The sequence below is a fragment of the Impatiens glandulifera genome, chromosome 7 (assembly GCF_907164915.1).
Source record: "Impatiens glandulifera chromosome 7, dImpGla2.1, whole genome shotgun sequence".
Lineage (NCBI taxonomy): Eukaryota > Viridiplantae > Streptophyta > Magnoliopsida > Ericales > Balsaminaceae > Impatiens > Impatiens glandulifera.
Genome location: NC_061868.1, coordinates 40,389,807 through 40,460,541, shown reverse-complemented (window position 1 = coordinate 40,460,541; position 70,735 = coordinate 40,389,807). Strand labels below are relative to the sequence as shown.

The 70,735-nt window shown below is 32.8% G+C and overlaps 7 protein-coding genes and 1 pseudogene across 11 annotated transcripts; 4 read left to right on the top strand and 4 right to left on the bottom strand.

Annotated features, from left to right (window-relative positions):
- The first annotated feature begins 16,421 nt into the window (after positions 1–16,421).
- Positions 16,422–18,901, top strand: LOC124909893 (homeobox-leucine zipper protein HDG11-like). Its single transcript, XM_047450523.1, has 8 exons — positions 16,422–16,541; positions 16,717–17,160; positions 17,243–17,344; positions 17,425–17,637; positions 17,705–17,900; positions 17,991–18,262; positions 18,344–18,433; positions 18,515–18,901. Exons 1-8 carry the CDS (start codon positions 16,422–16,424, stop codon positions 18,899–18,901), a joined length of 1,824 nt encoding a protein of 607 aa, XP_047306479.1.
- A 1,343-nt stretch (positions 18,902–20,244) lies between these two features.
- LOC124910501 (ran-binding protein M homolog) lies at positions 20,245–29,169 on the top strand. Of its 3 annotated transcripts, none has more exons than XR_007096424.1 (10): positions 20,245–20,695; positions 21,610–21,756; positions 21,898–21,984; positions 23,148–23,193; positions 23,656–23,732; positions 25,510–25,684; positions 26,375–26,443; positions 27,626–27,723; positions 28,435–28,524; positions 28,622–28,670. XR_007096424.1 is itself a non-coding variant. In XM_047451146.1 (10 exons), exons 1-10 carry the CDS (start codon positions 20,355–20,357, stop codon positions 28,898–28,900), a joined length of 1,371 nt encoding a protein of 456 aa, XP_047307102.1. In that variant the 5' UTR covers positions 20,245–20,354; the 3' UTR covers positions 28,901–29,169. The 3 variants fall into 3 exon arrangements, 2 of the variants coding, with proteins under 2 accessions (XP_047307102.1, XP_047307101.1); XM_047451146.1 differs by having other exon boundaries at positions 27,664–27,723; positions 28,622–29,169; XM_047451145.1 differs by having other exon boundaries at positions 27,661–27,723; positions 28,622–29,169.
- A 709-nt stretch (positions 29,170–29,878) lies between these two features.
- On the bottom strand, positions 29,879–31,352 carry LOC124910503 (transcription factor MYB8-like). The gene is made up of 3 exons (XM_047451147.1): positions 30,880–31,352; positions 30,653–30,782; positions 29,879–30,569 (listed from the first exon to the last, which is right to left on the bottom strand). Exons 1-3 carry the CDS (start codon positions 31,010–31,012, stop codon positions 30,020–30,022), a joined length of 813 nt encoding a protein of 270 aa, XP_047307103.1. The 5' UTR covers positions 31,013–31,352; the 3' UTR covers positions 29,879–30,019.
- A 1,773-nt stretch (positions 31,353–33,125) lies between these two features.
- Positions 33,126–34,737, top strand: LOC124910502 (annotated as a pseudogene).
- Positions 34,738–36,419: 1,682 nt separating this feature from the next.
- On the bottom strand, positions 36,420–48,633 carry LOC124909892 (DEAD-box ATP-dependent RNA helicase FANCM). The gene is made up of 23 exons (XM_047450522.1): positions 48,589–48,633; positions 48,184–48,466; positions 47,821–47,964; positions 46,624–46,706; positions 46,416–46,530; positions 45,366–45,457; positions 45,190–45,244; positions 44,960–45,081; positions 44,775–44,888; positions 44,206–44,399; positions 43,615–43,745; positions 42,879–42,939; positions 42,727–42,797; positions 41,929–41,978; positions 41,701–41,866; positions 41,413–41,540; positions 40,969–41,319; positions 40,829–40,919; positions 39,164–39,811; positions 38,463–38,912; positions 38,218–38,269; positions 37,444–37,581; positions 36,420–36,946 (listed from the first exon to the last, which is right to left on the bottom strand). Exons 1-23 carry the CDS (start codon positions 48,631–48,633, stop codon positions 36,454–36,456), a joined length of 4,077 nt encoding a protein of 1,358 aa, XP_047306478.1. The 3' UTR covers positions 36,420–36,453.
- A 1,777-nt stretch (positions 48,634–50,410) lies between these two features.
- Positions 50,411–51,597, top strand: LOC124946167. Its single transcript, XM_047486737.1, has 2 exons — positions 50,411–50,538; positions 51,154–51,597. The coding sequence occupies exons 1-2, from the start codon at positions 50,466–50,468 to the stop codon at positions 51,366–51,368; spliced, it is 288 nt and encodes a 95-aa protein (XP_047342693.1). The 5' UTR covers positions 50,411–50,465; the 3' UTR covers positions 51,369–51,597.
- Positions 51,598–52,334: 737 nt separating this feature from the next.
- On the bottom strand, positions 52,335–60,793 carry LOC124945878 (GPCR-type G protein 1). Of its 3 annotated transcripts, none has more exons than XM_047486397.1 (14): positions 60,459–60,793; positions 60,206–60,306; positions 59,199–59,306; positions 58,646–58,766; positions 57,892–58,021; positions 57,312–57,390; positions 56,248–56,336; positions 55,056–55,148; positions 54,267–54,293; positions 54,015–54,101; positions 53,858–53,929; positions 53,560–53,690; positions 52,769–52,942; positions 52,335–52,657 (listed from the first exon to the last, which is right to left on the bottom strand). In XM_047486397.1, the coding sequence occupies exons 1-13, from the start codon at positions 60,671–60,673 to the stop codon at positions 52,792–52,794; spliced, it is 1,404 nt and encodes a 467-aa protein (XP_047342353.1). In that variant the 5' UTR covers positions 60,674–60,793; the 3' UTR covers positions 52,335–52,657; positions 52,769–52,791. The 3 variants fall into 3 exon arrangements, with proteins under 3 accessions (XP_047342353.1, XP_047342354.1, XP_047342352.1); XM_047486398.1 differs by having other exon boundaries at positions 52,335–52,646; XM_047486396.1 differs by having other exon boundaries at positions 52,335–52,942.
- A 938-nt stretch (positions 60,794–61,731) lies between these two features.
- Positions 61,732–66,904, bottom strand: LOC124944730 (probable alkaline/neutral invertase D). The gene is made up of 5 exons (XM_047485069.1): positions 66,743–66,904; positions 65,748–66,148; positions 65,036–65,467; positions 63,274–63,832; positions 61,732–62,216 (listed from the first exon to the last, which is right to left on the bottom strand). Exons 2-5 carry the CDS (start codon positions 66,129–66,131, stop codon positions 61,921–61,923), a joined length of 1,671 nt encoding a protein of 556 aa, XP_047341025.1. The 5' UTR covers positions 66,132–66,148; positions 66,743–66,904; the 3' UTR covers positions 61,732–61,920.
- Positions 66,905–70,735: the final 3,831 nt, after the last annotated feature.

The window sequence follows — 70,735 nt, the reverse complement described above, 5'->3', positions numbered from 1 at the left end:
CGGCCATTTGTGCAGTAAGTGCCTTTACTTCGGCCACGAGATCTTCGTTCTTCTTTTCCAGTGCCGAGACTCGTTCAATTGTTGGGTCGACCCGTTCGAAATCCTTCTTTAAATCCGAAGTGAGACCCTCCAGAGCTACAATATGCTGAGCACAGTTTTCTCGCTCACCGGCCTCTTCCCATAGTCCGGTGCTGAGTTGCTCCAGGCGTGTTTGAGTGTGATCCACAACCAGCTTCGTCGCATTGGCGAACTTCATAGCCGTATCGAAAATGTTCTCGCATCTATCCTTGAGCGGTTGAAGCTTGGAGACGTTGTGGTCAAGTATGCGGTCATCAATCTTCTCTGATATTGAAGTGTCAAACTGCCGGAGTCGGTCCTCAATCCGCTTCGAAACAACTACTTCAAATTTTTGAAATAGGTCATCAATCCATTCCTGAGGGGGCGCTGGAGCGGTGACTACCGGTGGTGGTGGAGGCGTTGATTGCTCGGTAGGATCTGGATCGGCTCTTTCGTCAAGATTTATCGGTGCCTCCTCTTCATTTGGAGGTTCTGATTGAGCCGAATTCTCTAAGTTTATTACCTCAATTTCTGAGTTTGGAGCTTCAACTCCCAATGTCGGTATCTCAGCCTCCAGATCTTGAACCGCATCGTCTGGGTTTGGAACCGCATCCTCCAAGTTCGTTACCGCAACTTCCGAGACTGGTACTCCAAGCAGACAGTGCCTATATCAAGTAAAGGACAAACCCGGCAGGTTTGCATTACAGACCGGCAGGTCTGAAACAGGATACCAGGTCTGAGATTGACCGTCAGGTCTGAGGAGACGACCGGCAGGTCTGAGACACTGAATCACTGCATCTCTGATCAGCCAATCAGATTCAAGGCTTCGAAATATGACCGTTGGCATATTTCACCTATAAAAGGAGGCAGTTGCAGAAGAGTAAATGCAGTTACTAAGAGTTACTAAGCGGGACATTAAGTGAGACAAATAAAGCGTTGAGAGCATTTACTACAAGTGATAACAGTGTGGTATTCTAAGAAAGCCTAAGTGCTAAATTCTAAGTGTGTGCTACAATTTCGGTGTGAATTGTAAGAGTGTTATCGAGCAGGAAATAAGTCTCGATCGAATTGTACTTGTATTCCTTAGTGAATATCCTTCTCGCGGTTTCGAGAGGAAGGGGTGACGTAGGAGTTTTATCTCCGAACATCCATAAAATCTGTTGTGTTATTTACTTTCTGTTTGCTTCATTACATAACCGACTAATTTATCCATACCGCTCCAAACCGATTCCATACCGACCATACCGAATATCCAGATAACCGAAACCGACCCACCATTCTTCAAATCTCCATCATCCGAAACCGATTCCGCCTATCATACACGTGTACCGCTTCAACTTGAAAGCAAACCTCTTCCGCGCTTGAACCTAGTTCAAGGGTTTGTGACAGGTTGTGTAGTATTGAAACCCCGGTGTTAATCTCTAACCGGATTAATCACCACCCTACGAGTGAGAACCGCTAACCGGTCCAACCCCCGGTCCACTAGCGGCGACCTAGATCCTAACAATTGGTATCAGAGCAGTTAGTTTCAATACTCAAGCAAGCATGTATCAGGATAGGCCTCCAATGCTAGAAGGTGAAGACTTTGCCAACTGGAAGGCACGGATGTATCTACATCTAATCACCTTGGATGATGAAATGGAGTCCATTCTAACCGAAGGACCGATATTCATTGATAAAGATAGAAAAGAATGGACGGCTGAAGATAGGAGAAGGAACAATCTGGACAACCATGCAAGAAACCGGATCTCCAACAGTGTAGACAGAAACACATATTGCAAGATCAGAGATTGCAAAACCGCGAAGGAGACATGGAACACAGTTATCCAGATCTTCGAGGGAAATGAAAGAACCAAGGAAAACAAGTGGGAATGCAGAAAACCGAGGAGAGATGACCGGAAACCGGACAATCAAAATAACCGAAATAACTATCAACAAACCGGTGAAGGAAGTGAGGTACCGAAAGCACTAATAGCCGACGATGGTGGAAGTTTGTGGGCTCGTAGTGACAGCGATGATGAGCTCACGTGCCTCATGGCAAATGAGGAACAGGTATTTGATTCCCCCTATGATGAATTTACTAAAGATGAGTTATATGAAGCATTGAATGACATGGTCGAAGAATATAAGAACCTACTGGCCATGCTACCTAAGCACCTCAACATTAGAACCGATCCCATAATACCCACTCCGACAGAACCAGAGGTACTTATCATAACCGAACCGGAAGCCATACAACCTGATGATACTCCTACTCTAGAAACCGAGTTAGATCCCAAGACCGAACAATCTAGTGAACCTACTAGGGAACTGACCAAGGAAGAAGAGGAGACCGCATACTATAGGGAAGAGAAGCTAAAATACGATTATGTTGGTCCAACCGACTCATGGCTTGACCCTGAGAAAAGAAAAGCCGAAATCCTCAGATATAAGAAAAACTTCCCTGAACCGCGTAGGTCAAACCACAGATCACCGAATCAAAGACCACCATTTAGGACATTTGAAGGAAAACCGAAATACACGAGACCGAGCGCCAAAAGGACAGTTAAAACCCTAGCAAAGAAAGCTATCCGATTTATTAAAGTTTGGATACCCAAGGGACTAATCAACCGCGGACCCAAAGAAAAATGGGAACCAGATTTTCTATTGTCTATGAATGTAGGTAAATCAAGACAAATGCTTGGAAAAGACAACATTGCATTCGGACAGCCGGCTGCTGACAGACACATCACATGAAGGGAACAAGCATGAAGTGGCTAACATCCTCACAAAGCCACTTCTCGAGTCTAAGTTTTCTTCCCTTAGAAATATTTTAGAATTATTAGATTAAACCGGCCAAACAAACATAAGATTTTTAAACCGGCCTACTTCTTACTTCTTGCATGGTTTTGAATATTTATTCTAAATAATCAAAAAGGGAGAAATTGTTAGATAAAAGATAAAGACTCTTCCAAAACCTTTCTCAAAATTTTCTCCCAAAATTTTTCGAAAAATTCTCTAAGTCTTTTTCAAAAAACCGGACAAACAAAAACAACCGGCCTACGGTTGCAAACTTACATGATTTTGATAATTTTAAATAAAATAATTAAAAAGGGAGAAATTGTTATAAAATAAACCGTTAAGTCATATCAAGTATATTAATTGGTTTAAATATAACAAGAAGGTGTTGTAGTGTAGTGGTAAACACCCATGCCTGTCACACATGTGACCAGGGATCAAATCTCATCGACAGCAAATAATATTTAAAGTTTTGCTATTTCAGGGAAGCTGAGCAAAATCCGAAATTTACCTATAGGCAAGATCGGTTCGACAATGTATACCGGCTCAGTCAACCGGAGTTCGGTCAACCGGTTCGGTCAAGAAGTTAGAAATCCGGACAGGTTCAAGTTCAGGACCAATTGAGTTGTAAACCGAAAGAACGGTCAAGAAATCTAACCGATTGAATATCAAACCGGCCAGAAGAAGCTATGAAAAACCTAAAGTCATCCGGAACCGGCTAAAGAAACCTAACCGGTCAAGCTACCAAACCGATCAAGAATATTCGGAATGTGACCGCACAAAGGATCGGCCAAAGCCTAAAAGCCAGATCCATCAAATAGCCGATTATCTACAAGACAAGAATAACCGGAAGAAGTCCGGTTACTTCACTACCAAAAGACATTCGGCCAAGTCAAGAGGCCGACTAGTACAAGAAGACACTTTGGGTATCTGTTGAGAATGATACCAAAGGAACAGACTGAATACTTCCATATCCATGCAAGTCTGAGGAAAGCCTGTAGGCTGCAGAAGACAGTACTACCGGATCCTTCTACTTCGGGATAAGCCAGAAAGGAAATCTTCAAAGTACAGACAACTGTCCAAGCAGACAGTGCCTATATCAAGTAAAGGACAAACCCGGCAGGTTTGCATTACAGACCGGCAGGTCTGAAACAGGATACCAGGTCTGAGATTGACCGTCAGGTCTGAGGAGACGACCGGCAGGTCTGAGACACTGAATCACTGCATCTCTGATCAGCCAATCAGATTCAAGGCTTCGAAATATGACCGTTGGCATATTTCACCTATAAAAGGAGGCAGTTGCAGAAGAGTAAATGCAGTTACTAAGAGTTACTAAGCGGGACATTAAGTGAGACAAATAAAGCGTTGAGAGCATTTACTACAAGTGATAACAGTGTGGTATTCTAAGAAAGCCTAAGTGCTAAATTCTAAGTGTGTGCTACAATTTCGGTGTGAATTGTAAGAGTGTTATCGAGCAGGAAATAAGTCTCGATCGAATTGTACTTGTATTCCTTAGTGAATATCCTTCTCGCGGTTTCGAGAGGAAGGGGTGACGTAGGAGTTTTATCTCCGAACATCCATAAAATCTGTTGTGTTATTTACTTTCTGTTTGCTTCATTACATAACCGACTAATTTATCCATACCGCTCCAAACCGATTCCATACCGACCATACCGAATATCCAGATAACCGAAACCGACCCACCATTCTTCAAATCTCCATCATCCGAAACCGATTCCGCCTATCATACACGTGTACCGCTTCAACTTGAAAGCAAACCTCTTCCGCGCTTGAACCTAGTTCAAGGGTTTGTGACAGGTTGTGTAGTATTGAAACCCCGGTGTTAATCTCTAACCGGATTAATCACCACCCTACGAGTGAGAACCGCTAACCGGTCCAACCCCCGGTCCACTAGCGGCGACCTAGATCCTAACAAAAACATATATAGCAAAAATAAAACTTAAATAACAAAAATAAGATTCATAATACGCAAAATGTATTTAAACATACATGTCTTCATAAAAACTACTAATCTAAAGGTGGGGGCGGGAAATGTGACATTAAGAATGCAATTTGTGATTCATGTTTGGCTTGTTTTGCAATCAGCTCTTGTACCTCTACTCTAAGAGTCTCATTCTCTTCTCGTAAAGCCTGACTGTTTCTTTGCGCATTATTTCCATCCCTTTGATCATCTCTAAAATGTGTAACTCGTATATCGGATCCCATTCCCATTACCCTTCCATGTCCTTGGGGTCCGAAAATAGTCTTTGTTAAGGTAAAGTCATTCATCTCCGGATTCTCAACTAGCACTTGTTCCATCTCCGTCTGCACATTTAAAATATTAAAGTCATATATTTTAATTGTTAGGTACTTAAATGTGGTATTATACTTACTATCTTTTCTTGGGCCAGTGCATTAGGTGTCGGTGTGGGATTCTCTCTAGTCGCCTTCGGAGTCTGAGTTTGTCTAAACTTCTCTATGTATGTCGAAGGGCGTCCTAAAGTTTCTTGCATCTCTCGTTCGACTTGAGAATATGGCTTACTTCCCGTGTGATGGGCATATATCACATTCCCCCTATTCTGAATACCTATCGCGCTCTTTCTCTACATTTTAAAAAATAAAAGTTGAAATAGTTAATGAATATTAATATAAGGTTTCAAATACTATATATGTACCTTAAAGTGCTCCGTGAAATAGCGGTTATCCAAGATGTAATTCCAATCTGTCTACGAGTACTCATCGGGTTTTTTCTCACGAATAAGTGCCTCATTTCCCTCATATCTCCTAATCTTGGCATGCAAATCACTTCGCCACCTATCCCATATATGTTTGGCATGTGCTATGCCAGTTTGTCGGTACATATCAATATGCTCCGGAAACGTATCAAATGGATCCTAGAAAATTTTGTGTTAAAGTAACGAATAAACTAAAAAATGAACAATGTTAATAAATAATGTTTTAACTTCTCACCGTGATAGCTCGCAACAAGTTATCAAGTTGCAAAGAACTCAAATTTTTCCACTTGAGTAAACGATGTGAAATCGAATTGGCGCTCCGAACAACTAACCCCAAATGTCTGGACCAAAGTTGATAGTTATCACTGAAAGGCCTCCCGTGCACCGGATTGAACGTCAAGCGCACCTTTGATCCATGTGGCCTTCTCGATAGAGCGATGTTCTTATTTTTCCCTCGTCTTCTCGTGGAGGAAGTACCTAAAAATGATACAAAATAATATATTAAGAAAATACTAATTTGAAACCTTATTATGGATCAGAAACAGTTAGTAAATTCCTTTTGGAAATACTCTTCTTTGTCAAGAATCTCATTTATATGGATGTGAATTCGGATGAAATCAAGTTTGTAAAATTAAAAAAAACTTAGTCAAAATTTTGATCAAGATCAATGGCTTTCAGTAAAGTGGCTTTCAGGTTTTCTGATCTAGCTTTTTCTCGTTGCTTCCGTCTTTCTGAATCACTTGTATTTGCTTTTGCCTTCTTTTTAATTACTTCCTAGCTAGCTCGACAGTGAGATAGATAGTCTTTCATGTTCAAATAACATTTTCTGAAACAACATGGAAATTTAGATACTGGTGGTGATCAAAGGATTACATTATACAGACTGTTTTGTTTGCTACTTAATTACTACATGATATGCCAAATCTCACTAGCTTTGGTCAATTTTTGTTTGTTTGATTAATAGGGAGTTGTTAGTATGTTATGCCAATTGTGGCAACTATAAATGGATCATCAACATAGTTCATTGCTTGATCTGAATCCATACAAATATGAGAATACATAGCCAAAGAGATGTATAATTCATGACCAAGCTTTCATCAAAGGAAGTTGTAAGATTAACTGACAAATATTTACTAGTTCAATCCGTGTATTCATGGAGGAAAAAGATCTCTGTATATATGAGATATGGATTATGTATGTGTGATAGATCATAGATGCTTTGTTGGGTTAGATTATCATTATGAATTGATTAGATCTGAACATCATTCTGTACAGATTTGCTCAAAATGTGCATGACTTCAATGGCTATCTGTTTCTCATAAATGTAGTTGGTCATTCTTTGTGTTTAGGGTCTAATATAGATTATGGATCGCTTAAAATCACTTTATTTCTTGTCATGGATAATCTTATACAATTCTATTTTCACCTAGTTGCCTACAAGTTAGTAGCAATTTTTCAGAAATAATGTGGAAGATTTGAATGTCAATGTCTCACAAAATGAAATTGAATAGCTATATACAAATCACTTCCAAATTATAATACAGAATTCCAGTAAAAACATATACTAAAACATAGATAGATAGATAGATAAAGATCTCGCTAACAACAAGCGCAAGGGTGAATCTGATGTCCATAAGTACACCATTCACAAAGAAAGCAGATCAGTTTGTCTTATATAATCAGATAATTCTACATATGATTAACCCTAGAATGAATGAGAAAGAAAAAGCCCTAAATTCGCAATTAGAAAGAAAAAGGAACCTGAATATTGGCTTTGACATTATCAATGGTGTCGCTGGTCTCGACTTCTAGAGTGATCGTCTTTTCGGTTAGAGTCTTCACGAAGCCAAAAGTTTAGTATATTATTGTTTGAAATATTGAAACATTGAAAATTTATAAATAAGAGAATCGTTCATCTCTAAGCAAAAAGAATCAATAACAGCAAAACAGATAGATAATAGCAAGGTTATGTTACAAATTGTACCTGATCGGATGGAGCAGGACGTGACACGTGGAGCATTTGGGACCATCTGATCCAGAATCTATTTCTATTTTATTATTACAGTTTATTTGTTTTTCTGTTAGACTTTGTTTATGCTAATCCTTGAACTTATCTTTTATTTGCATTTTGGCCCTGTTCTTTTGGCCACCTCATCATATGGTTGTAACAGAATCACGTGCTGGATTCTCTGAAGGTTTATATCCTCAGTTGATTCATCATTTAAGAATTATGAAATGACAATGAGCTCAGCTTTTTTCTTCTTATCTCTCATCTAATTTCTAATAGCCCTTTAAGAACATCTTACCATTTCCGGCCAGTGACTTGGATTCTCTTCTCATCTCCCCTCTTAATCATATCATTTGGTATCAGAGCAGTCGATCTTCACGATGGTCGAAACAAGGCATCAATCGGATAACGATTCCCTGCATGTATCGGTAGAGGCAATGAATCAGACGATAATGGAAGTACGTACATGGATGGAGAGTAAAATCGGATCCATCGAAGAACAGTTACATACCTTGGCGACTAAGGATAATTATGATCGTTCAGAAGATGGTGCAGGGTCTTCACGAACAGGAGCGCCAAGGGAGAGGCAGTATGTTCCGCCCACAAGACTCACGAAAGTTGATTTCCCAAATTTGATGGAATGGATGTCGAGGGCTGGTTGATTGTAGCAGAACAATTTTGTAGAGTCGATCGTACCGCAGATGCAACTAAGGTAGAGATCGCTCATATTCATTTCTCAGGAGAGTCTAAGTGGTCTTAGAGAAGAGATTGCTAACTCGGTCTGGTTGTTGCAACCTCATTCACTAAGCGATGCTATGGCAGTAGCTAAGGTGCAAGAAGCCACTTACAAGTCTCTGTTAAGCAGTGGACATTTATACAACACTAGCCCACCCCTTCTCCCCACGCCTAATCAACCTAAACTTACCTGGCCAAATCACCCTAAACCTCATCAGCCCAATTACTCATATTCCACTCCTTTTAATCCTAACCCAAGACAGAGGTACATGCAGCAAATGGACCACAAAATCCTAGATGAACGGAGAAAGAAAGGCTTATGTTACACATGCGACGAAAAGTATGATGTAAATCATAGGTGTAAGGCCAAACTATTCATGATTATGATGAATGAGGCAGGAGAATCTGAGAATGTACTACCAGAAATTGTTGAAACCTCTAACCAAACCTGTCCTTTAATCCAACCCAATAATAATGATCCATCAATTTCTATCCATGCCCTATCAGGTTCTAAACATTATCAAACTCTCAGAATATCGGGAAAAATTGGACTCCTGCCCAATACTATCCTAATTGATGCAGGTAGTACCCACAATTTCATTAACAGCCGAATTTTGAAGAATAGCAATCACCCAATTTTACCTACCACTGACTTACCGGTGAAAGTAGCTGACGGTTCTGAGCTGATAAGTGGAAGTTGCTGTAAAGGTTTAAAATAGAGCATGGAGGAAGAAGAGTTTCAAGTCGACATGAGGGTATTGACCATGTCTGGTTATGACGTGGTTCTGGGCATAGAATGGTTGATTACGTTGGGCCCGTCTTCTTGGGATTTTGAGCGGCTTACACTCACATACAAGAAGGAAGGGAAGAATAAGTCTCTGCAAGGTATAAATCAGACAAGTATAAATATACTATAAGGGAAGAAATTGTCTAATGTGCTAGCAAAAGGCAATAAGGCAGCCATGGTGCAGTTACAAAATACAGAAGAAGATAGTTGTCAATTTTTTGCAATTGCAGATGTAAAGGTTCAGGAAATACCTAAGGATCTGACAACCATTTTAGCCTCGTTTGAAGACTTGTTCCAAAAACCAACTGAATTGCCCCTATTCGAGATCGGGATCATCAAATTCCGTTGAAAGCCGGAACAGAGCCAGTTTTCCTAAGATCGTATAGATATCCAGCACTGCAGAAAACTGAAATTGAGACAATGGTAGATGAGATGTTAGACAAAGGAATCATTCGACCTAGTCATAGTGCTTTTGCAGCACCTGTGGTCTTAGTGAGGAAAAAAGACTTAACATGGAGGTTGTGTATTGATTACCGTCAATTGAATGCTGCCACGATCAAGGATAGGTTCCCAATTCCCATTATTGAGGAGCTGCTGGAGGAGTTGCACGGGTCTGAGTTCTTTTCTAAATTAGACATTCGCTCAGGTTATCATCAGATAAGAATGAAACCTACAGACCGTCATAAAACAGCTTTTCGGACACATGAAGGATTGTATGAATTCTTAGTCATGCCCTTCGGCTTGACCAATGCTCCCTCCACGTTTCAAAGCCTAATGAATTTGGTACTTAAGCCTTTTCTACGACAATTTGTGCTAGTCTTCTTTGACGATATCCTCGTTTATAGTTCAACATGGGCAGAACATCTGAAACATTTGACATTGGTATTGGAAACTCTGAAACATACATTTAACTTAGAGTTCAGACCCGAACCTGATCAAACTAATTGAGGAAATCAAAGAAGATGAAAGCTCACATCCAGAATTTACATTCATCAACGGTACCTTAAAGAAGGGAAGTTGGTAGTTGGCTTTGACACTGAACTGCGGTCGACCCTCATTGCCTCAATGCATTCAAGCCCCACTGGTGGACATTCAAGTAATCTGGTTACACTAAAAAAATTACAGATGGCTTATTCATGGGTAGGAATGGTCAAAGATATAAGAGAGTTTATACGAACCTGTAATGTATGCCAAAGAAACAAAGGAGAGACGACAGCTCCAAAGGGACTCCTGCAACCGATAGAAATTCCTGAAGGAGTTTGGGAATCAATCTCTATGGACTTTATTGAGAACTTGCCTAAAGCAGGAGGTAAAACTGTGATCCTTGTGGTGGTAGACAGACGGTCAAAAATGGCTCATTTCATGGGGTTGCAGCATCCGTTCACAGCAAAAACAGTAGCGGAAATCTTTCTTAACAACGTCTTCAAGCTTCACGGAATGCCAAAATCAATCATAAGTGATCGAGATAAAATATTCCTCAGTACTTTCTGGAGGGAGTTCCTTAAGCTACAAGGGGTGCATCAAGCATTATCGTCGGCTTATCACCCACAGACGAATGGGCAAACAGAAGTCGGCAATCGATGTTTGGGAACGTACCTGCGCTGTATGGCTGGCCAACGACCGCATCAATGGGACAAGTTTCTACCCCTAACAGAATGGTGGTATAACACGAATTTCCATTCTACTACACATATCTCACTATTTGAAGCCGTCTACGGTTACAAACCCCCCATACACACTCCTTACCTTACAGGGGACTCAAAAATTGAAGAGTTGAACCAAAATTTGCTAACAAGAGAAGCAACCCTGTAGTTGCTCAAGTTCCATCTGCAAAGAGCCCAAAATAGGATGAAACAGGTACAAGATAAAAACAGAACAGATGCTAGTTTTGCAATTGGAGATTGGGCCCTCGTCAAACTCCAACCCTATCGACAAATTTCAGTTCGAAAAAAATATCATAAACTATCCCCAAAATATTTCGGACCTTTCCAAGTCACAGATCGAATAGGTGAAGTTGCTTACCGTTTGGCGCTAGGGCAGGAAGCGAAGATACACAATGTATTTCACATTTCGCAGTTGAAAAGGTATTACGGAACTCCTGGGATGATTGAAGAAATTCCCAAGTTGACCACTTCAGACTGGATCCCAAAAAACTTTCAAGACGAACGGGAACAAAAGATCGATGGCAAAAATCGAAGACAACTGCTGGTCAAATGGAAGGATCGGGAGAATGAAGAGAATTCATGGAAAGATCTGGAAACATTGAACATAAAACACCCAGAACAAGTCTTGGAATGGGGACAAAAGGGGAAGAGATCGGGCTTTGGTCGGCGAGGGCGCCGATTTGCTAAAGGGGGGAGTAATGTTACAAATTGTACCTGATCGGATGGAGGAGGACGTGACACGTGGAGCATTTGGGACCATTTGATCCAGAATCTATTTCTATTTTATTATTACAGTTTATTTGTTTTTCTGTTAGACTTTGTTTATGCTAATCCCTGAACTTATCTTTTATTTGCATTTTGACCCTGTCCTTTTGGCATCACGTGCTGGATTCTCCATCATTTGAGAATTATGAAATGACAATGAGCTCAGCTCTTTTCTTCTTATCTCTCATCTAATTTCTAATAGCCCTTTAAGCACACATCTTACCATTTCCGGCCAGTTACTTGGATTCTCTTCTCATCTCCCCTCTTAATCATATCAGGTTCACATATGAAATTTCTTACAGATAGATAGTAACAATGGTGATTTCTGCTGTTCATAAAGGATGATATAGAAAGAGATGCTTACAGTGAAAGGACGGCAGCGGATTCCATGGGAGAATGAAGGAAAACACCGAAGAAATGAGTACTGGATCAATCAGGTGACGACGAAGCTCATTTTCAACCTAGGTACATTGGGAAGCTTGAGAAGACGCCGCAATGAGATGCGATTCAGGTGTTCACTGGACCTGGAGACGCGCGAGAAAGAGATTCGGGCGGGGAAGGACTTGGAGAGAGTGAGGGGCGCTGGGCGGGTAAAAATTGTAAAGAAATACCGAAAGTGTTTTCCAAAGTTGTCGGTTTTCCCATATAAAATTCCGACTGTTTTGATAAAACTGTTGGTTCTCATTTGCCAAATAAAGAAATGTCGAATGTTTTTGATAAAACTGTCTCCAACCTAATTCTATTTTATATTTTCATCAAAAAGAAACTAAACCAATATATTTTTTAATTTCTTTTATTAAAATTATCTTTTATAATTTAATTTAAAAAATTATAAATAAATTTTTTATTTATTCATTCTTCACTTAAAAAAAATACAATATAATTTAATTACTACTTTTATATTATATAAAAACAAAATTATTTTATTTTATTATTTATATTTTATTTTGTGTAAATTTTATGTTTATTTTATTTTGTGGTATTAAGATATTAATTGTTAGACAAATATTTATATACAAAGAAATCACCTTACAAACTACTTATATTAATATATATACAATTACATCATTTAAATTATAAAGAAATATATGTCATCTTTTTATACATAAAAGGTCTTCTTCAATAATTATATTTAATAAAATACAAGTATTTGTCTAAATTTAAATAACATAAATAATTAAGTTAAAAATTCAACAATAATTAAGTTGAAGATTTTGATAACATTTTTTAATTATATGTCGTCTCATTCATAACTCTTAATATTCATTTAATTAAATCTTAAAATTTAAATAAATATATCAATTTGTCAGAATTAAATTAATTTTGACAAAATAAATTAATTTTTTAATCATATATGTTTTCCATGGATTAATTTAATATATAAGATTTATATAATATATAAACAGGTAGAAATAATGGAAATAATTGACTTAATAATAATATATAATCTTTTTACTTAATACTAACAGTTTTCACAAAAACTGTCGGCTATTACCCCAATAAAGACAGTTGTTCTGAAGCTGTCGGTATTGGAAAAAAATTTCCGACAATTTTCACCTCACTGTCGGGATTTAGTTCAATGTCAATTGCTTCTGAAAGCCCTCGGCAATATAGTCGGTAAATACTACATTTTCACTAGTGTACATGCCATGTTCAGAATGTTAGGGACCAATTGGTCCTATACATGGCCATGTCCTGGAAACATACCTACAAACAGACCAAAATTACCAAAAAAAAACAATATTACCATTATTTCACATCGGTTTATCAGACATTACACTTTAGTTATAAAAATAATATTAAAGTTTAGACATTACACTTCACTTTAAAAGTTTAAACATTACATTACAGTATAAGTTAAAAATAACATTACAGTTTAGTTCGGTGGTCGTCTTGTTCGCAGTAGTCGTCTTCGTAGTGGACTTCACGGCGGTCTTCTTCTCGGTGATTCTCTTCGCGGTAGTCGTATTCTAGGTCGTCGTCTCTTTAAAATGGTTTCTCGTTGAGATGGAAATTTAAAGCTCGTACTTTTGAGTTATTTTCAATAAAAGAGGCTATAATTTGATCAAAACTATAAAATAGCGTGATTTTTAATTTTTATTTTTTATTTCTCTCTTTTTCATCCACCGTGACTTTTCTTTTTCCACGGTGACAGTGAGGTGGGGGTGTCCCTGCTCCAGCCTGGTTCCTGTTCATGTTCCTGTAATTATTTATATACCAAATGACATATTTTTAATATATATAAATTTAACCCATTCCAATTAACTTTGTAAATAAATATAATATTTTTGTAAATAAATATAATATTTCACATATTTAATTTCTACTTTACATCTGATCCATTGATATGGTCAAATATTTTTGGTATTCATTTACAATAATTGTATGACTATTACTTTAAACAATAAAATTAATAATTTGCACCTTATTTAAAATAATTAATTTTTTTATCCTATCATATAAAATAAATTAAAAATTAAATTCTTAGGTGAAATCTTGCTCCAACTTATTTAGACAATCTATACAAGATCTCAAAAATCTTTATTTAGATTTTAAAGATAATCTTTTTAAAATTGTATTATCTCATAATCACTATTACAATTATGATTATTAAATTAAAAGTAATTTTAATTTTATTTATTATAAAAAATATATATATATAATTAAAGTAAAAGTATATGAAAAAGTTATTTTTTACTAAATTTGTACATAAAAATATTAACTTTTCTGCCAATGGATTTTTTTTAATTTTTTTCCCATTTTGATAAATACAATATAACAAAAAGGTACTAATTAAAATTTCAAAAAAATATTGTTGGTTGGTATACATCATAAAAGACCTTGTAAATAAAACCAATTAAAAAAAAGTAAGATTTAATATTTGAATTAAATATCAATTGTGAATTATCCTCAAATCAATATAGACTCAAACTTGTAATGCCCAAAGGGATGAATTTCCACTAGAAAGATTTAATATTTGAAAGATTTAATATTAAGATTTTTTTATGATAAAACATTGAAAGCAATATATTTTAATATATGTCCTTCCTAGGACAACCCAAATAAAACAAATTTGTAGCCATTTATGTTTGTTTTTTAATTTGCTACACCTATTTCATAACTGTCAATTAAAAACAATCAAATTAATTATATTACATATTACATTTAGTTAGGGTTTGAACCATTGTATGGTTACTGTTCATTTGAATCAAATTTCAGGAAAATAATTGAGACTATCAAGTTATAAATTAAAATTAATAATGATTTAGATTAAAAAAATTAAATGGTATGAGATTTGTTAATCAATTTTAATAATTATATAACTAATTTTTTCGTTCGTGTTTTACTGAAAAAACAATAAAAATATGTATCAAAGTTGTGACAATTTTATAAATTAATGTTATGTATAATAAAAAAATTTGTTAATTAAACAACAAATTGTCTAAATTTAATTAAAATGCTGTTATACATAAATATTTTTAAATAAATACTTTTGCTCTAACAATGATTTTTAAATGGGTTTATGTCCATGAAAAATTAAAATATATAAATATGCCCTTGAAGTAAATTCGTTTTGATATTAAACAAATTAACCCAAGTGAATATTATTAAAGAAACATTTAATTTGTAAGTTGTAGACTATAATATCAAAATTTATTTAAAAGATAAATATAGTCATTGTTAAAAAAGTGTAGGGTACTATTCTCATAAATGAAAAAGGGTATTATTGTCACAATGACATATTTATCTTTTACCCAAATAATAAATGTCCTACTTGTAAAATTGTAAAAAAATCTTCTTTTCTTTATTCTTTGTTATGGGATTTACATTTTCTTTTTAATTTTTAATTTTTTTTTTGTGACTAAAAATAATAATGTGAGTAGTATATAAAGAGGACTAGTGTTACATATAAGATGGTACTAGATAGATAACAAGAAAAAAAAATATGACTTCAAATAGAAACAGAGAAGATACTCCTGAATTCTCATTAGGTCAAGGACGACCTCAACCGGAACCGCCGCAACCATCGGAACCTCCGCAGCTACCGGAACCGCCGCAATCAACTGAACCTTCGCAACCACACAATCATCGCCACACTCCGTATCAATACAAAAAACTTGAAGAGTAAGAATATTTATGTCTCACATAGTACATACTCTTTTTTCGTTTTGTATCTCACGAGTTAATAAATGGAATTGCTCTATCAAATTTAGTTTCGATAGATCTAGATCTAGATCCGAATATTAACCATCTTTATGTTAACAAAATAAGAATCCTCTTTTGATAATTTCTTTAAAATGTGACATTTATCTATGTTGGATCTAAAATGTGTATATTTATACCATTTGTTTCTCAAAATGTATAATTGTCATTTTAAAATCATTGAAGTTTTACAAGGAGACTTTCAGATCAGACGACTTTAAACTCGTAAAACATAAAACATCTATATAATTATCAAATTTGATTGTTTTCCTTTGTTATAAATTAATTTTAATACCAATTTATATGAATAAGGAATTATATTTGCAATAATTTAATAATATTTTTTATTGAACATGAAGGCACTTCAAAAGATGTCGACACCCGAGCAATAGGGATCAGATGCTGATCGGAATGGAACTTGATCTCACACCGTTTCAAGTCAAATTTTGGTTCCAAAATAAGAGAACCATTATAAAGGTATAATCAACTCAACTTTTGTATAAATACATTTCATTAAATATGTGCTCTATCAATTTTCCCAATAACAATGATATATAACTTTATTCTTTTTATTATTTAAGTTGTTTCGCGTTTTTACATGTATATATATAATATAGGCGCAAAATGAAAGAATTGAAAGGTTGAATTTGCGAAAAGAGAATGAGAAGCTAAAATTTGAAAACTTGTCAATGAGAGAGGTTATGAAAGGTGGACCTTGCATTGCTTGTAAGGTTCTTAACCCCATTGATGTAAAGAAAAATGCCACCATACGACAACTTCAAGCCGAGAATTTGCGACTAAAGGAACAGGTTGGCCTTAATTTGAAATACTACAAATGATTTTTTTTTTAACAATATTCAATACTTTTTTGATTTTTTTTTGGCAAAGTGAGAAAATAAATATCATATTTTGTATCTTATAATTTGTTATAAAATTTTAACCTATATATTTTTTCAAATGTATTGTTACATGTGTACGATTAAGATTGAGAGGTTGAAAGTTTGTAATATTCTTGGGGGCTTGAGAATACCTAAACCGAGAAGCCCCAATGTACCACCACCTACGGTTGTTTCTTCGACGGATCAATTAGGAAATTCGTTAATGCAACTTATCAACTCTAACGTGGATTCTATGATTACAAGTATGAATCCACAGTTAGATTTCGAGACGAGGAGCATGATTCGAACAATTATATCGGCTAGGTATGAGCTAGTGAGCCTATTGCATACAAATGCTTTATGGCTGAAAGATATGATGACGGATGGAAAGTACATCATTAATAGGAGTGAATATGATGCAAAATTCTTGAAAACAAGTGCCCGAGAAAGCCAAAATCTTAGAGGATCGCGTACTCGCAAGGAATCATCTAAATATGAAGGAGTCTTAAGCATGAGTGCTATGGAAGTGGCCGAGATGTTAATGGATTCGGTTAGCCCATTATATCCCTTTTCTTTTTTCTTTTTTATAATCTTATAATACTACTTGTTTCACCTTCTATTCTTTTTTACAGAAAAAGAGGAGAGATCTTTTCCCTACCATCATAACAGAGGCCACCATGGTCCATGAGTATAAAAATCAAGCCACTCCTCGCCAAGTCGGGCCTATAAAACTGGTAAAAACAATTTGTAACATCGGTTGTGAGACTAAAAGACTTGGCAATATTGAAATGTTTGTTTGAATGCATGCATGCAGGTTTATGAGCAGATGCATTTATTGACCCCATTTTTTACTCCAAGAGAGTTTTGCTTTGTCCGAATCTGTGAAAAGGTCCTTAAAGGAGTTTGGCTAATAGTGGAGGTCTCTCATGATTTTCTCGTCAATAAATGTCAAGTCAATTCTCCCGCTCGTGCATGGAGGCTTCCTTCTGGCTGTCTAATCAAGGATGTCTCTCCTGGAGTCTCTCATGTAAGTACACTATTAAACAAGATTATTTGAAAATGAAATGATTCTCATTTAATGTTGTAATTGGTAGGTGACCTGGATTGAACATGTAGAAATAGATGACAAGGTCTCAATTCATCATCTCTATAAAGATGTTATCTTACGTGGATTGGCCTTCAGGGCAGATAGATGGGTTCAAATACTATCGAGGTCCTGCCATAGAATTGGTTCTTTTAAGAATGACTCGCAAAACCAATTTTTTTGCACTCAACAAGCCATGGGAGATGGTATGTATCGATCTTTATCTCATTTCCTTAGATCTCTTTTTAAAACAGGACGACATTTGGTTTACACTATATATCTCTATCGTTCTTTAGTGATGGGTGCGATGAGGCCAGAGGATAAAGAATGCCTAATGAGGATAACCGGCAAGATGGTGAAGAGTTTATGCACCAATATGACCATGAAAAACAACATTGACATGCCTGAACTTAGAGATACTGGGATTTTTCTCTCTTTATGCCAAGGTGAAGAAATCGATAATGACACATCCAATGGCGTAGTTGTCATTGCAACTACCTCATTTTGGCTACCCGCTTCATTTGAAGCGGTTCTTGATTTCTTAAGAAATGCTAACCAAAGAGCTAAGGTACTATTGTTTGTTTAATTTGTGTTTTTGTTGTTTTTTGGCACACTTATAATAGTACTAATTCAAAATTATTATTTTTAGTGGGATATTTTTTGCAATGGAAGACCAGGGAAGGAGATTGCTAACATTACTTTTGGAGATCAACTAGATAATTCAATCTCTATGATCCAGGTATTTAATTATAATAAGAATATGTAACACTTTTGTTTGGATGAAATGAAATAGATTAAATGACACAATTAAATATTGCAGCCTTTTATTGAAAATGCGGACAAAGTGATTCTGGTTCAAGAGATTCTAGTGGATCCTCTTGGTGCGGTTGTAGTCTATGCTCCACATGAAATGGAAGACTTGAACGGGAAACTACATGGTTCATTGTCGAGGAGCGTACTTCCATCAGGTTTTTTCATCTCTAAAGATGGAAACCCTCTAAACATGCATGTTGATTTTGGAAGAGCCTCTACTTCTACTCATGTTGTACCACCTGGGGCCAATGGTTCGCTCGTTACTGTGGCTTTTCAAGTTGTGTCTTTATCTCGGGAAATCGAGATGGATTTCGTCAAGGTTTTCACTTCTCTTGTTACTTCTACTGTTGACAACATCAAGTTAGCCTTCGATTGCCCCAACTCCAACGTGTGATCATGACGCCCAATGCTTTGGTTTTTTTTATCTATTTTTATTATTAATTTTGAACTTATGTTTTGTAGACTTGACTATTTTCTTTTCATTTTTGTTATTATGCAAACTTGATTGTTGTTGAACTTAAATACTTTATGCATTTTAATGGGTGCTTATGAAGCATGTTATGGATCATATTTTTTGAGGTTTTTTTTATTGTTTATTTTATAGGCTCTTATGTTTTTTTTGGCTCCATGGAGATTAATTTTCAGGTTGGAGGGAATTTTTTTTTTTATCTTCTTTCAAACTCATCTATTTAAAATAATCAATAAACTCTAGGAAATTAGTTTTTTTTAATTCAAATAAAGATTTTATCCTAAGCCCAGATAAAACTCATAAATACCTATGATCAAACAAACTCTTAGTATAATTTTTAACTTTATAGTCCATTTTACAACTTTTTTTTCTTAAATGCATTTTCTTGAAAAGTTGTAGAGAGTGAAATACAAAAAATGGGGCGGTCTAAAGAGATTTTCTTGAAATGGTTTATCAAATCTAGCTTCGACCGACTGGTTGTAACGTTTAGAGACATCTCTCTACTATGTGGAAGTCTTTCTGTGGGCAATGCAAATTTTCGGTAGGCAATGTCTCATCAATTAGCTTCTGGAGTGATATTTAACGTAGTGTCAGAAGTCTTGCATTGTCATTCTCATCCCTCTATTTAGAAATATATTTTTCTCCTATTAGAAATAGAGTTCGAGAAAAAAATATTAGACATATCAATATTAACCTGCAATCTAAAGCATGCTCCGAACAACAATAAAATATCACACAAATGTTTGACATTTTTGTGTGTGGCATGTATCATGCACAATGTATAGTCAACAAAGAGCATATGAGAAATGACAAAAAGGAGACATCCTTATCCCGCAAACCACTCATCTAATGAGACCCGCTTGTTCGCGAATTTGAACATTCTAGAAAATGCTTACTGATAATAACGGATAAAAATTGACACAACGAGTCACCTTGTTTAATACCTCTTAACAAAAAAATTATTTAGGACTTCCATTCACAATCCTATAGAATTTGACCGTCGAAACACATAATTTAATCCAATCAATCCATTTTTCCCCATTTTTGTTTTACCCGTGACATCAAATAAAAATTCTCTTCACGTTATCATATATTTTCAATACCCACGTAACTTATTCTCAAATTGGTTATTGAGAAATCAGAATAATTTTCTTTTTATGGAAATATGTCGGTTGTTCGTGGCACTCCACTCATGAAACAAGAAAACAATTTTAATTTTTAATTAATTAATTTATTTTAATTTATATCGATCGGTGAAATTCAATGTTTAGGAAACCGCATTTTCTCCCATTTTAGATTTGAGTGTTATCCAAGTGATACTCATTTGGATGCAGGATCTAGGGTTTTAAGGAAATCTTTCCAGTTTATCTCTGTAAAGATGATGGACAATCAACACCAGATAGGTTTATACTTCATTGATCTATGGAAGCAGAAGTTAAGCGTATCGACAGATATGGAAATTGAAGAGGAGAATCCTACGGAGCTTAACACTCTCAACATCGGTGGAGGATTCGCTAGCGTTTCCCACGACAAGCTCACGGTTAAGTACAACAACGTTCATTGCGGCGGATATGACGTTGGCGTTGTTCAGGCTAATCATCCTGCACCAGTCAAGCGATTTTTGTATTACTTCGAGATGTCTGTTCAGAATGCAGGTGCTAGAGGCCTCGTTTCTATCGGATTCACCACTAAAGATTTCACAATGTGTAAACAACCGGGGTGAGCTAACATATATGTCTCTTAATGTGGTTTCAAATGTCTGGAAGAACTAACAGTATTTCTATTTGTTATGATATGATGAACTTTAATCATGAAGTATTAGCATGTGAATTTGCGGATTCTATTCTAAACGTCAAGTTTTCTAGAAAGATAACAAGTCATAATGAATAGAAAATGTGTAATATGAGTCATATAGTGTCGACTTAGCAGCATTGGGATGTGTATTTGTTGCAAGGGGGTAGTTATTTTATAGAATTGGATGATCGGGTTGATTCCAGGCTGGGGAAGATCGATATAGGGTTATATTAATATACATTCTCCTTATGAGAAGGATTCATTCAATGTATCTACTATCTAGTATCTAAATAGCTTCGCTTCAGATAACTACTGCGAACCTTGGTTAATTTTGTCTATGGTACTAGAAAATGAAACCCTAGAATCGTATATCTCTGCAAAGCGTAAATGTGTTCATAATACAAATCTTATTCGAACTGTTTTTTTTTCATCGTAAGCTTGTGATTGGTTTTTGACGCGTCAAGTAGGGGAAAACAATTATTAATTGTTGGTACCAAAACTAAAGTAGCTGATTCAGTAGCATGGGCTGCAATAAGGGCTCGTTTATATTCTTGAAGTTATAGTTGAACCTACTAATAGCTTAAGCTATTATCTAGTGGGCTTGGCAATTCAGATCAAGTAAAAATCTTCTCTATTCCCTCCATGCTTGTAAGGGAGGTGAACATAAGAAAAATATCCATACATTTTAGAAGTTGTGGAATGAATGGTTACAAGATCCAAACCCATGTCCTTCTGGAACTAAAGATCTCTACCATTTCAATGAAAAATATTTTCTATTTGGTGATGGTTCTAAGGATAGTATCAGTCTAATTATTTCATCATTTTTGTTGTAATGACAGCTGGGAAGTAAATAGTTATGGATATCATGGCGATGATGGACTACTATATCGTGGTCACGGAAAGGGGGAAACATTTGGTCCTACGTATACAGCTGGTGATACTGTTGGCAGTGGAATTAACTATGCTACCAAGGAGTTATTTTTCACGTAAGAAAAACCTAGTTTTTCAATAGAGAGAGACCTCATTTTTTTACAGTTTTATTGCCAATGATCTTGATTTGAAACCACTTAGTTTTTTTGTAGACCGGTAATGTTCAACGTGCTCAATTCTTATTTGTTTGTGTTCAGCAAAAATGGGGTGGTCGTAGGATCAGTGCACAAGGATGTGATGAGTCCATTATTCCCCACAGTTGCTGTCCATAGCCTCAATGAGGAGTATGTGCTGCCCTTAATTCCTTATTGAAGTTCTAATCTATGTGTTTGAATGCAAAGCTTTTCATCATTCCTTTGAAATGTCAGGTTCTGTTAATTATTTGAAATGTCATTCAGCTATTGCATACATAATATCAGAACCATAAAATGGTTCTCTAAACAAACCAGATAGTGTTGCAAATCTACCAATTATCTAAGTTGGTGTTATGATCTCAATTGTGTAAATTGACTTTCTATGTTGTTAGTTTTATAAGGTTACATATAATTATTACCTTTAACTTAATCAGAATCTGTCCAAGAATGATGAGGTCTTGGTTAGGTGATTTGGAGCCATCCTAATCAATGTGAGCATTAATAAGCAGCAATTTTATTTTATTTTCTCTTTCTAAAGAATACATAGTTATGTTTCTTTGGTAAACAATACATAGTTATGTTAGTGAATACTGAATATTGATAACTAAAGAAAAGGCTGCTTACATCTGTGTCAACTGTCAAGTAAACCTTTTTAAAATCTTAATTATTGAGCACTACCTTTCTTACTAAAAATTAATGTTCTCATTTCTCACGATACTTGGAAGTAAACGAAAAGTTCTTGTAGATATGGGAACAATAGAAAAAATAAAATTCTAGTTTGCTTCCATATTCTTTTCCCACATTGTTATAGTACTCTGTATTTTTCATTTAATCGGTTATTTTATGTCATGAGTTTTATACAAGTGATGAAATAATCCATAGAAGTTTGCATGGGATGGGATTTTTTTATCATTGTTTCTGTTTCGCTTTTCGCTTTCCCCCTCCACCCGTACTTGTAAAATTTGAATGCTCTTAGTGAAAAGTTGTTCTTCAAAAAGAAAAAGAAAGAGAAACAATCCATAGAAGTGATGAAATGACCCGTGATCTAATTCTAATAAATGGAGTACTCATGTTGATAGTGATCTAATATAAAATGAAAAGGATCACAAATGCAATGAAATGTTGACCACACATTACTTAACATTTAAGAACTATTACTAAGCTTTAATGTGCCTTTTCCTCTGAACTGTAAGTATTTGATATTTGTACTATGTGACATGCATTCTATGTAATTGTTGTTGTCAGAAATCTTTTTCTTTTTGAAGAGCAATACCTCTTTCCAGTAAGTTGATGGTGTTTTTTTTATGCCACAGAATCACTGTCAACTTTGGAAAACAGCCATTTGTCTTTGATATAAAGGTGAGATATTTAGCCCATTCTGAAGCTAGCAGAAGCTTGTGCTTTTAGTCAACATGCTAACAATGATAACTTAGTTTTAAATGAAATCTAATTACTCTTAATTCAAGATAAATACTCATGTAGATCAACATTATAGTAAATTATTTCTATATAAACAAAATTTTCCTTCAAATATACTTCATTGGAACTTCATGAAAAGAACTCATAAAAATCAACATTGTAGTCGAGTAAACTGATTCTCAGTGAAAGCAGAGGCAGAAAAATCAACTGTGGTTTAAGTTTCAAGAGTTTTGACTATTATTGATTTGTCATTGCCATGCTAGTATTTTTTCGTAGAAAGGATTATTGGTGCTCATACGAAACATAGATGGTCAAGAATTTTGTGACTCATGGAGCTGTAACAATTTTAACTCATGTTACCATAATGAATTGATAATACTATTTCTTGCTGTCTTCTGTTAGGCATTTGAAACTCAGGAAAGAGCAAAGCAACAGATGACAGTTGACAAAGTATATTTGGAGCAAGATGTTAGTTATGGGTAAGTTATTGTTTTAAGCTTTTTCTGGACTCATCTGCTCCCCTAAATATTAGTTATGACAAAAAATTCTTAGCGTGGGTTTGAACAATGATAAGGTGTAACGTTATAAACGTTTCTTAGAAGGAGATTAGACTGAGAATGAACACAAGAGAGGATGAGACCTTGAAGACGAAAGTGCGACTTAGATTGAAAATATGGAGAGAATACATACTTAATTCTTTCTACGCATAAGCATCTAGTGTGCTGCCTCTACCCTTTTTAAAGGCCTAGCCCTAACAACTTTGGCCAGGTCACTCTACTACAACCAAGAATAACAAAATACAATTAAGTTACAATGGAAATAATCAACTATTGCTAGCCTCTATGTCTCTTTCCATGTTCTGCATATGTTTAAACCATGACATAAGGTCATGATAAAGCATTTGAATACCGAAGGAACCCTTAGCACTAGTGGTTTTGCACAAAAAAGAAAAAGAAAAAACATTTTAAAACTAGGCCTCACAGTTGTTGAAAGTTATAGGAACCAATTAAAGGGTATTCCATCCCAAGATTCACATGTATTGCAGTTGTTCTTACTTTTTTGAGCAAGAGTAACCTGTAACCATTTTTATTTCTTTTGGGTCTAAGTGAGGGAGGTGCAACTAGTTGATTTTAGAGAATGCACATACCTTTTCCGTCTATACGTTCTACCAAAATTTTCATGTTTTGGCTATATCCTTGTTTCCATAAGGGCTAACATGATTTTCTTTACTCATCTCCAAGTGAACATGTTATCTGAGTCCACAAATATCCTTTTTGTGAACATTGGAAACAATTTCATACTCATAAATCAACCACAATCATTCATGAACCTTCTTCTTGTTAGTATCAGTTCACATATATTATCGATTATCTTGTTCTGACTCTTTTTTATTTAAAAAAAAAAAAGACTTGTTCTGACTCTTATTTACAATAAAATATTGATGTTGATATATTCTTTTATTGTTAATGTTTATAGGATGTGTATCCATTTGTTGTATATATCAGTGTTTTGTAACATGCATTAAACTCTTTCATACTTAGATTCATTGCATATAGTATATAAGGAACTTATTATCCTTGCATACACTATTTTAAGATATGGTTTTAAATGATAAAAGAGTTCCACCAAAATTTGTAGGAGAAATTGACTAGAAAATAGCTATTAAACCCTCAATGCTCTAGCCTCAAGGTGATAGAGTGCTGGTCTACAAGAAAGCATGAAATAAACAAAATGTATATAGTGTAAATAAAAAAGACGCTTAGAGAGAAATGTGGCAAAAGTATGAACATACATGTGAAATAGTAAATTTGTTATATATTAGCAAGAAGATAAATAAAGTAAATTGAGGTGGCTTGGTCATGGTGAAAAGGAGAATTTCTAGATCCAAAATGTGATAGCCTGCAGATGCCTAGGGGATGAGCAGACAATAATTCATTGTTATTCTATATGTAGCTAGAAGAGTAGTTCTCAATGTTAGTATGGAAATGTTCCATGATTGGAGAAATAGAATTCATGATGCAAACCAATTCTTAATCAGAAAAAGTCTGGGTTGAATTTGGTTGAGAAATCCATTTCATATTCAAATCTCATGCTGAAGTTTCTAGCATCAATATTTTGATTCTCTTGTTTTTTTGAAGATGCATCCAGTAGCTCTGAGTACTTAAGCTCTTGCTGCAGTGATGCACTAACTTATATTATAGTTGTTTGGATTAAAATATATGTTCACCATTACTAATTAGCTTTTATGATTATCAGGATAGTCCGCTCCTATTTAGTACACTATGGCTATGAAGATACTTTGAGTCTGCTTGACTTGGCTAGCGTAAGTTCTCTTCCTCCCATAATGTCTCCTCCCGTATCACCGATTCAAAGAAATGGCTTCAATGGTGACAATGAATATGCTTTATTCCAAAGAAGAGTCCTCCGGCAGGTATATATCTATTGCCAGTATTTAGTTGTCGTTGTGTGGTAAGGTGAAAAAATGTTTGATAGTTTAGGTTGGATAGAATTTCTGTTCTTCCTACACAGCTGACAATTAGGGAATTTCTTCTTGCTTATATTAGGCCTTGTCTGGGTAAAAATTGATTCTCCAAAAAATCCACTTCTCCTAAAAACATTTTTGTCGAATGATATTATTTTGATCCCAAATTTGATTTATTATGAAACTAGTAGTCTAATAAGACTAGTTATCCAACCATTTATTTCTTTTTTCAATTTTGTAAAAAATAAATAAATACATATTTTCAATATCAAAATCCACCTCTCCCCAAAAAATCCAAAGCTAATAACCTCTTTCTATCTTTTTATATTTATCTTGTTATGATTATTTTCTCTTTCTGACCCTTGACAAGTATAAGCAATGCTTCATCATGAATGCTTTGGTCCTGTTGATTTTTTTAAAAATGTTAACGCTTGTATTAAAAGAGTCGTCGCAAAAACGACTTCTAATAATAACATTGTTTATATCATGTCTTGAGTATGTAACTTGACATGTTGTTCATTGAACAACTCAACCATCAATCCCCACTAAATGGGTTGGTTGTTGATTTCTTTCATTGCTTTGTATGTATTTCTTATATGCAAGGGAAACAATTTTGACTAATATTACCTATCTATGAAGTTAATCAAGAATGGTGACATTGATGATGCATTTCGAAGACTTCGTGATTGGTATCCCACTGTTTTTCAGGTTGGAAATCCCAGGTTTTGTCTGTCTTGTTAGTTCATTTTACTATTATCTACAATTTTTGTATCTGGAAACATAACTTTATATATCATTTTTGTCCAGTGCTAGCCTATTTAAAATATTATTTTAATTGAAGTCCATGTACCGTTTTCTCTGATTAAAACATACAATTTCCTTTTCATTGTATAACTGTTATTTTGTAGGAAACAACGACATATATTGACTTGTATATCATTGTTTATATGTTCCTTTTTAGTAATGGGTGTTACTGTTCGATTCTCAATGCCTTGCATTCTATACCCAACCCAATTAGACCTCCATTCATGTGTATCCATTCTGGTTGAGTTATACAAAGTATACATGTTACATGGGTCAATATTAATTCTTCTAAACATTTCCTTAACATTTTAAGTTACCCATCTATGGTATAAATGAACAGAAAAGCTATATGAACACCATTTTGAGACAATATGTTCATGTATGACTTCTAACAACTGACCATTTAATTAGATGCAAATTTTTTAGCAACATATAGTTATTTGAAGTTGGCATCCAGATTGAATATGCTGCATATAATATAATTATTGACAAGTTTATATCTTACTTTGCTTTTGAGTTTTGACATATGTTTGACTAAGGAGTCTGTCTACTGCTATACCATAATAATATTCATATATATATTAAATGTTCATGTAATCTTTAATTTGTTGAAGTCATGAAGCTAAAATCAAGTCAACTTAAAATTCAAAGTTGTGATAAGAAGTCAAAATACTTAATGTCTAGCTTTATTGAACCACACATAATTCAGGTATTTTGGTTATTGATGCCTGCAATGTTGAGAGGATGAGCTTTCACGAGTTATGTGGCTTTAGTAGATTGATGAATAACCCTACTTTCTAGTAGCATTGGAATATATATTTAGAATTATGATCAATATTGATCTCTGCTGCAATCTTCATTTATTTTACTATGGGTTGTGTTTGTCTTTGTAACATCACTTATTCTGGCTATGTGCTGTAAAGTACTCATTTTGTTGGTGGCTTATGTTCTTTTTGTTACTGGATTCACAATTTGACAGCATCTGCTAGTTTTAGCATTGTCGTCATTACCATCAAAACGGTCATTCCTGGATTATGCACTCGAGTGGCGAACATAATACTTTTCTTTGATGCTTTATTCTTTCAGATCCCATGTTTGTGTGCTAATTGGATTTGTGACAGCAGGATGGCAGTTCAATTGCATGCTTTCTTCTTCAGTGTCAAAAGTTTATTGAACTCGTTCGGGTAAATTGCCATCTCCTTGGGCTTGTTTTTTCTTTCAGTTATATTTATAAGCTACCTATGGAATGGAAAGTATTTATCAAATCAAAGAGAAAGAAAAAAATTTAGGTGTAGATGCTTGCATTTATGTTGCAAGTGCCAGTGAATCTAACCAATGTTTCAAATTGAATTTTTTAAGCAGTTTAAATCAAACAAAAATCTCTTCTCCTTTTTGTATCAGCATATTACATGCAGAATTCTAGATGACGGCCTTTGTCACTGCTTCTCATTTAGGCTTCCTTTGTCAAGACATAATATAGTCCAATTTTTAAAATGCGAGACATCATATAATCTTACAAAAATTGTTATTTCTTTTATATTTGAAAACTAGACCTGAAAAGCCTTGTAGTATATATGTATGTTGTGGGGATAATAGGAAATTTCATCTATGTTACATATGATTTTCTGAGAAAGAAAATTGGAGGATCTTTTTTTAGCTGTGAGAAACAGACTGTTTTTGTATTTTTTTTATTTAAATTGCAATGCCTTTTTTAATGTGCTTTAGGGATATACATTAATTATATATATAGGTACATGTTTGTCTATACACATTCTCAAAAACCTCAAAAGAAAACCAGGAAAATATGTTTTTATGCTTTATTAATTGATTGGTCATCAGCAATTATTATTCAGGAACAGGAGGTTGCTGAATTATATTGTGTATTGGGTTTCTAGGTAGGAAAGGTGAGCGAAGCTATTATAAATGGAAGGAAAACATTTGATATGCAACCAAAGTTACCGGTTAATGTGGACGACCTAATTAAGGTACCAATGTATTTCTGAGCAGGATTTGTCTGTTAGCATGATTTGTATTCTTATTATGAAATATGTGATTTTGGGGTGTTAAAATGAGAATTGATAGGACTGTGCTGCTTTAGTGGCATACATCGAACCGGAGAAGTCAGTTGTTGGGTATCTTATGAAAGAGTCTCATCGTGAGTTTGTGGCGGATGCGATAAATGCACTGATATTGTCAACGAATCCGAAAGTGGATGGGGTGCAAGAGTGCTTGCATTCGTGTCTGGAGGGATTAATGAAACAGCTGGCTGCTTGTTACATGGAGAGGATGGCCTTAAATGAGAATCAAGGAGAAGCTTTTAACCTGACCCAGTTACTGGACAATTATTACAAGAAGGGTTAGTTATTTTGTATTCTTTTCATCACCATTGTTGTTGATATGCAGTTAGTCGGCAGGCGATTTTGATCTCCATTGCCGAAACTGGATATAACCCAGAAGAAGATATGATATGCCTAATACCCCCATTTTGAAGGTGCAATTTTCTTCACTTGTAAATTGTTTTGTTTGTTTCTTCGTTCAACTTTAAAAAGGTGATGGATATGGAAATTTCTTTCTTATATTCTATTAGCTAACTAAAAATGTATGATGAATCTCAACTTTGGTATTGTTTGCACTTGGATAAATGAATTTGTTTTAGGAAATAATGGGTCCTTTTTTTGTATCATGAATTTTGATTTGAATTATGTTTTTTGGCTTTTCAAAAATCACTTTATTAAGTCATGGTAGAGAATCCAAGAATCTTAGATTGATTGAGATTTGGGAATAGCATACTACCAAGAAGAAGCAAAATGTCTAATCAATATTGATTCTTGTAACCACCCAAGTCACTAATGTTAATGTCTTTTCTCTGATTTAAGGCTCTATACCTTCTCTATCTTCCTTTTCTAAAGAGAGATATTTCATTCACTTCCCTTACCTACCTCACAACATGCCACATGCTATCTCAACTTGTTAGGTAGAATCCCATTATTTGTATGTAACCATCATTTTGTCTTTGCCCTTGCTCTTCTTTTCATCCAATCCTTTTTGAATTTAGGGCACATCTTAACTTCAAGTCGATTTTTTTGTCACTTAATTCGGTCATAATATTAATACTTCAACTTAAAACGTTTAAAAGTAAGACTTAAACTCGTGACTTTTAATCTTTTAAAAATCATTTGAATTATGTTAATTAATAAAAAAAAATTAATTATGGAAAATTACTTTGATCCCTCGTAGACACATGGTCTCTTGTTTTGTATCAATGTTGAAAAAAAATGCAAAAGAATTAATTATTTTTAAACTATATTAATAAATAATAAATATTTACATAACACAAAATACAAGTAATTATTAGAAAAATAAAATAATTTGACTGTTTTAATTTGAAAATAATAAGAAATTTATACATTTCTTATAAAATTGTGTAATAATAATAATAATAATAATAATAAAATATCTCCTCTAATCACATGGGCAAAATCATCTGAACCCACACGATCCGCTTGCTGGTTGGCAATTACTACAAAAGTGTCCAATACTCTGAAAACCAATCTGCCAGCACAAGCAAATCGCCGACGGCGACACCGACGCCGTAGAAGCCGCCGTCTCTTCATATAGAGGTGTTCGCCGCTTCTCTCTGTTTGGCTGCTTACTGACAGAGTTCAGCAGCCCAATCGATAGATCCAGATTGACGGACTCACAGTGGTCGTCGCCGTCAAACGGAGGAGGAGGTTTAGGCGCTTCTTCTTCTTCTTCCGTCGTACCGCTTCCGCTTCCCTTCCCGTCATCAAATGATCCGGCGTTCCTCTTCTTCTTCTTCTTCGAAGAGGATGATGATGATGTGTTTCTACCGGAAAAATCAACATCAGGCAATTGATTTTGAGAATTTCTCGCCACGAAAGAGTTGAGCGATCGGTGAGTTTGTGGATCAATGCCTCGACTAATCAGTTTGCGTTTGATATGAGTGTTCCAGTAATTCTTAATCTCATTATCAGTTCTACCAGGTAATCTCGCAGCTATCAATGACCACCTACATACATACATGAAATCCAACATTTAATTCGAAATCCAAACCCTAATTCTCTCATAAAGTTAAGAATAACAAGACTATACTTGTTTCCAAACAAACTGTGTAGCTTAATGATAACATCATCTTCTTTGTCAGTGAAATTCCCTCTCTTGAGATCCGGCCGGAGGTAGTTTATCCACCGGAGTCTACAGCTCTTACCGCATCGGAGCAAGCCTATTAGTATGATCAATCAATTAAGTAAACTATATAATACAAGAGGAGAAGAAGAAGAAGAAGAAGAAGAAGAAGAAAAAATGAAGAATTTCTTTACCAGCAGCTTGAGGAAGGGATCGCCAGCTTCCTTCTCCATGAGCTCTGATGTAATCTATGAGTCGTTGATCCTCCTCCCTAGTCCACGCACCCTTATTGGTATGTGCTTTCACACAACAAGGTGATCTTCCCATGGAAGAAGATCCCCTTCTTCTTTTTCTTCTTAAACTATCTATTTTTCCTTTCTCTTCTTGCTATCCTTGTTACTATTATATATCTACATATACATACATATATAGATATATAGATATTTAGACAATGGGTGAGGCTTGTTTTGTGTGTTTAGAGAGTTTAGAGTGAATAGTGAAAAGGGGTGTTATTATAGATAGAGATGAGTATTGATTGTTTGGTGTTAAGATGGTCTGAAAGTGCAGGAAATGAGGGAATAGATCGATCCTTTATGGGTGGAGAAGGAGAAGGAGAGAAAAAGAGAAAGATTTGACCAAATGTTTTGGTATAAAGAAAGAGAGATATTACAAGTGGTTACATTAGCCATTAAATAGGAAGAAAGGGGGAATAAGATTACAAAATGACACACATTTGCAGATAAGGTTTGGGGATTTGGTAGGTAGGTAGGTATGTATTTCTATTATCACTTTTACATGAAAGATGGCCTGCCCCTTGCCCCCACACCTTTATTTTTATTATATAATATTGCCCTCTTTTTTTTCACTCACAAATCCAACTTTTAACCTTCCCTTTTTGCCAATATTGGGTTGGGGTAAATTGTTTTTACTTTGTGACTTGTAACTTTTAAAAAAAGAAATGGTTCGAATTTAAAGGGTATTTGCCAAGATTGTAAAAATAGTATATTGTGTTTAGTTTTTTTGTAAATTTAAACACGGTTTAGAAAAGGTGCTCATTTGAAAACTATTTATGGGTATGGATTTAGGTCTAGATTAGAAATTGTAAATGAGTTTTTGTATATTTCCCTAAATAGGGCTTCCTTTTCTCAAATTACAATAATTTTTTTAGGTTTTCAAAAATATATAATTTAGTTTATGTAGATTTATGAGAGGGAATAATTTTTAAAGTTGGAATAATCTTGTATTTCAATGAATTGTCTTGTTTTGGGGACATTTTTTTGGGTTTGACTCATAGTTGACTGAAGATCGTATTAAAATTCATTTAAACTTATGTATTACTTGGGTTAGATAATATGAAAATTCATTTAAACTTATGTATTATAAAAAAAATGATGTATTATCAAAAGTTGACTCTTTGACTCATTTAATATATGTTAATAAAGAAAGTTGTTTTTTTAAATCTATATATTTATTAATTAAATATTTATTTTTTCTCTCTTTTATTATTAATTAATTAATTAATTTTTTTTTCTCTTATTAATTAATTTATATTTATTTATACGTTACTATTTGATCTTTGATTATTTTAATTTTATTTTTTTCTACTATTGTGCATTATTCTTATATTAATTGATCTCTTTTAAGACTAATACTTGAATATTTCACACATATATTCAACCACAAAAGACCATTAAATTGGATAATAATATATATTAATTCATCAAACACTAAAATAATAATTAAGATTATAAAAAAAATAAAAATAAATAAATAAAATAGTAACTCAATAATTTTGTTTGTAATTATTTTAAACTTGAATAAAAAAAATAAATAGAAAGATTATTAATTTCATTTTTGTTTATATTAAACCAATTTTTTTTTCACAAATAGACGAATGAAAGAAAAGATATAAAAAAATTAATTAACTATGAAATAAAAAGGAGGTAAAGAAATTAATTAACTAATAAAAAATAGAAAAAATAAATATTTAATTTAATAAATATATAAATTAAAAAAAAAAATAACTATGTTTACTAAAAATAAACTAATTGAGTAAAAAAAATTATTAAATAAATTTTTATTAGTTTTTACGCTTAATTGATTTAGTATATAAGTATATATATTTAAATGAACATTTTTTAAAAAAAAAATATACATAACATTATTGTTATATTTATTTATTTTTAATAATTTATAAAAAATAAAAAAATAAGTTTATATTTTTATAATAATATAAATTTTTAATATATTATACTATATTTACTATATAAAAGATAATTTATTATGAAAAAAATATTTTATGAGAATATAATATTAATAGAGTTATGTGGAGATTCCTCAATTTGAGTCGGATTAATTTTTTAAATTAATATATATAAAAACTCTATAAAATAATAGACTTTCAACTATCAAAATTTATTAATTAAAAATTTTATTCAACATGGCTTCCCATCTTAAAGGTGTGAAAAAAAACAACAATGACAGGCGAGATTCGAAGAGTCAAGCACAACAAAGATAATTCAAGTCTCACTCAAAAGCAGTTGCAAGAATGAGTTCATAGTAACTATGGTTTGCAGGTGAGTCAAGCGACAATATCGAATACAGTTAAGCAGTCTTTAGAGTATCTCTCACTTGCTCCCGAAAGAGGCGATGTTAAACGACACAAACCGGAAAAATTTCCTGACCTAGAAAAATCTCTCTATGAATGGATTCTTCAATATCAAGAACATGTGAATATAACAGGTGAACTAATCAGTGAAAAAGTTCATGAAAGATATGTATTCAGTGGATACTCCAGACTTTACCTTTTCTATTGGTTGGCTTGGAAAGTTCAAAACAAGATATGGAATTAAAAAATTTCGACATTTCGGAGAGAGTGGAACTATTGAAATGGAGTGCATGGAGGACAAATTAAAATCCATAAGAGACAAAGTTGATCAGTTTGAAATGAAAGACATCTTTAATATGGATGAAACAAGTTTTTTTTTATTAACGAAATCAGCCATGTATTTTATTTTATATTTTGTAGTTTAGTGATGTAATTATTTACATGTTTTGATCTTAAACAAGTTTGTTTTTTAGATTTCAACCGGATCATTCCCTTGCAACAATGCAGCTTGAAGGGAAAAAACAAGACAAGGAAAGACTAATTGTTGTTATTTGCTGTAATGAGGACGGAAAAACTTCCTTTATGGATTATTGGGAAATATGTTAAACCAATGTGCTTGAAGAATGTAAACTTGAACAGTCTGAACTATGAGTACCGTGCTAACAAACGAGCTTGGATGACTGGTGTGTTATTTGAAGAATATGTTCACCAACTTGATAAAAAAAAATGGTTGGAAGAAAAATTCTCTTGATTGTGGATAATTGCCATGCTCATCCAAAAATTATTGAAGGATTAAGAAATGTTGAATTATTTTTTTTTCACCAAACACAACTTAAAAAATTCAACCTTGTGACGAGGGGATCATACGAGCTTTTAAGATGCATTATTGTCGTCGATTTTATAGAAGTCTTTTGGAGGGTTATGAATTAAGGGTTCCAAATCTAGCAAAAATAAATGTGTTAGATGCAATGAATCTTGCAATTTCAGCATGGACTATAAATGTTCGTGCAAATACAATTGCGAACTGCTTTCGTCATTGTAAACTTCGATCAACAGATAACGTGACTTTTGAGAACTCAGATGAAGGTGGTGAAAGCACTCATCCAGAATTTGATCAAAGAGTTGGGTTATCGCAATGCAATGGATGTCAAAGATGTTCTGACTTACCCAAAAGAAAATGTAGTTGCACAGTTGTTGACTGATGAAGAAAGTATTGAAAGCGTTATTGAAATTAATAAAGATGATATCGATGAAGAAGATGATGAAAGTTTTACAATGGAGCCCCTTCGCGAAACGAAGCTATTAAAGCGACAATCACATTGAACAATTTCTTGTTGAGCTATGAGAAAACAACACCAGAAGTTATTACCATGCTAAGGAAAATTAGAGACAACATTCAAGGGGAAATTAATTTTAACAAAAAAAACAAAAGACAATTGAGTCATTTTTCAAGAAACCTTCCTAAATCATTCATGTAATATGCTATATATAAAGAATTATTAATTTATATTTTATATGGGGTCTAAAGAAATTATCTTATAACTTTAGCGAATTATTTATTTAGCACTTTATCCCCGAGTCGGGATCGGCCAAAAATATTATCTTAGAGAGTTTATTAAATAATCGAGTATTAATTTATCGAGTTTCTATATATAATATTAAAATTTCAGTCTTTTTTGTTATGAATTAATAACTATTTTCGTGGTTATAAATATTTTAGTTCATATATATATATCATATATATTTCTAGTTTTCTTTGGGATTTGCAGGATATTTTTAATATATTTACAAAAGTTTTGTTTGAATGTGTTACATATTATAAATACTTTTTGAAAATTACTTTTATATTAACTCACTTTATAGTAAAATCCATTTTTTTTTCTCATTTTTCTATTTGTAGTAAATGAGATATAGTTGACATCTTTAATGAATATTGCAAATGTACATTGTTGATGTTAATTAGAAATATTTTATGAGAGTTTTAATCCAACATAGATGTAGATATTTAATAAGACTTGTTTTTAAATTGAACAGTTTTAGTGCAACCTTAATATTAGAACTTTGATTCTTAACTGATTTTTTCACTCCTGATATTTAGGTGAAGGCAACAAGAATGATGAAAGAAGAAACAAAGAAATTGAAGAGAAAAAAAAAAGTCTTTTCATTCTCTTATATATATATATATATATATATATATATATATATATATATATATATATATATATATATATATATATATATATATATATATATTTTCTTTTAATGTGGATATTTGTAGGTTTTATTAATAGTTTTCTACATTTGTTTATTATACCATAAAAGTCTAATTTTATATCCTACATTTAGTTTCTTTAGCCAACACAAATCCTTTCATTTTAAGTTTATTTAGGGTCTGGATATGTTGTAATGTCTCATCATGAATTTGAACAAGAAAATGCTAGAAAAAAATAAATAAATATATATATATATATATATATATATATATATATTTATTTTATTAAAAGTTTTCCAAATGAGCCCAACAAACTTAATTGGAACCATTTTCTACAAATTCACTTTTATATATATATATATATATATATATATATATATATATATATATATATATATTTTTTTTTTTTTTTTTTTTTTTCATCCCTGAACTGACCTTTTGTTCTTTCTAATACATTTATTTCAAAAAATTTACTAATAATTAATGATACCCAGATCGATTTGGTAGACAGTGAAGGTTGATAGGATAATTATCTTCTTTTTTTATTTAAAAAATTAAAACCATCTCAAGTCATAATTTAACTTTAATTTAGATCAATTGAAACCCGTGACTTTTATTATTTATATGCACAATAATAACGAGTTATAAATTATAACAAAAATATGTAAGTATGACATGTCCTTAAACTAAAAGATAAAAGAAATCGAACCAAAAAAAAAAAATTATAAAGCAATAAATATTATTTATTTTAAGAAAATATTTATATGGTAATTAAATAATTATTTTTATTAATTTAAATATTAATAATAAAATAAATTAAAAATAACTTTAATAAATATAAAAGGTAAAAAAACCTTTTACTTTTTATACTCATAACTAAACATAAAATTATAAAATCTATACAGTTTATAACTATAACTTATAACAATCCATACAACATTATTAGGACTATACACCAAGATCAAATGTAGGAGAATTCTTATCACCAGATACAATAATACCTTGCATGGACGTTTGAGTTTTGTGTCTCAGTAACGCAGCAGCTTGTTCCTGAATTGCATCGAGATCGACATCCATGAAGAACTGATCGTCGTCTAATGAATGTTCAAGTTTTTCTATCCTTTCCGCGTCATTCTGGACATGTGGTGTTTTGGTGCAAGCTGTCTTGAACTGATGATTTGAAAACTCAACTTGAGAAAAACTCAATTTTCTTTTTCTAGTCCCATTATCATTCTCATTCTCTCCAATATTGTCGGGTTGTGAAGAATTCATTATCTCAGAAAAATTTATCAGAGTTTGAGGCGTTTGAACCACATGGTTAATCGCAACTGGTGAGTAAGCACTTTGACTTGACTCGGCAATGGAAATGATGGAACCAGGTGTAATATCTGTGGCATAGTTTGGAAGGCTCACCATAGGTGATTGGGTGAGCAAAGAGCGCCTGTCCGAGAAGTGTAACCAAAAAGTTAAATGTCAATGATAACAAACTAAATTGACATTTGGAAAATGTTATTTTGTCACAATTGATGAACTTTTTTTTGTTTGGTATAAGATTAACCAATGTAGATTTGTAGGGATCACAGTAGCAAATAGGCTTAACATCCATTGATATCTCTTATATATAGCTAGGTCAATGGTTTGAATCATGGAAACACCTCTGTGAAAAGAAGAACCGGAAATAAAGTAGGCATTATGAATGATCTTTTCTTATCAAAAAAATGGTGTACAATTTGAAGGTTTTTATGTGTATATTACCAATGTACATAGGGCTATGTTAAGTAAAATAGAAAGAAAATACAGATTCTCTGATTTCCTTTTATGCCTGATTTTTAGTTCTTTGATTTCAGATTCATATTCTGATTTCCCTCTAGTAAAAAACTTATGACGCCTATAACTCTTTCAGTAATTGATCTGATGAAGAAATACAAGGAAAATAACCTGTAAATTGCCATCATTTCACTAGATTCTGGTTGAATGTTTGATGTGGGGTTGATTCTATCGTCTATAAAGCTATCATCACTGGAATTCGGGTCTCCTTCTTCTTCATCATCTGATACTTCAAATTCTGAAGACACCCTGAAAATTACAGGAACCAGTTAGCTAAGGAGTTGTCCAACACAAAGCATGTCAGCACAAAACACACTTTAAAATATGGCTAAACAATGCACATCCTCATTACTGGCTTGCATCGTGAACTTTTAAAAATGACTCAAATTACGTGTAATCATCATTTTTTTGTTATCTCAATAATTGTCTTGATATGTATTTTAGAAAGAATTTTTTTTGTCAACAGAACTGAGATTAAGGAGCTGCAAAATTGTGTAGAGGTGATTTAAGAACTTAACAGAGTTAACCAATAACTAACTATGAGAAAGTAATTTGAGCTATTTTTATAGATACGTGAAGCTATATGAACCTCCACAAGGTGAAAAAGCAAAATGAGCGAAACGAACTTTTATCCTATAAATTGTATTATTTTGGGATGTAAAGTATATTTTCAGCGAAGGGTAGTTTGGGAATTCCAAAAGTGAAGGAGCCTCGTATACCCAAGACTCCTTTCACTTGGTATACAGAAGAGAAAGAAAGGTTCTTAATTCTTATTTTATTTCTAATAAGTGTGATCTTCATTCATTACCTATAAATTCTATAATATATAAACTAAAATTACCAAGCAAAACATGTTTTAACTATTTTATTAGAAAAAGGGCATACTCAGCTTCCTCTTCAATGAAGTCCTTTGCATCCAAATCCATCTTTCTTTTCCCTGTATGCAGAAAATAGAAAAGGCATGCCAAGGCATTGCTAAAGTCAATAAGTAGACGAAAGAAAGTCTAACTATACAAGGTTTTCTGTAAGCCAAAGGTAATGAGAAGCAAAAGATTGAAAAAAAATGCATATAAGGAAATCTAAAATTCTACATCACCAGAGTACAACATTAAACAACTAATTTTGTTTACCCTTTGCAATTTTAATTGGCAGAGCACTTAAAGATGATGTTGAAGGACCACTGTCTTGTAGGAACTTTTCTTCCCTTGGTATCCGTTTATTTATATCCCCAAATCTGCGTAAACGTTTCAACTTTGTTGGTTTGGCACTTGCTGATTTGCTTCCACAAGACAACTTCCATTCTTTACTGCAAAGATCGTTTCTAGAAGAATCAAAAGGAGTTTGTACATTTCCAATAATGGGCGAATCATAGATGACCCCTCTTCTGGCATAACTCTTCACAGGGAGTACAGGGGTTTGAATTTCTTCATTAGTAGAAAGTGAAAAATAATTTTCACAAATTATTCTATTATCAGCTCCCTTATCAACCGATGATTCCAATAATATTTCCTTGTTGGATCTAGTAGGTGAACCAATTTTTGGAGACAATGACTTACTGCTTTCTTTAGCTTGTGATACCCCTGCACGTTTCAATTACTTGTATCAGCAACTTTAGCTATCATGTTTTTTTTAAACCAGGGTTTATTTCTTCCAGGAAACTAGCATGACCTCACAGTCATGCCCCAGCATTCTCAGTAGAAATCAAATCTGAGACTTTTGGTCTTTTAGGCAAGACTCTTTCCATTTGAGCTACCTTGGTTTTTATCATATTATATGTACTATCATTTTCCCCTACATGAAGAGATCTACGAAATTAAGAAAGAATACCAACCTGTGTGCTGTATGGGAGACTCTGGAACAACACCACTTTTGATGAAATTAGTTAATCGAGGACTCAGATCAACATCTATAAATTCATTGATCGAGTCACCAGCTAAAGGCATCATAATTTCGTCTTCCACATGCGCTATGCTATCAGGATCCCCATCATTCAACAGCTTTGCATTGCACAAGGAATCCTGTAGATTGGAGTCATTGCCATCTAAATTGATTTTCTGCTGGGCATCGAAGTTAACAAACTCATCTGTATGTAAATGATCATTTGTCTGAGTACAAGCTATGTGGCAAGCTGAGTTCTCTATTTCTCGAGTTTCCAAATTGTAGTCTCTGCATTGAACCTTAACACAAAATCCATCTTCCTTCAAATAGTTAAGTGAGAGGTTCTTGCTAATGTTGCCATACTTGGAATGAGAGGCTTCTTTTACCGGAAGTTGGGGCACAGACAAAATGACAACTCTACCCAACGGGCTAATAGTAATAAAATCAGAACCGAAGAGGTAAGAATGCTTGGCAGGACCTCTGCACGGTGAGTCTTGCAGACAGTGCTGCTCCTCAATTCCACAGGTCTCAAAAGCTGAGTTGGAATGTGGTATTAATTTCTGTGAATCATCAACTGGAGAACCTTGAGAAATCTGGGGCCCTGATATAGATATTTTAACATAGTAAATATAATGCATGGATATGATAAAGTGAGACCATAATGAGATAAATAAATGCAACAACTTAATGATTATGAGCAACCCCACCTAAGCTGCACAACAGAAGCCCAAAGACAATACCACACTTTCTTTTGTGTGAAAAAAAAAATTACCACACTTTATGTTAGGGGGAGTTTGTTTTTTAGAGCTAATAGTGGAAATGTTCACACATAAGTCACCCATACTTGATACTGCCACTCCATATAACCAATGCCCCAATGACATGATCAAGTTATTCTCAATCTAGAGAGCTTTCTGTAACATTATTCTATCTCCGCTGCATACATAAGACACAACTAACAGAGCTAGAATCTGTACATAATGTTGTCCATTCAAGGGGCTATTATATTTCTAACAAAAGGCATAAATTCTTTGAAGAGGTGAATACAATAAATGGAATCGTTGATTAGATTTTTTATGCTGAAAACATAGATGAATATGGTTATTATATTTTGAAGAAACACTAGCGTTTGTTAAAGTTCCAAGAAGGGGTGATGAGAGGCCAAGAAAATATGGAGAAGAGATAAACCATAAATAAGTTATTTATTGCATATTGGAATTCAAGGATCTATTCAAATGCTAAAGCTAACCCTAAATCCTAATCCTAATCCTTATCTAAACAGGAATAGTATAAATCCACTCTCTCATTAAGGAACTTAATAATCATCCCATACTACCCATCTCAATACTAAAAGCTGTAACTTAATTTAACTACTATCTATTATTACCATGCTACCTATTATCCTTCATCGGCACAATAGCTTCCTCAATGCCGTTCCATCTGAGCTCCCCAATTTCCCCTTTAATCTCAGTCATTCGATCACGCATATAAAAGGGGGGAGGCAAACCCTAGCTCATTTCGTAAAATATTTTTATACATATACTGTCGAAATGAATGATACAAAAAATAAAAGATATTGGTGTACACACTTCAACTTATGAAGTGCAAATTGAATTACCTGGCATGGTACTCTCATGTTGTTCTACATTTTCCACTCTCTTGTTTGGATTCAATAAGCATTCATCCTGATAATTGGGACAAGACCAAGTTAGTACCAAAAGTTAGATACAAGTAACAAAATCAGTCCAACACAAATTAGTTGTATACCTCCAGGAAGAAGGCTTTTTCATCCCCACAATATGATAAGTTCTGCAAGTGTTGCATTGCATCAACTAGAACGCATGATCGGAAAGAATGCATTAGTTTATGCACCCTGGAAGGAAATGACTGAAAATGAGGGAAGGCAATGAGTGATGGCCTCCATGTACTACTCCCATTCGTAGGTGGGAAATATTTGGCAACTAGATCAGCTTCAGAATCAGTCAGTTTGCATTGAATATTTGGGATTTCGGAAGCATCGTCATCTTTCACTTTAATTCCACCACGGGGAATGAATTGTTCAATTGAGATCTCAACATATTGGACTTCTGGTTTAAAAATATGTGGAATCTGCACATAGATAGTAGAGCATGTAGAGAGGGAAAGAAAACTATAGCTCTAAGGAACAATGAGAAGCCAACAAGTTGATCAGACAAATCTCACCATTCTTGGACTAGTGTGGAAATTAAAACTATTTGTTCCTCCATTTCGCATATGTTTACGTATAGCATTTCCATGTGCTTGCTTTCTCATGTAACCCTTCAGTTCCGTCCCTTGACAGGCCAAAACGAGTAATGCTTGTTAAGGAAAGCCAGGTGACACATACTAAACTGATGAAATAGTAATAAAAAATCACCAAGAAAATCTGAGGCCAATTCAAACATCCAAAGCAAGATCAAGTGCATTATCATAAGAATACAATAAAATCGTGAAAATGACACAAAAGGATATCAACTCGACCATCATGCTTTCTTCCTGTTCTCCCCATGCGCTGAATCATTCTTAAAGGTGAGACATTAGCATCAAAACAAATTACTAGATCAACCTCCATGATATCTAGACCTTCCTCGCCAATTGATGTTGCAACAATAATATTATAGCCACCAGTGCGAAATTTCTGTAGGCGGAAATTAATAAGCACAATAGAAAAGGTTTTAAAGGACACAGAAAAAGATTTACCTCTAAAACAGCTTGCTGAGCTTTCTGTGACTGGCCTTTTGATGATTTTCCTGCAAAAGACTTAATTTAATTAAGATTTATTTCATAAAAGTCATTCATGATTTGACCCTCTAAGACAGTGAAAACTGGGTTGGACTAAGACAAGCAACCTTGCAAACAATATAAAGCTCATTTTTTAATTCACGTGCTCCTTTTCCTGATCACAGGGTTATATCTATTTTGACAATTAAAACTAAAATCATCAATGACTAGTATAAGCTTTTACAAAGGGCAAAGTCAAGTGGAATAAAATAAAGAAGTAAAAGTATTCAGACAGTAAACATTCTTGCTTATGATGAGATAGTAGGCATAAAAAAGGAAACAGCGATGTCCTCAAGACATGCTAAAAAAAGTCACCAAAATCTAACCTGTTGAAAGATTACAATTCATATTAGCATAAAGGTTTTTACAAAATGCTCGACTTGGACATAACTGACATATCTACAACTCCAAGATAAAGAAAATAAAATTTACATAAATCAATGGAATGAGCTACTTTATACTAAAAATATTCCAAGTCAACAAATACTTGCCCTACAAACAATAGACCTGTCTGGAAGTAGCATTATAAAACAGCAGCTACGAATTGTAACAAATGTGAGAGTCATATATCAATCACAATTAAAAGCAGTAGCAGACACACTGGCATGGTTTCCAAATAAGTTATCATATGTTCTAATGAAGGGGATATTGTCACTAATACCACATTGAGTTGCCTATGCCATAGACTAATAAAGTAACACGTCCAAAGCTACAAACCTGAACTTTGACCAATAAATTCTGTTGCTTTGACGAAATCGCCTATGCTCTTTAATGCATCCAATATGTCCCTGGTAATACGTTGCATCAAAGGAATAAATTGTATTAGAAAGCAGACACAGAAGGAAAATGAGATACAATTAGAACCATACCTGACACTACCTCTGAAGTTTGAAAAAATTATCACCCTCGACTTTTTTGGATCTTTTATTTCTGCAATAATGTAAATGTTTATTGACCTCCATATAAGAGAAGATGAACTCTTCCAATCATAATCATGAAACTGAGGTAAGCACTTGAAGATGTCTATATTCGTATATTGTTTCAGGATCAGCTTATTGTACTGCCAAAACATATTAGCATGTATAATACTGAAGGACGAATATTTCCTTAGTAAATAGCTTCAGAGATAATTTCGATCTTTTTGCCAAAGGAAATTACCTATTGGATTGAAATATGCAAATGAACGGACATTAAACAACTCCCTAAACTAGACTAAACAACTATGAGAAGTCCAATATATATTCACCAAACATTTGTAACAATCAACCACTATTCTCTGAGCATCCAATATAGTATGGGAGAACCAAACACAAAATTCTCTGGCAAGTGGTTCATGGTCCTGTGAATAAGATCATTTTAGTGACATTGTACACTCCTTCAAATGAAGTGAGTTGATATCTTTACCAAACATTTATGTTGCACTTCTTTTTTGTCTTTGTAACAAGTTGGGCATGATAGATTATTTATATGTTGTCACGTGAGGGGGAGTGTTGGAAGAGATAATAATAGGTTTGGGCTCTGGAGCCAAGTTGTATACTATACATATGTGATTATAGCTATTTATGACATTAATCAAACTGAAATGAGGCAGGCATAGCAACATACTGAAATGATCAGTCAACACTTCCAACATCTTTGATAGTTTAGGACTAGGTGCTCCATGTGATAGGCTTTGCTGCATCAAAAGCTTTGCCTTCCATATAGTTTCATTCTTACTCATACTACGAGCAAAAGACCTGAAATTAATCACCACATGATGTTGTCAGATTAAGGGAAGGAAATATATCCTGATCTACTCAAAAATGGGTATTCAAATGCAATCCCTTATCAAACTTGACACTTTTTTTCCCTCAAAATAAACTTTTATTTTTTTTTAATATTGGAAGCTATCATGACCCCCCACCCCCCACCCCAGCCATGACCTCCACAAAATAAACTTTTATGACGAATATTTGGCACATTTTAATGCAAAGAGTGGTGAGAAGGAAAACAATGTTTTACACTTATCCTCATTTCATATGAAATTGTTTACCGTACTTTATCTGAAAACATAACCTTCTAAATACCAAAATGCAGTAACTAGAAGAAATTCCTATGTAAGAGATCAATTTTCAAGAAACATATTTATCAGTTTCATACATTCATCAGCAAATTAACACAATTTATTGATGAGCTAGAAACTTTATAAAGACCGACCCTTGCCGCAACTTTTCTTCGAGCATCTCATATGTTGGCCTTATCCCATGGCTTGAAAGCAACTTACGTATATGATAAAGAGTAATAAGAACTCCAAAATATCCTTCCACTTCTCCATACTTCATATGATGGAGATCGTGCGGTGGAGCTTGGCGAAATTTATCCCTTGAATTAAGTAGATCACATGGGCTCAACTGTAAAATGTCAAATATATATTTGGATACAATTTAAAGTGACTTGTAAGCACATAAAACATAAGAACATGGGATTTATTTTTCTGCTAACTACATTAGCAACATCTCAGTACTTAAATATCCAAGTAAATAGGGCACAATGCTAAAAACTGAATTATAAATGATGTCTGTAAGAAAATTACTAAGAATTAAAGAACCAAAACATAATCTAATTCTCTTAAACTGTAAAATAGATTCATTCATAAAATATCCATTACAGCCTTCTTTATCAAAATGCAATTATATTTCATGGCTTTGTCAAATGTGATGCACATTAGAGTACTTCTCTACACTCTTCTAAAGAAAATACCACAATTGAGGTTGAAGAAACCATACAGTCTGATAGTCACGGTTCTGAAGTATTCCAAATGCAGAAAGCCTGGCAACGATTGGCCGTATAACTTCCAAAAGCATTTTGTTTACATCAGTAGCACTTTCCCCCATGGAGACCTAGCAGTGTTACAATAACAATGTGAGCTCTCTGTTCACTTCCAAATAAAGTAACAGTTGAGGACAAATACCTCAATTGTTTCAATCTTTCTATCATGCACATATGGACTCACGTCTGGATCAGATTCATTTCGATACTCCAGTATTGTTATATGTAAATTATCAATGATATGCTGGATGCTCTGCTGTTTTGCTGTTCATTTACAGAAGGGACTAAAGTAATTTGTAACAATTTCCAACATGCAAGAATTCGGAAAATGTTACTACTAACTGAGTAACAATAAGATGAGTACTAACTTACATCCAGGTGTTGCGGTCAAAGCCAATATCCTGAATTGCTGTTGTGCAGACATTAACTGCAAATAAAAGAACAATGAATACTACAACAAGATGGCCGCGAGGATGGATATGATATCAGTTAATGGAATAACAGAGAAAGCAAGGTGTGAGCTATTTGATGGAAGTAGATTTATTAACCTCGCGCACAGCAACACAATATGAATAATTCCCAGATGCTCGATGAGCCTCATCTATCACCAAACAAACTATATGTTTAACTGAACATGTGCCTGCAAAACAGTAGTTATTGAGCCAATATATGACAAAATAGAGGACTGGGAGCATAATCTTTAAGGTTGGACTTGATAAACTATATCTACGAACCAGTAGGCTGCTCCATTACAACTTTCTAAAGCTAACAAAATAAGTTCCACTAAAATCAATGTGTCATTTAAAGTAGATGCCTTTTTCTGTTAGGAGAATCTTATTGACAAAAGAATTTTAGCTGCATATGTAGCTTCACTATTTCATGTTTTCCCTCATATAATTGGGTTCATTAGTAAAGCCCCTGTTTATTTATGGCCTTTGGGAGAAGTGGATTTTCATATTGAAAAATATTAAATAAATTTGAAATTTTAAAGTATTTAAATAATTAGTGTTATTGGACTACTAGTTTAATAATAAATCAGATTTGCCAAAAGAACTTTATTTGATGAAAGTTATTTTTGAGAGAAATGAGTTTAGGGAGAATGCATGCCTAATTCTTCAATAGACTCATACAAGCAGCACAGTGAATTTAAAGGTAGATAAAGATGATCTATTTTTAGTCAAGACTATGCTATATGCATCTTTTAAAAATGTAACTGGAAATGTCAGCTCTATACAGTCTTAATAGGGGCAAACTCTTCTATTTTGGTTCATGGTTTCTCTTGGCTAAATGGTTCATCTGGGTGAGAGATCGAGTTTCAGGAAATAGATTTTTGTTTATGTTTTAAGCAAAAGAAAATCTCATTTATTTACCAACTCATTGTACATATCAAAGTGAATTAGAGATTTAGTGTACAATTATAACATGCAAGAAATTCCTGCATTCCTACTCTACTCCATGGGTTGTTCAAAACAATTAACATCCTTCTTATATGTCCAAATAGCATTTGGTTTCAAAAACATATATTGAAATAGCAAATAATTATAAAATCAATTAAGTTCCTTATAAACCATTATTCCAATCACACTGCAGAGTCTCACCAGATTGAATATCCTTTTCTAGAACTTGTGGTGTCACAAAAAACACTCGCTTATCTTTCCACAAGGATGCTCTTTTTGAGGGACTTGTTTGACCCGTCATATCAATTGTCCACTCCTGCAATAATTGGTAAGGCATAATTGGTTGTTCTCAACTGTTTAACAAAACCCAAATTGAAGAAAAATATTTTTAAAAAAAACAAATCCTCACTTGAGGTATTCCCACAGTATTATGGCATGCCTCTATCTGTTGCATAACAAGTGGTCGTGAAGGAGCAGCAAAGACAATTTTACCTGAAAGACATGAGTCAGATATATCATATATGGTTGTGTAAAATATTTCAAACAAGTTCACCAATAAAATAAAACCAGAACCACCAATTTGATATATATATATATATAAGCTCCTCTGGGAAAAATAGAAGAGCAATATTACTACTGCCTTAAATGCATTTGATTAAAACTAGTGGTAAACTCCACCTAAGAAAAAGAACACTTTTACCAAACAAGACATGAATATAGATTTATCAGTATAATTGGTATTTCATCCATTAAACTTTCTTTCAATTTTGATTTAATTCATCAAACTCAGCATCCGTTGATCGTTCCACTCAAACGTTGGAAGTCATTTGATTTCCCCCTCACTAGCTAACACAGTCATACAGCTGGCCACATAGCAAAATTGGTGCCTACTTGACATGCAAATAATCGGACGACGCCATATGTTGATTTGTGTTAGTGAGGGGCCAAATCAAACGATTCCTAACGTGAAGGGACAAAATTAAATTTTAAGCAAAACCAAACTTGGAGGGAAAATACCAATTTCTCTAGACTTAGCGTTAAAAACTAAGAGCGTGTTTGATAAAGGGTTCATCCCCATCACGATTCAAATCATCAACCAAATTACCCTTTATTTTTCTGACATTTTAAATATTTGATACAAATATAGCTTAGTCATTTAATCCAAATAATTTATTTTTTCATCAAACATGCTTTTTTCAAAAAAAAAAAAAAGGACTATTTCGAAAAGAAAAGAAAAGAAAAATACATCAAGCAAGCCAGAAGATTCACCATCAATTTACATAATTATGTAGAAGCAGTTGTATGTTGCATAAAGATCAGCAATATAAATAAGATGAATCAATTCCGCAAGAAACACTTTGATTATAAAATTTGATGGTAGATGAAAATGTGTTTGTCTGGAAGTTGTAGGCATTATATCATTGATTAACTATTCAAAACACTTGCACAAGACAATACTGATAAGAAAATGGAAGTATGGAATCAGAGTAAGCATGAAAAGTGAATTGCTTATTGGATATTTCAGTAACTTTTAACAGTATACAAATGACTCCTGATATTATACAAAAGAAAGATATAAAAAAAAAAATACTAGAATATCAAATACCTTGTGGAAACCACCTGAAATAATTATACATCACAACTGCTGCAATAAGAGTTTTTCCAAGTCCAGTTGGCAGTGCTACTAATGTATTTGAAAATAAAGCTGTCTTAGTTATGGATCGTTGATATTCACGAAGAGGAACATTCACTGCCAAAACGAGGAATTAAGACAGTGCATAAGATTATATTAGAAAGTGAAAAATATAAACAGTACTTCATGAAGATTAAAACAAGATGATTTGTTTATTGGTAACAATTAAAGGTGTAGATAATAGCTCAAAAGTATAAACCCTCAATTTTCTTGACAAATTCTATCATGGGAATATCTAATTAATCCAAAAAAGTATGAGGTGAGTCAAAAAAATACCTGGGTAAATCCAAGTATGGGCTGTTTCAGGATCAATTTTAACAAGGCCAAACCTTTCAACTTCGTCGACCATGTATTGTTCCCTTCTTCCTGAATCACAATTGACAGGTGGAGGAGCAATAGCTAGGCCTGCCTTTCCTATAAATTTATCGAGAGTGGATTGTCGAGAAGATGATAGCTTCTTTTGAACGTTACTGGAAGAATGAAAAAGAGAAGAAGAGGAGGATTCGGTGATCTGACAAGCGACGTCAATCTCTCTGACAGCTGATTCCCAGTCGAATTCCTACGCAAGAAAATATGAATTTGAGTAGAGTGAGTATTCATTCATTCTATACAAGAGTTGTCTGTTCTTTCAGTCTATAATCCTCCGTAAATCAAGAGAGATGGGGAATGAAAGAAACTCACATCGTCGTCTTCTTCGATAACTCTATCAGGATCAGTTGAAGACATTTTTTGAAATTACTTGCTGAAGATTTGAAGCGATTGTCGTTTTTTTCTCTGGAGAAGAGGCAAACCCTGGAGCACGGCAGCGCGGCAAACTTCAACTTATGCTAGATTAAAATCTGCATTTCTTTTTTTATAATTAAAATATTATATTCTATTTAATATTTTGAATTTTTTTAATAATTTAAAAAAATATATATTTACTTAAAAGAAATTAACAAGTCGGGATGATTATTACAAAAAAACGTTAGATAAAACAAAACAAAAATTACAAACTTATAACATAAAATAAAATATTATTTTTAAATATTCGACATTTTGTGAGACTAACTTAACTACTTATTAGTTTTCATTAAATTTAATAAAAAAAATACTTTTTGAGGTGAAATATAATTAGTTATATATTTTTAAAATAAAATAATAAAAATTATATATATATATATATTAAATAATATAACAGTTAAAAATATTTTAATTTAATTTTATAATTAATTAACATCAAATTTAGTTGGAAAATAAAATAATTTTTTTTTATAGAATTCATATCTTTATAGATCAGTTTCAAATTTTTTTAAACAAATTGAATATATTAAGAACTTATAAATAAATTAATTAAATATATTTTCATTTATAACAGTCAGATTTTACTAAACAAAATTAATAGAAGTGTAAATCTAAATTTTAAAATTAAAATTTAAGTATACATAATTTCTCATTATTTTTATTTGTTTTATATATATATATATATATATATATATAATTTATAAATATTATTTTGATATACATAATTACATCAAAATTTTCATATTTTACTACGGAAAAAATCAATATTTTTAATATTTTACGGTATGATATTTTTTATATACCAAAATTATCGATAATTTTTCATCCTTAAAGTTAATACGTTTTACCTCTCAAATATGAATTTAGAAGTCCAATTTTACTAATATATAATTTTATTAAGTAATGATAGGGAGACGCGGAGAAGAATGACAATTTGAAATCGTCGTAAAGTAATCGAAGGGAATTGATCTGTTTGGAGCGGTTTTTTCCCAAAACGAACGAAAATGAGGTAGGAATGATATTTGTGTCCCCGTTCCGACTTGCCACATCTCACCCTGATTCTAGCTCGAACATTATGAACAAAATTAAATGTATAAAATTATTAATATATTTATTTATTCATTATATTTTATAAGAGTGATAAGTTTATTATTTATAATAATATAAGATTTTAATATATTACAATATATATTATATTTAAAAAAATCATTTATATAATTTTATTTTATTTTTTAAAATATTTTATAAATGGTGGCTGCGGGTATTCCCCGAAATCGAACAGTAATAAAAAAATATTTCTGAAATAAAAATGGGACGGAGATGGTAAATGCATTCCCCGTTCCGAACCGCTTCATTATCATCCTTAGACGCTGGGGCAGCGACTCCACCGCAACCCTCCACCTAGCAACCACGTGGAAAAAATAAGCCACAGTGTAAACAAAAATAAGTATAAAATTAGAGAGAAAAAGAAATGTTTCGAGACAAAAGGTCATGTTCGGAACAAAATATTCTCGAAAATGATTTTTTTCTCAAACTTTCTCTCAATTATTATTCTATTTTATTATTTGAAAAAAACATAATTATAATTTATTAATATTTTATTATTATTATTATTATTTAAATTAAATTATTGTTATTAAATATGGTATTAGATTGAATTTGTAAGTTCAATTAATTAATAATAATCAATCAAAATAAACTTCATAATTAGTGAAATAGACTAATTATAACGATTTGCTTTATCTCTTTAACGTCGGTATCTCATCTTCCTTGTCATGGCGTCTAATGGACTCAGATCTTGCGCTTCGAAGATCCTGGCTTCTTCCCCGTTGTTTCTTCCCAAATCAGGTAAATACGATTGCATGATTTTGTTCAAGTGTTTCTGATCTTTGATAATGAAGTATGAACTGAGTATGTGTGTGTGTGTGCTAGGTTAGGGCTTACAAATCTTAGAGTCTCTCAATCTCTAGAAAGGATCCAAAGAGTTCTAATTAGTTTGGAAAATGTCAATCATCCTGTATGTTGTTTATTTGCAAAACAACAATTAAACCTTTCTTTGCAATGTGTTCTTTTATCAAAAACCAGTTCGATTTCAACTATTTTAACAAGTAATTACTCAAACAGGACAATTATACAACAACAAAAGGGTATATGAACGAGTACTTGATTGGGATTTAAGTTTTTAAGCTGGGGGAGATGGGTAATTAGTGAAATAGATTGTGAAAATGTTGTTCTTAGTGGGAATCAAACCCGAGACCTTTGGTCGGTCTCTTAGACAAGACTAATCATTTGAGTTATCCTATTGAGTTTGTTTCAAGTTGTACACTTTATGTGAATCAAATAAAACGCATTGTTTTGACATAGCTACTGTCTATTTCACAAATCCCTTGGTGGTCCTTGCTTATAATAATATAATAAACTGCTTATTCGGCGGTCTGTAAAGGCATGTTATGTTTCTTATAGCTGCTAGACGTTTCCATTCGACTGGTGTGAAGAGAATGGGAGGACATGGCCACGATGAACCGTTCTATATTCATGCGAAGAACATGTACAATTTGGACAGGATGAAGCATCAAAAGATAAAGGTTCCACTTGCTGTCTTGACGGCCTTCTCTATTGGTGTTGTAGTCCCTGTTTATGCTGTCATTTTTCAGCAAAAGAAGACCGCTTCAGCCTGATTTTCTTGCATCGGATTCTCTCTGGGGTAAAGAAAAATAGGTTTCGACTAAATATGTAGTTGGTTTGACTGAAATGGGATTTTCTTCAATTTGCATTGGCTATTTGGCATGCTGTCAGTTTCTCTCCTCTGTCTGACTTGAGAAGTGGTCTTGTATTATACTATTACATTCATCATAATAACAATTTATGGTTATTTATTGATCATATGAGACCTTTTTGTACTTTGCATACTGATATGTTCCAATCCATGGGATGAACATATCTGATCACTATGGATTTTGAGTATTGCCAAAATGAGCGAAAGAACGACCATTTTAAAGTGATGAGTCATAGAAGTGGGAGTCAATTTTCACTAAGAATGACCTCGTCATGGTCCTGTTCGGAAACATTTGTTTTGGGTTAGATTTCTTATCTAGAGGAGAATCGAATAAGAATGAGACCACGTTTGAAAACAGTACTTCGTTAACAACTTGTGTAAGCAAAGGTTAATGATCGTCAATCTTCCCTTTTAGTAGTCTTTGTTGCTATTGAAAAAAAAGTTTCTTCTTCCTTCTCATATAATAATGGTTCAATGCACATATTGATTTTGATTCTGTGACTTTTAAGTAAATTAGACATATTCCAATGTGTCTCGATTTAACCATTTGTTCGCACACATTTTTTCAATTTTCGATTTCACTAATACTTTTTAAGCAAAACTTTTAAAATTTGAAATAAATTCTAAATTTTGTAAGTTTACAAAATTGCAAATGATATTGAAGCAAATTCTATGTTTTAACATAAGTTGATATTCCTACAATTGGTACTATTTAAAATATATACAACAAATTTTTATTTATTTTACATCCATATTTTAAATGTACACAATTAAATAGATTAAAAAACTGCAAGAGTTCTATCGAAGATTGATAATGATATAATAAAAATGTGTAAATATAATTAAAATTAATATAATCAATGCAAAATAAATGATGAAAAGTAAAATATTCTCCAGATTTAACAATCACAAATTACTTCTTAATCACATAGCTTGGAGATTTCACTAGAAAACATTCAAATTATGTATGAGAGAGTCCAATGTGTTCAAGTTACACAAAAACAAATACACATTTTACACTATAATTCCAGGCCATTTATACTCTCCTTTTTTATAACTACACATTTCTTCCCCCTATTGAATCTGTAAATAGATTCTCAGGCCACACCACCTTCATAAAAACCCAGACTTGTCTTTTTCTTTAATGGTGTCCATCGGACAAAGATTCTTCGGCCCGGATCTGGTATAAAGCTAATTCAAGAGCGTGTCAAGAGCCGAAAAACAAAAAATAGGTGTGACATGAAATTGGCTTCATTCGTGTGATCGAGTTTGGTATAATATGCGAAAGCTGATAGGACTTACAAATATTAACCATATAAATGCACTTAGTCAACTGGATGTTTGTCAGCTTGACGAGAAGTGTAGTGAGCAGAAAGCAGAAGCAGGGAGAGGAAGGCACTCGCAACAAATATCGCATCAAACCAACGATGGTAGAAATCAAATTGGATGTCTCCTAAAACATCTGTTATAATCGCCCTGACAAAAAAACAAACAAAAAATCCCATCCAAATGACATTTATATCTCACAATGTAAACATTTCATTCAAAGAGCTCAAATATAACTGTCACTTGGCAGAAAGTGATCTAGACAATACACCGATAAAACCATAACCAAATTGATTTTGTTTTTTGAGAAATAAGAATTTGATAAAACCATAGCAAACGTGAAAGTCAGATCGTATAAGCCATTACATGTGTAGCCATAAGTTCAATAAGACAGAACGAAATAAGATAACATTCGACTCCTCAGTCATATTAAGTGATAAGTATCACTTTATTTTAACAAACTCAATATGTTTTTTGTTAGTTACTTTAATTTATCAAATAGAGCTCAAAATGAGTACTTAATAAATACTTAATCTGCTGAATTATATTTAAAACTAGACCCAAAATATGTTGTTTCACTTAACATTTCACTATTTCAGCAATTTAAATTTTCCATGTACAGTTTTCTTCATTTTAAGTTTTTATGAAATACCAAACTCATGTCCACTTGATCCAACAGCCAACAACAATGAAAATTTCAGAACAGAATCATGAAGAAACCTGTTACTCAAGTAAATACTAATAATCATCAGTATATATTTTTTTACCTGTATTCAGTTGCTAAGCTTTTTCTGATCAGAAGTATAGATGATAGAAAGTACATCCCCATTATTTCCGACAAAAAGAGGACAACATTGCTGGATGATCCGGTTCCAACTCTGGAAACTGCAAAAAAGAACTATAGATAGGAAGTATTCATGTTAGACTCCCCCCCAAAAGAAAAACCTAGCATCACCACACAAGAAAATAAGATTGAAAAAACCCGTGTTCATTTGAATGAAAAATAAATGCAATAATCAGAGTAATAAGAATCATATAACGAAAGTAACAAAAGATTACAGTTACCTTCATCAGATTGGTTAAAAATCCCCGCACAGATATGACGATCAACAATCCAATGAACAAAAGAGATATATACTGCATTAAAGAGGAGAAATCGTTTCAGCAAGCATGGACGAGATAAGCAAGAAGAGAAAATTAGGAAAATAGAAAAGAACATAACCTGAGATAATAATGCAGCATCGATGCCAATGTCAAAGAACTGCAGAAATATGCTAAGAATCATGGTCACAGGATCAACAGACCCAGCCTGTTGAATAAGAATTAAGGAGCTGAGATTATCAGGATTCAAGGGTAAACACAATATTGGACAATGATATTTTGTGGAATATCATGCTAAAAATACAAAAGGCATTAAGGTTAAATATTTCAAAAAAAAATTAATCCAGGAAATTTCAAAAGATGATGAGAATACCTCCTTAAAGACAACACTCTGCAGAGACTGCAAAAAGAAAAGGAAAAAAAGAAGTAAATCATTCAGAGCCTTACTTTCTATATCATACTTGGGAAATATATATGGAATAAGTAAAATAATAGTTTGTGGAGATTCCTGAACACTGTAGAAGCAATCAATCATTTAAAACAGGAACAGAAAGTTGACAGTTATGCAAGAAATGACATTCTTCACAGGTTCTCTTCCCCTTGATTAGATATTATTTTATCTGAACAGATTATATATAGTGCTTGAACTCCTAGCCACCAATGGGTACAAATCACTTGGAAATGACAGTTATTTACACAAACGAAGAACCTGTTACAAATACAGGTGCCGTAAGCAAGGGGCACAGTAAGCAAGGGGCACAGTAAGCAAGGAGCAACCCAAATAAACTTCAGAGAAGATAAAACTTCACATATATATTCCATATCATAATTAATTATGTACATTTACATATATTTATAATAGCTAAGCTAGCTGCCAATAACTGTTTTTGGGTAGTTAATATCTTGTCTAGGTGGCATCTATGTGGCGCTAAATCTATTTATAATGCTCCTATGATGAAGGCAAATCTTAGCCCTTTATTTTAGGCAGCAATTCACGCCCTATTTAATGTAGATCAGTGGGACCCTCCATCTTAATTGGGGTTACCCCTAGCTTGCTTATGACACCTGTATTTGTAACAGAATCGCCCTAAAGCAAATTTGTAGAAGAACATATGCTGGATCTAAATAACAGTCTAATTTCACAAAATCCAGATATTTTCACCTTTATCATCTTGTAAACACAATAAACAGAACATGCATAGCCCAGTAAATTCTGCATGTGACCCCTCCAGGTCCGTGAATATGCTGCAGCTTCCTGAAAATGACCCAAATTCAAGTTATCTATATTATCCCTTTCCCACCATGTATGACCTCCAATAAATAATAGAAACAAGAAAAGAGGAAACAAGATAATGGAAGAAATATGTATCGTAAGGGTAAAATACAAATCAGATACATGAAGTGCCAGAATTAGAAGAGCTTGCACTACAGCCAAAAGATAGTAATATAAGATATATAAAATAAAACTATTCATAAATAGAATTTAATGGAAATACAGATTGTATCAAATAAATATTATGTAGTTATTCCAATTACTTCCATGGATATCATTACATTGGAAAACTTGCATGTTCACAACAAAATTAGAGCCCAAATATTCAGGTTTGGGTAGTACGTATTAGACCAACTAAGAGTAAAGCGTCAAAAGTGGATGGGCATGACATACCAGGCATATAGAATCACATACTCCACTTAGAATGTTACTTAGGATATTCCAATAAGAAATATACTTCTAGTCTTATATCTGCTAGATATGTGCATTTAAAAATTTAGGGCAATTTAATTTCATGATGAGGCATGGTCGGCAGGAAAAGAAGAACATGACTGCATATAGTACAATCCAGGCTACCAGAATATAGTTCAATGTGCATACAAGCTCCAAACTCAATATGCTAAGCTATTAAGAAGCATAAGATTTTTCCATTTTGACCCTCGACAAAAAAACTATAGCATCCTTGTTTGACCTCTGAGAAGACACATTTTTTCAGCCATTGCAGCATGACACTTGTGTGAATGAAAAATTGGAATAATATAATCCTATATCTTGATAAACTGGAATCTAGCAAATGAAAAAAAATGGCCACACGTCAAAGGAAATATTTATATGGGTCACTAAGGAAAAAGGTCAAACCATCCCAGATGCAGATAATGAACTGTACTGTTTATTCCAGTGAACGATCTACTTTGCAGATAAACCAACATTTCACTAAGTCTAGTTCCAGATCTGTACTCATGGCTAAGGTTGAGAAACTACAGTAGCTTCCAAAAGCTTAACAAGTACGAGTCAATCTACTCAGGATTCAGGAAGATGATATTCTTCAAAACTAAAAAATGTAGGCAAAAAGAATATTAACCTTGGCCTGGCGAAGTTCATATATTTCCAGAAATAGCTGCTTTGATAGCTCCTCTAAAGCTTCAACCTCTGCTTCCATGCTCTTGATATCTGTCAAAACGAAACAAATTGGAAAAGACATTTTGGTAAGAATTATAGCAAGCAATAAACAGCCACTGAGCACAAGAGGCTTTAAAAGCAACTATATTGAGAACCACGACCTGATATAAGTGCATGTCTTTAGAGGCCGTTCAAAAGAACATAATCAACTAGGTAAATTGGAAGGGACAGACTGAACCCCAAATTTTGGATGAAACAGAACAAAGTTAAAGAATGGGAAGTCTGGGAAGCCTTATTTATTTGTTTAATTAAAGTCATACAAGATTATACCTAGCAAGCAAAGGAAAAGTCACTAACTGTTAAGAACTTATTACAAATGGAAATTTGCAATGACATGGAGAAATATGGTCTACACTCTACAGTGAAAAAGTGAACTTCAGGACAGAAAAAAAAAGTTTTAAATATTCATTAACTACATTTTTATTTTTTTCGCTAAATACCATTTGTGCCATCTCTAACGGCCAATGCTTGCACTTGAATGTTTTTCACTCTAGGGTGGGTTTGGAAATATCACTTTGTAGAATTTTGAAAAAAGGGGGTAATCATATGTTCCAAATAGAACAAGGGTGAGTAGAATGTGAAGGGGTAAATTTAAAAGACCAGAATTAGCACAAGAATTTGGCAATGATATCAAATATGGCTCTCAGCGTTACCAGGTTCTAATAAATTAAATTAAGAGTTAGTTACTTCCACAATTTTGCAGTCCTCTACACATTGCCAAAGCATACAAGGATCTTAAACAATTACAACCATCCTGGACCATGAAACAGCACTGAGGTGTTATTTCATTAGGCTGTAGATTAGTTGAAACAAGGTGCAAGTTTTAATTTAGTCCATGGCAAGAACAGGTAAGTTGATATATCATGTCTTTTAGCAAAAAAAAAAAGAAAAGTTGATATATCATGTACTCTCATTGAAAGGAAGAGAAATGACTAATGAGAATAGAATAAGATAATTGCTGCTAACCTTGCTCCTTTTGATCATCCTGCACAGATCGCACGACTGTTCCAACAATGCGCTTGAGAAATGACCTAGCACTTGCTTTCTGAAACACATTGGAGTTCTAACTCAGGACTAATTTAAGATATTTCATATCAAATGAGATACTGTACTAAAACATCAGGCATCGATGATCATTTAAGCATGAATTGTCCAACTTTAAGCAGACAAGATGATATGAATATGCACATGTGGAGTCGAAAAGCATCAGTGGATAACCTCTATTTTTAAACTAGTTACCGTGATCACTACCTCACACATATAAGTATGCTTTAACAAATGAATGTGGACTTTTTTTTCTGATGAAGATAGAATGCTTCTCTAAATCTATTTAGTCAGGCAAAAACTACTTCAGCTGCAAGATCAGCTACAATGTGATCAATATATGATATTGCAGATTCATTTCAGCAAAACATACATCTTTTTGAAGAAAAACAACTACTATTGATTTCAAAATGCTACTCCGGAATGGATCATAAGGAATTTATTCAAAAAACAAGCAAAAACTATCAAGACACAATATTCTTGACTTGACAATAAATTGAACCTCTTCCAACCCTTGAATCCTCTGCATTTCCATTTGTGAAAGGATAATTTTCTTTTTTCTTGTGACGCAGGTTTCAATGGACTGCATTAGTTGTCGTTCCAAGCTTTTGATATCTGTCTCTTCAATTTCTCTTCAAGATTGAATAAACAATGTCAAAAGCACAAAATCTACATTGTGCAAGCAAGGAAATTCATGATAACAAAAAGTTTTATCTCACTCTTATGTATGTAAATATACACACACAAAAAAGGAGCTGTGGCATTTTATTTTGTTACTGATAAGTGATACATCCATAACTCATTTAGTCTATGATTAGTATTTTATTTTTCAAATATTCCCGAAAGAACTTTCTCTACATGAGTCAAAGTCAGGCATGACAAACAATACGGGAGTAAGTTAACTGTATGTTCTTAATGAAAAGTTATCTTTTAAAAAAAAGAAACTCTCTTAGATACATAATAAATTACGAGGCATAAGACGTTCAAGTATACAAAAAATAAGAAAAAAGAGATTGCAAATATGTCAACACGATCCTAAAAGCATATATTGTCAGTATATGTATTATGCTATTCCCCCTCTTTTAGAACTTCACAGTCCTGCTAAGGTTAAGCTGTGTCCTTTTTTTTCATATTGACAGCATGACAAAGAACATAAACAACAAACAGATAGAATGAGAAGCGCGTGAAACAAGAAGGGCTAAAAAATGGGAAGGCATAATTAGTAATGATTCTCTCATAAAGAACCATTTTGTTACCTGATGAAGAGAGAAAGATAGCTGTATGGCAAATTTACAGCTCCGAAACCAGAGAGGACAGCCATTACAGTAACACCAATTACACCAATTCTACTGACCAACTGAGGCATTGTGAAAAAACCTGGGAAATGAAATGTCAGAAACTAAACCACCATACATAAAGGAAGCCTTTCCCAACAAAAACAAGGAAAAATAAATATATCAAGTGACGTGGCAATAAGTACAAGTAGAAACATGGAAAAGGCAACACAAAGATTACTAAATCAATGCTTTTCCTGAGACAGTAGAGAGACCATTTTTCTAACAAAAACCAATGATCATCATGTCAAAATAAATCAACTTTATTCTAACATGAGGTATGTGCTCATTGTCATGGAGAAAGGATCTACTAAAACCAAAAACCTTTAAATCACATGAAAACAAGATATATCATAAACATGAGTGCTCATTAATTATTTCAGGATGAGGAAAGTAGACATTGAATGCAAAAAATGATGGGTATGTCTAGAGTGGTCCAAATATATATAAAAGAATAAAAGAAAGTAAGGCAGACCTTTATCTGGTGAAGGCATTGGAAAATGAATTCCCATGCGCCAAAATGCATAGAGGAACGCCGATAAAAATAAAAAGGCGCCTAAAGCAGCGCGTTCCTTCCTCACACCTAAGACAGATTTCAAAGCTTAATGAATTAATTTTTTCCAGAAAATTATTAATTTTAAAAAGAATCAAGCATGCACATTGGATAAAGAAAGAAAGTGCAACAACCACTACATTTTATTCCATAACTTTAGTTTTTGAGTGTGTTTTAAAGAAGACATGTTATAAAAATGGCACAAATACACTAACCATGATAGATAGTAGTCACCAAAGAACAGCATCTACTTGTACTTTCTATTAAATTGATGATATAAATCCTCATATAAGACTTCACCCAAAGTTATCATTTAACATATTTGAAAGAAAAAAAAATAGTCAAATCAACTATCACATGTGAATTAAGTTGGTGTGACAGCAATTTAATACAAACTACCCATGGACAATGAAGAAATATTTTCCATAAAAAACATGAGATTTCGTTTTAATGTAACAAATTATACATGATATATTCGCATGCTCTATCTTGAAGGGGGCTGTTACAAATATTCTAATTTTGGAATTGGAAGTTGGGACGGGCCCATATTTGTGCTCATACTATATTTATAGGGTTTCGTCCCTTCTATGCTAATAAACATGTTCACTTCCATTCAACTTATAGCATTTCACAACTGTGAATGGATGACACTTTTTTTATGGATCAGGCCCAAGGGGATAGAGTTTTAGTTCTTTGATAGTAAAACAAATAGTGTTCCAAAAACAGAAATAATAAACAATGATTGCATGAGTTCATGAAAAATGTTTGAAAGGAGGGGATGAACACGCTATATTACACATTCCTATTTGATATAGCCTATTAGGATCATTCTAGACATTGAAGAAGTAATACTTGACAAAGCATGTAGTGGCAATGGTAAAAAAAGGCAAACCCAGTACTAGTGAGAAATTTGAGGACATAAGACTTACCACTATTGCAAAGAATCAAGTAACAATGGTAATATGGAAGCATGAATACCAGCACCGTTATCAAACAGAATAAATCCACCTTCCAGTTGATCCATCTTGCCCTGTAACAAATTAAGATATAAGCCAGATCAGATTAATTAGAGTCAGTTCTCAAGATCCATTGCAAAGTCAATAATGAAGTTCAATCTCAAGTGATTCACTAAAGTAGGGATATGTGAAGAAAATGAAGTAGAGTAGAAGACAGGGGACTAACTCTTTAGAAAGAATGGGAATGATCTCGAACAAGACGAGCTGGAGGAGATTACAGGAAAAGGCGAAGACTACGCTAAAGACGATCTGAACAAGTGCCCTCTTTTCTTCGTACTCTTTGTATAATCTCCGATTCAGAAACCAAAGGCCTGCCCAAGCAAGCAGCGACAGAGAACCAACCACTACTACTCCTTCGTAAAACCGCAGTCCCCAACCCATCTCTCTCTTTCTCACCTCAGTCCTCTGTCGTCTCTCTTTGTTTGTATATGAACAGTGCGATTAGCCTCGAACCCTTTGATCCAGATTCCAGACCATCAGGCTGAAGAAGATGATGCCGGTAATGGGTCTGGAGGACAGTTGATAGAAATTGTAATAGAACCCTAATCTATATTAAATGTTTCAATTCAATATATCTAATTTCTTTTATCATCAATATCATATTTGATAAAAAAAACAAAAGTAATTTTTGTGTGGGTGAGACGGTTTTGAGATGATATTTGGTGCGACGAATCTAGTATAACTCGTGTATTCGTTATATTTTAGGATCTAGTATAACTCGTGTATTCGTTATATTTTAGGATCTAGTATAACTCGTGTATTCGTTATATTTTAGGTTCGAAAGTAATATTAATCGACATATATCGGGATAAGAATATAGTGTTCGAATATGTTTGATATGGATATTGATTGCTCGTGAGATTATGGGATGAAATCGGTTTCTACAATTTGTTTCGATTTATTAGACAGTTCAATTTGGTCGGTTAAAAAATCACATCGATCAGTTTTTAGTTTCGATCAGTAATCTAATTCATTCGAGGTCAAAAATTATTACTAAATAATAAATTATATATCAAATTTGTTTTGAAGAAACTTATTTATTAAAAAAATTATCAATAAACTATCGATTATTCCGATCAATTTAACAGGGCAATATCAAACTAAAACCTTTAAAGATGCAGATCATACACATAATCAACTAACTGTTGAGAAATAATGAAGATATTGAAGACATATAGCAAATGATAATAGAGATTGAAACAAATACATTACATAAACTTTATTTTAATTATGTAATTTAAGAACAAAAAAACCTGTTTTCTTCTTCCTGTTCTCCCTACAAATGTAATCAAAACTCCACACCTAACCATCAATTATTGACAATGACAACCCCTTTATTGATCAAAATCCAATCCCACCAACCATAATGAGATTATTAGCTTCAAATGATAAAAAAAAACATGTAATCCAATTTATACCTAAATAACTGTCTAGAAAACTTCACATCAAAATGTGTCCCTTTATTGGAGAAAATAAGATAATAATCTCGACATGATATAATACAAAAAAGAAGGAAAGATCAAACACACAAACAGAAGGAAGTTGCCGATGAGATTGATTTGGGAAACAGCAGGGATTTGTTCACCCCCGCTTTCTTCCTACAAGTGCTAAGGATCGGATCGTTTCTCTCAACAAGTCCAAGAAGCAGATCTCTTGAGAACAGGCTTCATTTTCTTGTCCTCTTCAAGAGAAATCATGCCCAAATGTGATGGGTCCTCTAACATCATCTTTGCCACCAAATATCCAGCAATTGACCAAGTCTGATATTTCCTTGCTTGTTTCCCAATATATCTTCCCAGTTTTCCATCATAATATTCAGGCCAGCTGTCTTTCAACAGTCGACTTTCTGCAAGATCGATCGCCCGTCTTGCAATTTGTGGCCGACCCGTCTTGATGCAGGCAGCCGTTACCAACCATAGAAGCACTGAATTCAAACATAACCAAATATTATGAAAAATGTAACAAAATTCAAAAATATTTTTCATATACACATTTTAAAATAGAGTATCCCAACCAAATATGAAAAACCTCGCATGAATTATAACATAAGAAGCATGATAAGAGTATAATAAAAGAATTGTTACTGTAACAACTCTTGTTTGTTTGTCATATTAGTCTGTTTGGTTTAGAGGGAATTTCTAGAACATTAAAGAACTAATAGTCCAACAAAAACCTTATAAAATTTTTTTTTCTATTTATTTACTATTTTATAAATAATTTAATCATAAGATCACGTAGAGTAACCATCTAAGAATAAAAACAGACAACTTATAAATTTTTGAGTGGTTTTATAATAGAAGAGTGTATTTGTGAGAAAAATATACAACCTAATCAATAAGTAACGAAAAGGTATTACCGTATTAGTGTCACGCTTAATGGAATGAAATAAAAAACACATATATGAAACATATGGAATGTAAAAGAGGAAATCTTTACCATTTAGGAATCTTTGTTGCTTGGTTTCTTTCAACTCTAATGTTAAATTACCATCCACCAATAATGTGCAACAAATTTCATTTTTATATTCTTTCATTATATAAACAGTTCCTATTTTGATTAGGGTAGTATTATTTTGTCAATATACAGTATTTAGTAGGACTGATTATGTTCTAGTCTAGTTCCAATGTTTCTATGTTCAGAAAGTAGCTCCAGCTACTCAGCTTATGAAGCTCTTTTTCCAAAATCTTAGATCACAAATTGATTCTATCGTTCATATACTGTTAGTTCTTTCAATTACATTTTTCTTTAAATATATGAAGAAGTAACAACTCCTATGCTCTCTCTTCGTTCTTTCCTACATTGTTGGTGCCTTTAGATATGAATAGTAGTCACATTAATTGCTGTTATATTCACAGAAAAAAATATTGGAGTGATTTTTTGTCTAGACTTGAGATTCAAACCTAACCAGCAGTAAAAATCACCAGAATCATTCATATGCCATAAACATTAAACAGACTGAATGAAAAGAGACATGCAAGAACCTGGCCATGATCCTCCATTGTGGTAGCTCCATCTGGTATTCTTCGGATCACATCCTGTTACAATTCGCCATTCATGGCTTTCAATTGCAGGATAGCATATCTTCAGAGGCATCTCTCCAACTAGCTCCTCCCATCGTTCTTCAATGAGATCCATAATAGCAGCTGATTGCTCAGGAGTCGCCAATGAAGACAAAATAGCAATACAATTTCCTAAAGCAAACCACCTAAAATCCATCTTTGCAGGACTGACGTTACCAATGAAATAGCCACCACGCATTGGCATAAAATCGAAAACCCATTCTGGGATGGAATCTGGAATAACATTAAACTTATTTACTGCTGTGTGAGAATATTCCTCGGTTTTGTAGCGGTATATATCATTCAATTGTTGAAAGTCAATCCAGAAATAGCTTCTCATATGATAACTTAAGGCATGCAAACGCTTCACTATTTTCTCTACAAATTCTTTCCCTTCCGCATCATGCTTCAGCATTTGAAGAGCAGACCGCAATGCCATGAAGAAAAGGGCTTGAATTTCGATAGGATAGCCATAGACACCCTGAAGATGATTTTTTCTCATCAGATATAACATAGAAAATCCACAGCAACAATGCCGAACCAGTAACTATAAAAGACCAGGTTTGTCACATGTTTTAAGTACTTCAAGAATATGCATTGCTTAACTAAATGAACAAAAATAATCAAAGGTAAGCGTCAAAAGGAATTCAAATCTAAATTTAAGGAAGCTAGAGACCAACTAGAAAAGTGTATAACCATATAAAGAACTAAAATACTGTTTCCAGCATAAATAATAAAAAAAATAAAAGAATAATTAATTTCTTTTGGATATTTTATCAGGCGGATAATTAGATCTAGGTCAGAGTCTTGATTAGCTAGAATTTTTTTCTTTCTTGGAATTGGAAGTTAACTGATGTTTCATTAGTTTTATGATTTTGTTCATTTATTGTCCTAGAAGGATTAAGTTCATAAACCCTATTATGTTAGACAATTTTTTAATATTAATAAATAGAATTGAGAGAACAGATCTATTTTTATTAAGTTTAAGATCAAATCAATTACAGCGCACCTGATACCCACTCACTATATCAGATGTTAGGGCCATGCATCTCATGATGTAAGTGTTAACAGCTCTAGGTTCAGTTTTGTTCAGTTTGTTTTTGTCTAACATATGCAGACGACCTTGTTAACATGGTTGAGAGATAATTAATGGTTATTTAGATTTTAGACGCAATGAGGCCTTGGAATGTTAAATGACGAGATAAAATTATGTATTGTCCGTGTTTGTGTGAAAAGTACGTTAGAGAACTAATCTACCCAAAATGCCCTTTAACTTTTAGTTCAAAATAAAAGTTGAAGGGGCATGGTAATAAAGCTATGTGAAAATGTTTATTTGATAAAAAAAACATCTCTGTCAAATCAAATGGGATATGAGAAGATGGCAATTATGTTGTAACATGTACGTGGATTGAAACCAACAAATATAACTCTTTTAGCTAGCATAACCATAAGCATCAAGATGCCACAAACGATGGAAGAATTAATGAAACTAGTTAGTGGATAATATGACAGTTCCCTTCTTTCAGCATCTAGATAAAAACCATTTCTTAAATCTCAAATTTTGAGTAAACAATAATTGAAGAAATTCTAAGGATAGAGTAATAAATTTATATGAAAATACTATAATAAGATAATAATAAGTTACATGTATGTAATTGACTGTGATCATCACAAGATAACTTACCATTCTGCGATCGATCATAGAGCACCCGTCAGCACAAAGCAAAGTTGGAAATGTATCAAATCCCTCTGACAAGCACAAAGACAATATGAGCCTCATTCCTTTTTGGCACTCAGGTGACTCTGCCAGAGTCAAATCTCCTGTTGACTTTGTATACGCACGAAGCAGGATAATCCACCAAAATCCTGAGTCAACTGGAGCAACTCTTCCAATAGCACTCTCACCAAAATCCGCCACAATGGTATCTGTTTTCCGAACAGGATCATGAAGTACTTTGAAACTAGCTGGCATCACCCCCTCACCGAGCTTAAATCTGTCTACAGTCTTCTCCCATCCTTGGAGCTGGAGGGTCTTTAATAGGAAGTTCTTGACTATGTCAGGTTCACCATTCATCAGAAAAGCAAGAGCACTGGGCACAAAATCTCTCACAAAAACCTGCAGAATAGTCCCAAGAATAAGATATAAGTTTTTTTCCAGAAATAATCTGATTTTTTTTTCAGAAAAAGAAAAAGAAAAGAAACTGGTTTGATGCAAATAGATTATTTGGATTAAATCCAACTAATCCTTCATCAAACAAGGATACATAATTTTCAGATATCACCCACGTCATTATTCATTAACAAGTTCCGCACATAATTACACTTGTCCTATATTAAAAATATCACATAATAAAATCGAGTTATCGTCCTTTTTAGGAAGCGAATGATGACATTACCTGATCATAGTTAAGGACCTCCTCTGAAGCATGATCATAAGCAGCAATCGTGCCAACAGGTTGACTACGGAAATATACCAAAGATCGACGGAGGGCTTCCCAGGCTTCAGCAACCATAGGATGGGGCTCAAAAGAGTTTCGAGTCGACGAAGCTGGGGTATCGAATCCCGATCTTCCTCCAGGCGAATAACCAGTCTCATAGTTATCAAGGCCTCTAGACAAACCAATTGATAACTCACTCAGAGACCTTTCATCAAACGATCTTTGTCTCTCAATGTTTATCCTTGGTTTGTCAAGAAGCTTTGCCAGGTCAAAATCATCAATCTCAGGAATTGAGCAATGAGAGGCCACATCTCGGAGTCCATGCTCTTTAGTGGCCTCCATTTCACATCCACAGTATTCTGTATCAAAAAATGGTTCTACAATCAGATAAACTAATACCACATATACTGTCAGACTCAAATAGCAGACTTCAAAGTGAACCAACAAGATAATTTATGTACAATGAATCATGATCAAAACCCTGTTAAGGAAAACCCATCCAATTGTAGGGTTTTATTGAAGTTCATTCTTTTAGGCTAACCCATGTTTTAACAGGTCCACATTATTACATTACTGTCTTCACCTTCTAGGTTTCAGAACTGATTAATCCATTATTTTTCATTTAGAATTGACATGCACACCATTTTCTTATGTGTATTTGTTATATAATCTACAATTAATTAATGTGATCTAAAGAAGTATCACAAGAATGTAAATAAATCAATAAACAAAACTAAAAAAAGAAAGAATCTTCAAGCAAAGTCACGATCTCCCTCACTCACTCACTCACAGAGAAGCAAGTAAAATCATAGTCAGATCGATAGACTTAAGAAATGCAGCAAAATACAATATTCAAAGGCGTTGAAAACAAGAAAACCCACAATAGAAAAGCCAGATCTGGAAGTTGATTGCCCAAAATTGACAGAAAGAAGGAGATTACAGAAGGAAGAGACCTGAAAGAAGGAAGAAGGAAGGCCGGGAAGTATGAGCAGTGAAAGGACGGCGGCGATGAACGGGAGAATCCGCCGGAAAATGACGGATGAGATAAGGGGAAAGAAGAAAGAAGGAAGCGAAAAAAAGGGCATGATGTGTTGAGTTTAGTATTTATAGTGGAAAGAGAGTGAGTGAGAAAGACTACTTACTTAGTTAGAGAGAGAAAGAGAGAAAGTGTCGTTGGAAAGACCGTCATGAAGTAGTCTTCTTCAGACAACCCTTTGTAAACCGGTTGTAGCCGGTTCTAGAAAGAGAAGAAGATTTTACTTTTGACTTTTATTTTACATATATAAATTATAAATATATATTATTAGATTCACTTAAGATTATGAATATTTGTAGAATTAAATGGTCGTTAAAGAATTAATTAATCTTAACAAATTTATTTTATTTTTTTAAGTAAAATTAAGACTCAATTTTAAAAATATCTATTTTCTATATCTTATCTTAATAGATTTATTTCCTTCTTTAAATATATATATATATAATGTTAATTTAATTATAAAAATCTAATTTTTTAACAAATAAATAAATACAATTAAACTTTAATATTACTAAGTGTGAACGGTATAATATCGATACCGTACTGAAATCGTGGTATTAACGATATCAGGGGCGTGACAAATTCTCGAGCTAGACAACCTATTTAATAAAACAATAAAGATAAAATATTTACTGCTTAGTTTTTATTTAATTATACGTTCAAATCTAAAAAAAAAAATATTAATTTTTAATACTAGACCTATAACCAAAATTAAGGACACGATTGTTGCTATATTAAAAATTTTAGTAGGTTAATTTTTAGTAGCAATATAAGATCAGATTTGTGATTGAAAAAAAAAATATTATATGGTATACATTTGACTTTATTTAAATTTGATTTTATTTAAATATATATTTTGTCACAATTATATTTAAACATTATTAGAGTAAAAAGTGGAATTGTTTTTTTTATATTTGATATGAAATATATTATTAATTAAATTAGATGAATTTTTAAGTAAAAAAAAGTATGATAAAATAACTTATTAGTTTATAAAATTGTGTATCATGCTATAGATTTTTTTTTTCAAATAATTATTTCTAGCTTTGACAAGAGCCAATGTAACTTACTCTATGATAAAATATAAAAAAAAAAAAAAAAAGCTTAGCCATATTGGAACTGTTTATTATATTAGCACGATTTCTAATGCAAAAATGTTATTATTATTGGAAACTAAAGTAATTTATTAAGCAATCGACAGTACATATTCATTTATTTTAAACTGCCAAATTGCAAGTGGTGCAAGTGGGAAAGAAGAGCCAATAGGACAAATAAATTGCTGTATTCAATATTTAAAAATTAGTTGTCTTCCACAACACCAATTAACTGCATCCCAAAATTTATTAAATATCTTTCAATTTCAGAATTCAACCAAATCTATATTATAATAATATAATTGCAGCCCAAAATTTATTAAATATTTTTAAATTTCAGAATACAACCAAAAATATATATATAATCCAGTTAATGAGTTTGAGTGAGAGTTCAATATTTAATAAAATAATAATAATGTTTAATAAGTGATTAATAGATCCAGAATCGGCTCTCTAAACTGATACCTATATATATATTGGTTAATAAAACTTATAAAGGAGGGTTATCTCTATATATAATTCACTTTTTTATCTTCGAAAATATCTTATCATTTATAATATTCATTTTTTCTTCTTTCGTTGAATTAAAACAGTAACAGGTCCGAAAACACAACATACTATAATGTTTTTTTTAGAGACGGATCTAGAATTTGAAGTTGGGTAGGTTAGAAAAAAAAATTGAATGAATTTAATTTTTTGAAAAATTTACTAATGAATCGGATAAATTAGTGTAAATTTTTACCTATTTTTGAGAATTAAAAAATAATTAATTAATTAAATAAAAATAAATTATGGATTATATCACATTTTGAGCGTAATATTTTTTTCGAAGTAACTTTTTTTTAGCTTATCTCAGTCTAACGTAAATCTGTCTCTACTTGCTCCTATGAATGGAGGTATAGACTCTACATATGCAAGTGACTGCAATCACAGTGAGATTCTGTTTACTCTCTTGGTCATTTATCCTTCGTTTAGAGACAAAGACGAAAATTGGTCACAAAGGACCTTCCTCAAATAAAATTTGATAGTTGAACTATTATCTATCTTTTCATTATTAGAGATAATTGATCCAGTTTTTCATTGCATTATATTATAAATATATTTTTTCTTCTAATTTTTTTTAGTTTTGTAACTTATTTTTAATCTTTTATTTATATATTATTATTTTTTAATCTTTAACATTGAATTAGTCTATTAATTTTTTTAACAATTAGTGAAAGTTTAGTTAGTGAAAATCAGAATGAATTTTATTTATACTTTTAAGTCCTAAATGGAAGTGTTTAGTGTGTAATAGATTAAAAATTCACTAAAATAACTATATTGACAATATTCAATCTAAACACCAAGTTAAGATGGAATAATAACTATAGAATCGTGTTACTTTGATGCTTCATTATTTGTATTCACATACTGGTTATAAGAAAAGCTTTAATTATTAGTAGATTAAATTTTGACAATAATAATAAAAGTAGAAATTGGTTCTTCTTTCAACAATAAAATAATGAGTTAATGTTAGACTGAATTAATTGAATGTAGGTTGATGTTATGTATAAATCAGGTGGGGTATGGCTCTCCGCACTTTAGATTTTATTGGTGAAACTAAGTGATCTACACAAAGGGTTAAAAAGTTAGTTTGTTTGTCGAGCAATTTTCGGTTCTAAAATCGAAGCGTTAAGTCGTGAGATTTAGCTATTGACGGGAAAGAAGAAGTTTGTGATCTTTCAGCCGGAAAATCTCTACTTTATTCTGATAGTTAGTAACATGTTGAGTCTGGGCAGGAAGAAGATTGGGGCTCGTCAGCATAGGGATAGTTTCCCAAAGTAACCTTGTTTGGCGTTCACTTTCCCAAACTAACCTAGTTTGTTCATTCATTCCCAAACTAACCTAGTTTACTATTCAAACTCAATTTTATTTATTTATTTTTTTTACATTTAAAATTCATTATATAGAAAACTAAATTATTTATATTTTAATATATAATTTAAATTATTATTTTTATAAATTAAATTATTTATATTTTGATATATATTTTAAATTATTATTTTTATAAATTTATTTATTTATATTTTGATATATAATTTAAATTTGATTATTTTTTATAAATTTGATTATTTATATTTTAATATATATATATATTTATATTTTAATTATTATCTATATATATAATAAATATTCCCTTTAACATTATAATAAATAATTGATAAATATTAATAAATTTAAAATATTTTAACTATAATAATATAATAATTATATATTCATAAAAACGTTTTTAAATTTATCAATTATTTATTAAATATAATAACATTTTTAATTAATATTTTAACCCTAGAAATATGGTAATCTTTTTATTATATTTAATAAATAATTGATAAATTTAAAAACGTGAATATTTAATTATTATATTGTTATGGTTAAAATATTTTAAATTTATTAGTATCCAACAATTATTTATTAAAATTATTTAATATTTATTACACTATATAAATAATAATTGAAATGTAAATATATATATATATATATATTAAAATACAAATAATTAAATTTATAAAAAATAATTATATTTAAATTATATATCAAAATATGAATAATTTAATTTATAAAAATAATTATTTAAAATATATATCAAAATATAAATAATTTAGTTTATATAAATAATAATTTAAAATATATATCAAAATATAAACTTTATATATAATAAATTTTAAATGTAAAAAAAAATAAAAAAAAATAAATAAAATTGAGTTTAAATAGTAAACTAGGTTAGTTTGGGAATGAACGAACAAACTAGGTTAGTTTGGGAAAATGAACGCCAAACA

What these genes read in the sequence shown, in the direction of transcription:
- LOC124909893 (XM_047450523.1), top strand. Translation starts at nt 16,422, where the DNA reads ATGAGAGAGGTTATGAAAGGTGGACCTTGCATTGCTTGTAAGGTTCTT. An exon ending in ATTTGCGACTAAAGGAACAG is followed by an intron (nt 16,542 to 16,716) that starts GTTGGCCTTAAT and finishes TGTACGATTAAG; the next exon opens with ATTGAGAGGTTGAAAGTTTG. An exon ending in AAGTCGGGCCTATAAAACTG is followed by an intron (nt 17,345 to 17,424) that starts GTAAAAACAATT and finishes GCATGCATGCAG; the next exon opens with GTTTATGAGCAGATGCATTT.
- LOC124910501 (XM_047451145.1), top strand. Translation starts at nt 20,355, where the DNA reads ATGATGGACAATCAACACCAGATAGGTTTATACTTCATTGATCTATGG. An exon ending in ACCAAGGAGTTATTTTTCAC is followed by an intron (nt 21,757 to 21,897) that starts GTAAGAAAAACC and finishes GTTTGTGTTCAG; the next exon opens with CAAAAATGGGGTGGTCGTAG. An exon ending in GTCCATAGCCTCAATGAGGA is followed by an intron (nt 21,985 to 23,147) that starts GTATGTGCTGCC and finishes TTTATGCCACAG; the next exon opens with AATCACTGTCAACTTTGGAA.
- LOC124910503 (XM_047451147.1), bottom strand. Translation starts at nt 31,012, where the DNA reads ATGGGAAGATCACCTTGTTGTGTGAAAGCACATACCAATAAGGGTGCG. An exon ending in ATCCCTTCCTCAAGCTGCTG is followed by an intron (nt 30,783 to 30,879) that starts GTAAAGAAATTC and finishes TCATACTAATAG; the next exon opens with GCTTGCTCCGATGCGGTAAG. An exon ending in CACAGTTTGTTTGGAAACAA is followed by an intron (nt 30,570 to 30,652) that starts GTATAGTCTTGT and finishes GTATGTATGTAG; the next exon opens with GTGGTCATTGATAGCTGCGA.
- LOC124909892 (XM_047450522.1), bottom strand. Translation starts at nt 48,633, where the DNA reads ATGTCTTCAACTGATCCTGATAGAGTTATCGAAGAAGACGACGAT. An exon ending in GAAAGATTGAAACAATTGAG is followed by an intron (nt 44,889 to 44,959) that starts GTATTTGTCCTC and finishes TAACACTGCTAG; the next exon opens with GTCTCCATGGGGGAAAGTGC. An exon ending in GTCTCCCATACAGCACACAG is followed by an intron (nt 38,913 to 39,163) that starts GTTGGTATTCTT and finishes TGAAACGTGCAG; the next exon opens with GGGTATCACAAGCTAAAGAA.
- LOC124946167 (XM_047486737.1), top strand. Translation starts at nt 50,466, where the DNA reads ATGGCGTCTAATGGACTCAGATCTTGCGCTTCGAAGATCCTGGCTTCT. An exon ending in GTTGTTTCTTCCCAAATCAG is followed by an intron (nt 50,539 to 51,153) that starts GTAAATACGATT and finishes TGTTTCTTATAG; the next exon opens with CTGCTAGACGTTTCCATTCG.
- LOC124945878 (XM_047486396.1), bottom strand. Translation starts at nt 60,673, where the DNA reads ATGGGTTGGGGACTGCGGTTTTACGAAGGAGTAGTAGTGGTTGGTTCT. An exon ending in ATTCCCATTCTTTCTAAAGA is followed by an intron (nt 60,307 to 60,458) that starts GTTAGTCCCCTG and finishes AATTTGTTACAG; the next exon opens with GGCAAGATGGATCAACTGGA. An exon ending in TTTTAACCAATCTGATGAAG is followed by an intron (nt 53,691 to 53,857) that starts GTAACTGTAATC and finishes TCCTATCTATAG; the next exon opens with TTCTTTTTTGCAGTTTCCAG.
- LOC124944730 (XM_047485069.1), bottom strand. Translation starts at nt 66,131, where the DNA reads ATGGAGGCCACTAAAGAGCATGGACTCCGAGATGTGGCCTCTCATTGC. An exon ending in AGGTCCTTAACTATGATCAG is followed by an intron (nt 65,468 to 65,747) that starts GTAATGTCATCA and finishes ACTATTCTGCAG; the next exon opens with GTTTTTGTGAGAGATTTTGT. An exon ending in CTATGATCGATCGCAGAATG is followed by an intron (nt 63,833 to 65,035) that starts GTAAGTTATCTT and finishes AATCATCTTCAG; the next exon opens with GGTGTCTATGGCTATCCTAT.